Genomic DNA, 71,412 nt, shown 5'->3' with positions numbered 1-71,412 from the left:
CCACCCTCCAGGCCCTCACTCTGGGCCATCCACCTGCTCCTTCAGGACTCTGCCCTGCACCTCTCACCCCAGCTGACGTCATCACCTTCTACTCCTCCCTCCCACAAGCATTGCTTTCAACACACACTCATGCTCCCATTCTTCAAAACATTTATCAATTGTATGAAACTTTCTCTTGACCCTGCTAGTCACCCTTCCTTTTTGTAATTAAAATAATTTTTTTTTTTTTTTTTTTGAGACAGAGTCTTACTATGTCGTCCAGGCTGGAGCACAGCAGTGGCGTGTTCTTGGCTCTCTACACGCTCCGCCTGCCGGGTTCACGCCATTCTCCTGCCTCAGCCTTCTGACTAGGTGGGACTACAGGTGCCCACCACCACACCCAGCTAATTTTTTGTATTTTTAGTAGAGACAGGGTTTAACTGTGTTAGGATGGTTTCGATCTCCTGACCTCATGATCTGCCCGCCTTGGCCTCCCAAAGTGCTGGGATTACAGGCTTGAGTCACTACGTCTGGCCTCTTTTTTTTTGAGACAGATTCTTGCTCTGTCGCCCAGGCTGGAGTGCAGTGGTTCAATCTTGGCTCACCGGAACCTCCACCTCCCAGCTTCAAGCGCTTCTCCTTCCTTAGCCTCCCAAGTAGCTGGGATTACAGGCGCCTGCCACCACACCTGGCTAATTTTTGTATTTTTAGTAGAGATGGAGATTCACCATGTTGGCCAGGCTGGTGTTGAACTCCTGACCTCAAATAATCTGCCAGCCTCGACCTCCCAAAGTGCCGGGATGACAGGCGTGAGCCACCACATCCAACTTTGTTTTTTTTGGAGACAGGGTCTCACTCTGTCATCCAGGCTGGAGTGCAATGGCAAGATCTCAGCTCGCTGCAACCTCCGCCTCCTGGGGTCAGGCGACTCTTCTGTCTCAGCCTCCAGAGTAGCTGGGATTACAGGCAGGCGCCCGTCACCACATCCAGCTAATTCATTTATTTATTTTTATTTTTAAAATTTTTTGAGACGGAGTTTTGCTCTTGTTGCACCACCATGCCCGGCTAATTTTTTGTATTTTTAGTAGAGACAGGGTTTCGCTAAGTTGGCCAGGCTGGTCTTGAACTCCTGACCTCAGGTGATCCACCTGCCTCGGTCTCCCAAAGTGCTGGGATCACAGGAGTGAGCCACTGCGCCCAGCTGCACCCAACTTTGTAAGGAAAAAATTAAGCTGAAAGAGGAGTTGAAAAAATATTAACATATTCTTCACCTAGGTTTTTCCAATTAGCATTTTGCCGTCTATGCTTTCTCTGTGTATGGGGAATGTGTTTAATTTGTTGTTATTGTTGGAGCACCGGAAAGTTTCAGGTATCTACTCTTTCTGCCCTAAATACTGCAATGTGTGTCTCCTACAGAGTTTCTCTCTTACCACACACCATTATCACACACAACAAATTCAGAGCTGCTATAGTATGTAATACAGGCCAGGCATGGTGGCTCACACCTGTAATCCCAGCACTTTAGGAGGCTGAGGCTGGAGGATCACTTGAGCCCAGGAAGTTGAGACTGCGGTGAGCTCCCTGCACTCCATCCTGCATGCCAGAGTGAGACTTTGTCTCAAAACAACAACAACAAAAATGTATTATCTAATATGGTGTCCACTTTCCAATTTCCCCATTTGCCCCCAAAATGTCCTATATAACTGTTTTTTTTTTTTTTTTTAAGTGTAAATTTTTTTTATTTCAGAGATGGGGTCTTGCTTTGTCACCCAAGCTGGAATGCAGTGGTGCAATTGTATCTCACTCACAGCCTCAACATCCTGGGCTCAAGCCATCCTCCTGCCTTGGCCTCCGAGTAGCTGGGACTATACCTGGCTCACAGCTACTTTTTAATCCAGACCCCAAGCAAGGATGAGGCCAGGCACTGGTGATCGTGCTGTTTTACTCTTCCTTCCCATCCCAGTTTGACTTCCAGATCCCTCCCTCCACCCAGACGGCTCTGGTCAAGGTCAGGAGCCACTTGCATTACCAGATATAAAGAATCTTTCTCGCTGGGTGCAGTGGCTGACTCCTGTAATGCCAGCATTTTGGGAGGGCGGATCACCTGAGGTCAGGAGTTAGAGACCAGCCTGGCCAACATGGCGAAACCCCATCTCTATTAAAAATACAGAAATTAACTGGATGTGGTGGGCACCTGTAATCCCAGCTATTCAGGAGGCTGAGGCAGGAGAATCGCTTGAACCCCGGAGGCGGAGGTTGCAGCGGGCTGAGATGGCACCATTACACTCCAGCCTGGCCAACAAGAGCGAAACTCCGTCTCAAATAAAACAAAAAAAAAGGCTCCTCTGTCTTCATTCTCTGTCTTCAGCGGGGACCCGACAAGAGCAGATTCCTCTGAGTTTCCGGGTCACAACACATTCCCATTTCGTCCCCAACCCGGAGACTTGTGGTTTCAAACACCAGTTGTGCACCGATGCCACCAGCATCCAGGGGCGTCCAGCCCTGACCTGTCTCCCCCACTCCAGACTGACATGTTCCACTGCCTTCTCCACACTTCCATGTAGGTGTGCCATGGTTACCTCAATGGATCTGAACAGAAGTCTCCATGTCTTCCCTTCTTCCCCAGCTCAGGAGCAGAACAGCACGACCATCACTGCCATTTATCCTTGATAACAGCCTTTCCTTTTCCCCTCCGGCCCTTCCACCCACGGGTCCGCTTGGACCCACATGTCCCCATCCTCACCTCCATCACTGAAGCCTGGCTCCCCCATTCGGAGTCCAGAAGTATCGAGGGCCCTCCATGCGGCTCTCAGCTCTTGCCCCATCCCCACAGTACACTTTCCACAGTGCTAATCTCTTTAAAACGTAAATTAGACCTGGTCACTCCCTCCCTTAAAACCCTTTAATAGTTGCTCATTGGAGTGAAAAAAAATCTCAGCTCCCTCTGGCTTATAAGGCCCAGGCGGTCCAACCCTGCCGCCATCTCGTCTCCTCCGCCATTCTTGCTGGGAACCCTCCGGGGCCTGCCTTTAGCTGCTTGAATGCAGACATTTTCCTGCCTGGGAGCTTTTCTACTTGCTTTCACCCTGGCCTGCCGTGCTCTTCACCCTGGGATCTCCTGCGGCTGCCTCCCCTCAGCCTTCCTGGCCTCCCAATCTCCCAGCCTTCACTGTCCAGATCCTGCTGCCTGGAGCGGGCTGTCCTCTCTGTCTGGGGTCTGGGGCTCTGACTGCCTCAGCTCAAGGTACATGCACGCCCTTCTCCATTCACTTAGACAAGGGCGGGGGTAAGGGCTCATAATTTGGTCTGGATTCATTCTCATAATATTCATTATTATTATATGCATATTTTCTTCTGATTTTAAAATTAATTAAAACAATTTCCAGGGCCCCTAACAGTGTCATAGGCCTTATGGAGCAGCGGAACCTGCCTGAGGGTAGAGCTGAAGTTCCTGGGAAACCAGATGACCTTACAGCCTCTTCACTGTTCTTTGAGATGAAAGACAAGAAATGCAGATGAGTGGTTTCTGCTACAAATCTCGTCTCTCCAGGCTAAAGTTGCCAAGGAATATGCCATCACTGTAACTGCTAAAAACACAACGTATAATGAAATGCATCTTCTACAAATGAATCTGTGAATACAGAATAGCCCACAGAGGTTGACAATTTGATTCTGTTCTCTGCAAGGTGTTAGAATTTTTTTTTTTTTTTTTTTGAGACGGGGGCTTGCTCTGTCTCCCAAGCTGGAGTCCAGTGGCCGGATCTCAGCTCACTGCAAGCTCCGCCTCCCGGGTTTACGCCATTCCCCTGCCTCAGCCTCCCGAGTAGCTGGGACTACAGGCGCCCGCCACCTCGCCCGGCTAGTTTTTTGTATTTTTTAGTAGAGACGGGGGTTTCACCGTGTTAGCCAGGATGGTCTCGATCTCCTGACCTCGTGATCCGCCCGTCTCGGCCTCCCAAAGTGCTGGGATTACAGGCTTGAGCCACCGCGCCTGGCCCCAAGCACAAAAGCCTACAGTACCTGGTATTCCCAGGCGGTCTCCCATCCAAGTATTAACCAGGCCCGACCCTGCTTAGCTTCCGAGATCAGACGAGATCGGGCGCGTTCAGGGTGGTGTGGCTGTAGACTGTTGTTTCTTGTTTGTTTGTTTTTTCAGACAGAGTCTCACTTTGTCGCCCAGGCTGGAGTACAGTGGGTCGATCTCAGCTCACTGCAACCTCCCAGGTTCAAGCGATTCTCCAGCCTCAGCATCCCGAATAGCTAAGACTATAGGTGCTTACCACCACACCCAGCTAATTTTTGTGTGTATTTTTTTTTGTTTTTGAGAGATGGAGTCTTGCTCTGTCACCCAGGCTGGAGTGCAGTGGTGAGTGATCTTGGTTCACTGCAACCTCCTCCTAGGTTCAAGCAATGTTCCTGCCTCAGCTTCCCAAGTAGCTGGGACTACAGGCATGCACCACCACACCCAGATAATTTTTGTGATTTTGTGTGTGTGTGTGTGTGTGTGTGTGTGTTGGAGTCTCTCTCTGTTGCCCAGGCTGGAGTGCAGTGGCGCGATCTTGGCTCACTGCAAGCTCCGCCTCCCGGGTTCACGCCATTCTCCTGCCTCAGCCTCCAGAGTAGCTGGGACTACAGGTGCCCGCCACCACGCCAGGCTAATTTTTTGTATTTTTAGTAGAGATGGGGTTTCGTCGTGTTAGCCAGGATGGTCTCGATCTCCTGACCTCATGATCTGCCCACCTCAGCCTCCCAAAGTTCTGGGATTACAAGCGTGAGCCACCACACCCGGCCAATTTTTGTAATTTTTTAGTACAGATGGGGTTTCACTGTATGTTGGCCAGGCTGGTCTAGAACTCCTGACCTCAGATGATCTGCCTGCCTCGGCCTCCCAAAGTGCTGGGATTACAGGTGTGAGCCACTGTGCCTGGCCTATACTATTGTTTGTTTTGTTTTGTTTTCGAGAGGGGGTCTTGCTCTGTTGCCAAGCTGGAGTGCAGTGCACAATCTCGGCTCACTGCAACCTTCACCTCCTGGATTTAAGTGATTCTCTTGCCTCACCCTCCTGAGTAGCCGGGATTACAGACGTGTGCCACAACGCCCAGCTAATATTTTGCATTTTTGGTAGAGACGGGGTTTCATCATGTTGGCCAGGATAGTCTCGAACTCTTGACCTCAAGTGATCTACCCACCTCAGCTTTCCAAAGGGCTCGGATTACAGGCGTGAGCCACCATGCCTGGCCCTATTCTATTGTTTATACTCAATTTTCAGTTGAGGAAAACAGCATGAGAGAACTTTAGTAACTTGGCCAAGATGGCAGAGAGAACAAATGGTGACTCCAGGGTTTCAATCCCAGCCCCTGCTCTTAGGGGTTGCTTTGGAGAGATTGGGTTTGAGGTGCCCGGGGCCCTGCTAGGGGAGAGAGATGTCTAGGAGTTATTTAGATAAACTAGTTCAAGGCTCAAGAGAGATCCTTAGCTCATGACATAGATTTGGGAATTATTCTTGTATTGGTAGCACTTAGAGATTCAAAGTGGATCTGCTCATTCACTCTTGCCATCTTGTGGGACCCAGAATTGTTTCCACACGTCAAAATCACCCTGACGCAGCCTCCTCCCCGATAGGCTTGCTCCCCGCTGGCTCTTCTGCCCTGCTCTTTCCCAGGAATGCGTGGCTTAGAAGGAACACTTAGGGAGCCCTTCTTCTCTGCGGGTTCTGAGGTCCATCTCCAGCCCCGCTGCTTCCATCTCCAGCCCCGCTGCTTCCTGCTGCTTCTCTGCGGGTTCTGAGGTCCATCTCCAGCCCTGCTGCTTCCTGCTGGACCGGGCGGCAAAACTTGTCTTTCCTCCCTTTGATGCCTGACACTCTCAGGGACATGGCTTGTGGGTGACATTCTATGCACTTGCCCACCCAGTAAATATTTACTGAGCACCTTCATGTTCCAGACAATCTAGGTGCTGAGGACACAACTGTGAGCAAAGTCGACCAGGTCCCCGGACCCCAGGAGCAAGCCCATAGTCTAGAGGCAGGAGGCAGAAGTGAGCAGGAACAAGGATGCTGCTCAGGAGTCACAAGAAATCCAAGGCAGGCTGGGTGCGGTGGCTCACGCCTGTAATCCCAGCACTTTTGGAGGCTGAGGCGGGTGGATCACCTGAGGTCAGGAGTTCAAGACCCGCCTGATCAACATGATGAAACCCCATCTCTACTAAAAATACAAAAATTAGTCGGGCATGGTGGCAGGTGCCTGTGATCCCGGCTACTTGGGAGACTAAGGCAGGAGAATCTTGAACCTGGGAGGCAGAGGTCTCAGTGAGCCGAGATTGTGCCACTGCATTCCAGCCTGTGCAACAAGAGTGAAACTCTGTCTGAATGAAGGGAGGAGGGAGGAAGGGAGGAAGGGAGGAAGGAAGGAAGGAAGGGAGGAAGGAAGGGAGGAAGGAAGGAGGGAGGAAAGAAGGAAAGAAGAAGGGTGGGAGGGAGGGAAGAGAGAAAAGAAGGAAGGGAGGGAGGAAGGAAGGAAGGAAGGAAAAGAAAGACAGGAGAAAGAAAGAGAAAGACAAAGAAAGAGACAAGGAAGAAAGACAAACGCTGGGACGCGTGGGGCTGAGGGGTCATGGGAGGTCAGGGAAGGACTGTTAGACGGGCAAGGCCTGAGGGTATAGGATTGGCATGTCTAGAAGGCCTGCTTGAAGGTGCCCAGGGGTCGAGGAGAGTAGAGAGGGGCTTAGAAAGGGAGGAGGATCAGAAGGGAGGGGAATGTCCCCCTGGCATACTACAAATGCAAACATTAGCCAGACGTGGTGGCGGGTGCCTGTAATCCCAGCTACTTGGGAGGCTTAGGTAGGAGAATCGCTTGAAGCCGGGAGGAGGAAGTTGCAGTGAACCAAGATTGTCCAGTGATCTCCATCTAAAAAAAAAAAAAAAGTCAAGAGAGCTGGGCGCTGTGGCTCACAGCTCATGACTCACACCTATAATCCCAGCACTTTGGGAGGCCGAGGCGGGGGATCGCTGGAGCCCAGGACTTTGAGACCAGCCTAAGCAACATAGTGAGACCGCAGTCTCTTGTCTCTTCTAAAAGTTTGACAGGCATGGTGGCACACAGCTGTAATTCCAGTTACTTGGGAGGCTCAGGCAGGGAGGATTGCTTGAGCCCAGAAGTTCAAAATTAAAATTGCAGTGACCTATGACTGTGCCACTGAACCTCCAGTCTGGGTAACAGAGCCAGACTCTGTCTCAAGAAAAGAAAAAGAAAAAAAAAAAGAAAAGGCAAGAGCAGATAGCTCTTTGCTAAGGAGAGAAAAAGGAGGAAGAAGGAGCAAGAAAGAGGGAGTAGCAGGACTGGCTGGGTTCTTTGCAAGACCCAATGTAAAATGAAAATGCTGGCCCCCTCGTTAAAAAACAATTATTAGTAATACTGGGCAGGGTGCGGTGACTCACGCCTGTAATCCCAGCACTTTGGGAGGCCAAAGCGGGTGGATCATGAGGTCAGGATTTCGAGACCAGCCTGACCAACATAGTGAAACCCTGTCTCTACTAAAAATACAAAAATTAGCCAGGCATGGTGACGGGTGCCTGTAATCCCAGCTACTTGGGAGGCTGAGGCAGGAGAATCACTTGAACCCAGGAGACAGAGGTTGCAGTGAGCCAAGATTCTGCCACTGCACTCCAGCTTGGTCGACAAAACAAGACTGTCTCAAAACAAAACAAAACAAAACAAATAAAAATACAGAAATTAGCCAGGCGTGGTGGCGGGCACCTATAGTCTCAGCTATTCGGGAGGCTGAGGCAGGAGAATTTCTTGAACCCGGGAGGCAGAGGTTGCAGTGAGCCCAGATCACGCCACTGCACTCCAGTCTGGGTGACAGAGTGATACTCTGTCTCAAAAAAAAAAAAAAAAAAAAGAAAAAAGAAAAGAAACAATTAATTCAGCCTGGGCAACACAGTGAGACTGGAGACTGTCTCAAAAACATACAAACAAACCAGGAAAACAAAAAAACAAAAAACAAGGAACAGAAAGAAGCAAGAAGAAGGAATCTCAGGATCTCAAGGTAGCAATGGCAGAGTATGAAATCAAGGCTCTTCTGTAACTGAATGGGCCACAGCCCGAGAAGCCTCCATGGAACCCCCTTGAAGATGAGGCATTAGAATCCCAGCACCCCCTGGCCAGGTGCGGTGGCTCATGCCTGTAATCCCAGTACTCTGGGAGGCCGAGGCGGGCGGATCACGAGGTCAGGAGATTGAGACCATCCTAGCTAACACGGTGAAACCCCCTTCTCTACTAAAAACACAGAAAATTAGCTGGGCGTGGTAGCTGTAGTCCCAGCTACTCGGGAGGCTGAGGCAGGAGAATGGCGTGAACCTGGGAGGTGGAGCTTGCAGTGAGCTGAGATTGCGCCACTGCACTCCAGCCTGGGCAACAGAGAGAGACTCCGTCTCAAAAAAAAAAAGAATCCCAGCCCCCTACCTTCACCCCAGGAGGAGCTTAGCCTCACAGGCTCACCTGGCCCACAGGGTAAAGATGGGGGATTTCAGTATTCTATTTTGATGAAAATGTTGTGATTTGGACAGTGTTGCAACAGAAACACAAATTATGTAGCCAATTGCATGGACTTTTGATAGTTCTTTTACAATTCTCTTAGCTGTGGGCTTTTCTCCTCCTGGGGAGGTTTGGGGTGAGGGTGCCTTCTTCTCCAGCCCGCAGCAGGGTTCACATCTGAGCAGGTGTAACATTTTCCTGGACTGGCATCATTGGTTGGAGCCAAGAATGTCTAAACCCATATATTATGTCAGATATCATTTATATCAAACTACCTCTCCCTAATCTAAGGCTAATTACCTCACGATTAACACTGGTTGTATGACCTTGGTAAACCCTTTACCCTCCCTGAACTTCGGATTTCCTCATCTGTAAAATGGAGATAATTATACTTATATTCACAGAGGCACTGTGAGGATTAAATCTATGAAAAGCTATTTAAAGAGTCTTAAGGTCCAGACAAAGCCAGCCTGCATTAGTGCAAACCTGCTCAGCACTTGCTTCGTTGGTGCGATAGGGAATCCTGGAATGGGACAGCTTGACAGAAACCTCCCTCAGTGCCGCCCAATCTCTGGACTCGGCTGTATTCTGAACAATCAACTTCTGATCTAAATTCAGTTTCTCAAGTAGCTTCCCTTCCTGGGGAGATCCCTTCAGCTTGTCAGTTACGTTTCAGATCACCGATCAATAATCTTGCTTTAGGGGCATGATCAGTGGGGTGGGGAAAAATAAAGAAAAACATAATAATCTTGCTTTGTAATCCGGACCCTTGTGAGTGGGGCTGACCTCATAGCTTTAGCAGTCCCTCGAGAAGCTGAGAAGAATCCAGACCCTGCACACGAGGGTTGACTGGAAGCAGGTAATCATTCTTACTCATTTCTCAGTACCTAATGCACTTGGGTAGTACTCATTAAAATGTGCTAGGGCCGGGTGTGGTGGCTCAGGCCTGTAATCCAAGCACTTTGGGAGGCCGAGGCAGGAGGATCACTTGAGGCCAGGGGTTCAAGACCAGCATGGCCAGCATGGCCAAACCCTGTCTCTACTAAAAATACAAAAAAATTAGCCAAGTGTGGTAGCGCATGCCTGTAATCCCAGCTACTAGGGAAGCTGAGGCATGAGAATTGCTTGAACCCAGGAGGTTGAGGCTGCAGTAAGCCAAGACTGCACCACTGCACTCCAGCCTGGGTGACAGAGCGAGACTCTGTCCGGAAAAAAAAAAAAAAAAAAAAAAAAGGTGCTTGAGGCAGATACATTCATTACGAGAGTGAGCAACGGTACCAAGCTTGAGATTAGTGAAGCAGTGTTCCCCACACTGGCTGGGTGGAGAATCCACCATGAGCCTCAGGCCTTTGCACTGGCCATTCCTTCCGCAGGGAAGATGCTCCATGAGATGTGACCTTCTCCAGGAGGACTTCCTTGTCCCCACGCCCAGCCTCAGAGTGTGCATTTTCCCTAGCTCGCTGGGTTCTTCCTGGCATATGCCCACGTGTTAGAGGATTTATGGGTTTATTGTTGGAATATCCCCATTCAAATTTGACAGCTCCAGGAAAGTTGTGACTGATGTGTTCACTCCTGTTTCCAGACCTAGTGCTCCGAGCCTTTGGCCCCAAAGGCATCCAACTGGAACTTAAGATATTGTTTTGTTTTCATTGTATTTATCTTTAAAGTACGTTTATTTATTTATTTAATTTATTTATTTATAAATAGAGATGGGCCCTCACTATGTTGCCCAGGCTTGCCTTAAACTCCTCAAAGGGTTTAAACCATCCTGGGTTCAAGCGATCTTCACACCGTGGCCCCCCAAAGTGTTAGGATTACAGGGGTGAGTCACTGTACATGGCCCAAAAATACTTTCAATTCATGGCAACTAATACTTATTTTACCTTTATAGCAGCGATTTTTAAAAAAACTCTTAAAAATAAATTTAAGGCTGGGCGCAGTGGCTCACGCCTGTAATCCCAGCATCTTGGGAGGCTGACGCGGGCAGATCACGAGATCAAGAGACTGAGACCATCCTGGCCAACATGGTGAAACCCCGTCTCTACTAAAAATACAAAAAATTACCCGAGTGTGGTGGTGCACACCTGTAGTCCCAGCTACTCAAAAGGCTGAGGCAGGAGAATCACTTGAACTGGGAGGCGGAGCTTGCAGTGAGCCGAGATTGTGCCACTGCACTCCAGCCTGGGCAACAGAGCGAGACTCCATCTCAAAAAATAATAATTAAAACAGAGTTTTGCTCTGTCACCCAGGCTGGAGTGCAGTGGCGCAATCTTGGCTCACTGCAAACTCCACTTTCCAGGTTCACGCCATTCTCCTGCCTCACCCTCCTGAGTGGCTGGGACTACAGGCGCCCGCCACCACGCCCGGCTAATTTTTTGTATTTTTAGTAGAGACTGGGTTTCACTGTGTTAGCCAGGATGCTGTTGATCTCCTGACCTCGTGATCCGCCCTCCTTGGCCTCCCAAAGTGCTGGGATTACAGGCATGAGCCACTGCGCCCGGCGAATTTTTTGTTTTTTGAGACAGAGTCTCGCTCTTTCGCCCTGGTTGGAGTGCAGTGGTGCAATCTCACTGCAACCTCTGCCTCCCAGGTTCAAGCGATTCTCCTGCCTCAGCCTCCTGAGTAGCTGGGACTACAGGCACCTGCCACAATGTCCAGCGAATTTTTGTGTGTGTATATATATATATATATATATATATATATATATATATATTTTTTTTTTTTTTTTTTAAGTAGAGATGGGGTTTCACCACATTGGCCAGCCTGGTCTTGAACTCCTGGCCTCAGGTGATCCGCCTGCCTTGGCCTCCAAAGTGCTGGGATTACAGGTGTGAGCCACCGCGCCTGGCCAAAAATATACATAATTTAAAAGGATTCAATAATAGTCTACTCGGATATCAATATTTGGGAAGATGAAACAAACCAGCTAAAGTCTAGGAAATCATGCTCTTACAGATGCCTTTTTGGGGATTCTGCCTGCCATTGTGGGAACTGCCTGCCTATACACACACACACACACACACACACACACACACGCTGCAAACCCATTTTACAGAGATATCAAACCTCAGGAGCTTGGTTACAGCTGCCTCCCAGAAGTGCACTAAGGAGCAGAGAGGTGGTCCTTAAAGAGGCTGCAGGAGTGAGGGTGACCACACATCTCCCAGGGTGGGGTCCAGGAGGCACCCTGTGCCCTTTTACTGTTGTTTTTTGTTTAAGCCACCTTGAGCTGTTGATATTTGCAACCTTATATGATTATTTTTTTGAAGTTAAATATAAACTGTGTATCTGGGGTGTCTGTGCAATGGCGGGGGGCAGCGGGCAGGGTAGTAAGAAGCTATTCAGGCATTCAGTCCCCACTTACTGGGCACTGACCACAGGCCAGGGGCTTTGGTAGTCTGCTAAGTGTTTAGAATACAATGGTACCCCAAGAAACTAATAATTTGTTTATTTATGTATTTGAGAGGGAGTCTCACTCTTGTCACCCAGGCTGGAATGCAATGGCTTGATCTCGGCTCACTGTAATCTCCACCTCCAGGGTTGAAGCGATTCTCCTACCTCAGCCTCCCGCGTAGCTGGGATTACAGGTGCACACCACTACGCCCAACTAAGTTTTGTATTTTTAGTAGAGACGGGGTTTCACCATGTTGTCCAGGCTGGTCTTGAACTCCTGACCTCACGTGATCTGCCCACCTTGGCCTCCCAAAGTACTGGCATTACAGGGGTGACCCACTGCGCCTGTCCTTTTTTTTTTTTTTTTCTGAGGCTGAGTTTTGCTCTCGTCACTCAGGCTAGAGTGCAATGGCAGGATCTTAGCTCACTGCAACCTCCGCTTCCTGGGTTCAAGCGATTCTCCTGCCTCAGCTTCCCAAGTAGCTAGGATTACAGGCACTCACCACCACGCCTCGCTACTTTTTGTATTTTTGGTAGAGACTGGTTTCACCATGTTGGCCAGGTTGGTCTCGAACTCTTGACCTCAAGGTATCCACCTGTCTTGGCCTCCAAAGGGATTACAGGCATGAGCCACTACACCCTGCCAGAAACTCGTAATTTAATGAGCTTGATTGAATGTCGCCCTTAAGTCGCCCCCTAAATATCGAGAGGTTTGAGGGGTAATGACAGGCAAGGCTACAGAGGGTGACAGGGGCTTGTCAGTAGCAGGGCACTTCAGGGCCCTCCCCATTCTACTCACCCTGAGGGTTCTCAAGCGTGTGTGCCACTGCTGATAAATGTTTTCTCCCTCCCTCCCTTCTTTACTTTTTTTTTTTTTTCCTTTCCTTCTTCTCTTTCTTTTATTTTTTTTGGAGTCTTGCTCTGTCACCCAGGCTGAAGTGCAGTGGTATGATCTCGGCTCACTGAAACCTAAGTCTCCCGGGTTTACGTGATTCTTCCAGTTCAGCCTCCCAAGTAGCTGGGATTACAGGCACCCACCATGCCTGGCTAATGTTTTTGTATTTTTGTAGAGACAGAGTTTCACCATGCTGGCCAGGCTGGTCTTGAACTCCTGACCTCTGAGGTGATCCGCCCACCTTGGCCTTCCAAAATGCTGGGATTACAGGCGTGGGTCACCACACCCGGCTAATTTTCTTTTTCTTTTTTTCCTTTCCTTCATTCTCTCTCCCTCTCTCCTTCCTTCTTTCCTTTTTATCTCTTTCTCTTTTCTTTTCTTCTTTGGGACAGAATCTTGCTCTGTCGCCCAGCAGTGGTGTGATCACAGCTCACTGCAGCCTTGAATTTCTGGGCTCAAGTGATCCTCTCACCTTAGCTACCTGAGTAGCTAGGACTGCAGGCAGGCACCACCATGTCTGGCTAATGTTTAAATTTCTTGTGTGAACAGGATGCTGCTATGTTGCCCAGGCTGGTCTCGAACTCCTGGACTCAAGCAATCCTCCCATCTTGGCCTCCGAAAGTACTGGGATTACAGGTGTGAGCCATCACACCTGGCTATAACATATTAAATTTTAATGGCAAAATCCAAATTCAGAGAATGGAAGTAGAGAATGAATGAACGAAGGCAATGTGAGGCTCATCTGTGGGTGAAGATGCCAAGCTTGCAGCTTCAGTCAAGGCTACGGTGGCTCAGGGTCCCCGGTGGGGTATTAAATCCGACTGTGGCGATTTGTCCTGAAACTCGGTCATGGAGTATGTTTCACTCCATGACCAGAGCCAATGATCAGAGACAATGTCCAGCCTTGAACCAAGACACTTATTTAAATAAACTGAGGCAGCCATGATACAGCATTTCAGTGTTTTCACCTAGGAAATTCACCATCAGCACTTCTTCTACCTCTTAACCAGGGTTCCCAAATCACAACCTATAGACCAAATTAGGAAGCACACACAAATCTGCAACGCATCAACGCAGCCAGGCTCCAAAAATAGCAGCTGCAGCCACAAAGCAAAGAACGGGCCTTTGTGAACAGACTGAAAGAAACTGCTTGTCCTGAGCCCATCTTTTAAGCCACAGAGAGAACTCCTTACTCCTACTAAAGTATGTCTTTAAGCAAAGATAGGAATCAATTACATCCAAGTAGGATGTCTTAGCACATTAGATTTTCCCTTTCTCACTAAGTTTCCAAGGCCTAATTTTCCAACCAGAGCCCAAGAGAATATGAACTTACATGAAGAGAGGTGGCCGATCCATTGGCCATAGGTTTGACAGCATTAACAGAGGCCAGGCTTTACATGAATCCTGCAAGACCAGGAGACGAATCCCTTTCACAGTGCAAAACCCACTTACAGGGTGATCGCTGCCTTCAGGAACATGGTTTCACTCCAATAGCTCCAGCGCATCTGTCTCAAACTATCTCGGATTTTTCAAACAACATTGAATTTATCATCTCACCCTAATTAACACTACTTAGGAAGGTAAGTCCATTTCAGAAACACTTCTCTGTTAGATTCACATTGAAACCACACCACTTCCTGAGCAGCTTCACACCTGGAGCCACCTTACAGCCCAACATAGCACCTTTCTTTCTTTTTTTTTTTGAGACGGAGTCTTGCTCTGTCACCCAGGCTGGAGTGTCATCTCTGCTCACTGCAACCTTCTCTTCCTGGATTCAAGCGATTCTCCTACCTCAGCATCCTCAGTAGCTGGGATTACAGGCGCCTGCCACCATGCCCGGCTAAATTTTTTGTTTTGTTTTTAGTAGAAGTGGGTTCCGCCATGTTGACCAGGCTGGTCTCAAACTCCTGACTTCAGATGATCCGCCCACTACGGCCTCCCGAAGTGCTGGGATGACAAGCGTGAGTCACCACACCCGGCCCACCATTCTTGCATTAAGCATATTAAGAGATACCATTCAGAGCCAGACTCATAGTTGAGACAGTATTTATTTTTTAAGTGGCACTGATGTCATATACTTTAATCCCTCCCAACACATGTAACTGTCCTCTGCCCATCAGTGATTCTGAGGATGAAACGTTATGCAAAGTCCCTTACAGAGTCAAATTTGGCCTGAGAGATAAAAAGTCGAGCTTAGAAGATAGCAGAGAATAAAAGGGAGCAGGGGCAGGAGAAGGCTCATGTTTTTAATCTAAGCCCAAAGCCCAAACCAGGTGCCAGAAAGATAAAATAAAAACTGTGCCTATAGTTTTGAAATGCTTTAGGGATGCTGAAGGATAGTCTTTAGAGAATCATTTAAATTAATGTATCTATTCTTCATTTCAAAAGATAAATGAAATATCATCCCAGTGATTCATTTTTTTTTCCAGTTTTAAGTAAATACAATAACGGAAAAGATGGGAGCTCCCTTTCTCCCTTCATTCTTTGCTCCCACCTTTGAAAACCCATTAAGTGATAAGCCAGGCGCGGAGGCTCATCCTAGCACTTTGGGAGGCAGAGGTGGGAGGACTGCTTGAGCTCAGGAGTTCAAGACCAGCCTGGGACACATGGTGAACCTGTCTCTACGAAAAATACAAAAATTAGGCTTGGTGGCACATGCCTGTAGTCCCACCTACTTGGGAGGCTGGGGTGGGAGGATCACCTGAGTCTGGGGGGTCGAGGCTGCAGTGAGCGGTGATCATGCCGCTGCACTCCAGCCTGGGTGAGCCTGTCTCAAAAACAACAAATAATCCCACCAGAAACTCAAATACCCATGGGTCCATATTGAGACAAGTAAATCAGATATGAGAAAGCTTTTCTGTACAAAATACCAACCAATCAGTGTAGAAGGAATGGAAGGATCAGAAACCACTACTTGGCAACTATCATAGTTATTCAGTCAAAAAACAGCAATAGATACTGAAACTAGGGGGCAGAAGTTTGATGAGGAACAGTATATTTAGTCTCAAAGTACTTCCCTACACAGTGGCAGAACCGGCAGACACCACAACTAAGTGACATCACCAATAATGGGGAAATTCATAATCATGTGTTGCCTGATACAATCCTATGGGAGGAACACAGCATCACCTCTGAATATTCCTGCCCAAAATGCAGAGCCTGAACCAAATCAGGAAGAAACATCAACAAACCCAATTTGAGTTTACACAATAGCCTCTTACCTTAAAATGCCAAGGTGCAAAAGCAAGCCTGAACTGTAGACTAAAGGAGACTGAGACACAACTACTAAATTCAATAAAATTATTTATTTTTTACAATTTTTTTTTTTTTTTTTTTTTGAGACGGAGTCCGCTGTTGCCCAGGCTGGAGTGCAATGGCGCGATCTCAGCTCACTGCAACCTCTGCCTCCCAGGTTCAAATGATTCTCCGGACGCAGCCTCCCGAATAGCTGGGATTACAGGCACCCATCACCATACCCAGCTAATTTTTGTATTTTTTTTTTTTTTTGAGATGGAGTTTCACTCTTGTTGCCCAGGCTGGAGTGCAATGGCGCCATCTTGGCTCACTGCAACTTCCGCCTCCCAGATTCAAGTGATTCTCCTGCCACAGCCTTCCACATGTAACTATCCTCTGCCCATCAGCGATTCTGAGGATGAAATGTTATGCAAAGTCCCTTACAGAGTCAAATTTGGCCTAGGGGGGTTACAGGCGTGCGCCACCACGCCTGGCTACTTTGTATTTTTAGTAGAGACAGGGTTTCTCCATGTTGGTCAGGCTGGTCTTGAACTCCCGACCTCAGGTGATCCATCTGCCTCGGCCTCTCAAAGTGCTGGGATTACAGGAGTGAGTCACTGTGCCCGGCCTGTATTGTTAGTAGAAATGGGGTTTCACTATGTTGGCCAGGCTGCTCTCGAACTCCTGACCTCAAATGATCCACTCACCTCGGCCTCCCCAAAGTGCCGGGATTACAGGCGTGAGCCACCATGCCAGGCCTATTTTTAACATTTTTTAAAAAGTCAGGGTCTTGGCTGGGCACGGTGGCTCACGCCTGTAATACCAGCACTTTGGGAGGCCGAGGTGGGTGGATCACCTGAGGTCAGGAGTTCGAGATCAGCCTGAACAACATGGAGAAACTCCGTGTCTACTAAAAATACAAAACATTAGCTGGGCATGCTGGTGCATGCCTGTAATTACAGCTACTAGTGAGGCTGAGGCAGGAGAATCGCTTGAACTTGGGAGGCATAAGTTGTGGTGAGCCGAGATCATGCCATTGCACTCTAGCCTAGGCAACAAGAGCAAAACTCCGTGTCAAACAAACAAAAAAAAGAGTCTTGCTACATTACCCAGCCTGGTCTTGAACTCCTGGCCTCAAGTCATCCTCCTGCCTTGGGCTCTCAAAATGCTAGGAATACAGGAGCCACTGTGCCCAGCCAACATAATCGTGTTTTTGTGACAAAGCTATTATTGGGACTACTGGGCAAACATGAATGGTTAGTGGCTAGCAGTAATGTTTCCATGTATTCCTACTTGTGATGGATACATTTGGTAAGTTGGAACATCAGAAAAAAATGGATAATTCTTGCAGTATTCCTATATAAGCTTATTATTCCAAAATTTAGAAAAACATTAACAAGGTGAAAGCTAGGCATCTCTGTTTTTGAGATGCAGTTTCGCTCGTTGCCCAGGCTGGAGTACAATGGCACCATCTCGGCTCACTGTAACTTCTGCCTCCCGGGTTCAAGCAATTCTCCTACCGGAGCCTCCTGAGTAGCTGGGACTACAGGCGCCCACAACCACGCTGGGCTGATTTTTTATTTTTCAGTAGAGATGGGGTTTCACCATGTTGGCCAGGATAGACATTGAACTCCTGACCTCAAGCGATCTGCCCACCTCAGCCTCCCAAAGTGCTGGGATTATAGGCGTGAGCCACCACATCAGGTCGAAAAGTACTTACTTTCTAAAATTAAGAATATATCCTATAACTGCATGGATCAAGAGAGAAATATGTAAAAATAACTGAAAAAATGCAGAACATAAAAAAGGATCTAACAATTAGCTAGGCATGATGGTGCCCACCTGTAGTCCTAGCTACTCAGGAGGCTGAGGTGGAGGGATGGCTTGAGCCAGAAGTTTGAGGTGATAATGAACTATCATTGCACTATTGAACTCCACCCTAGGCAACAGAGTGAGACCCCTGTCTCCTAAAAAAAAAAAAAAAAAGCAAGCATCTAACACTGACAATGATCACATTCAGATGTGGCTAAAATTAAGAAGTTCTCTCAATTCCTTTTGTGTCAAACACTTAAGGGTGCATTAAAAGGACAATTTTGCCAAAAGTGAAAATTCTTTTAATTCTTTTTTTTTTGAGATGGAGTCTTGCTCTGTTGCCCAGGCTGGGGTGCAGTGGCATGGTCTCAGCTCACTGCAACCTCCGCCTCCCGAGTAGCTGGGACTACGGGTGCGTGCCACCATGCCTGGCTAATTTTTTTGTATTTTTAGTAGAGATGGGGTTTCACCATGTTAGTCAGGATGGTCTCGATCTCCTGACCTCGTGATCTGCCTGCCTCGGCCTCCCAAAGTGTTGGGATTACAGGGGTGAGCCACCATGCCCAGCCAAATTCTTTAGACACAGGTTAGAGGGGGAACAGTGCTTAAAATTCCATGGAACTAAGTTTTTTTTACTTTTTTGAGACAGAGTCTTGCTTTGTTGCCCAGGCTGGAGTGCAGTGGCGCAATCTCAGCTCACTGCAACCTCCGCTTCCTGGGTTCACGTGATTCTCCCGCCTTAGCCTCCCGAGTAGCTGGGATTACAGGCACCCACTACCACGCTCAGCTAATTTTTGTATCTTTAGTAGAGACGGGGTTTCACCATGTTGGCTAGGCTGGTGTCAAACTCCTGACCTCAGATGATCCGCCTGCCTCGGCCTCCCAAAGTGCTGAGATTACAGGTGTGAGCCCCTGCGCCTGGCGGAACTAAGATTAAAATGAAGACCACGATCAATTACTTAACAAGACCACCACATTTTGATGCTCTCTATAGGGTCATTTTTTTTGGTCAGGAGAACATCTGATCTGATTCTTCCCAGCTTGCTTCCCCTACAACTTAATGAGCCCTTCACTAACTTCTGTAAGTATTAACTGCAGTTGCCCTAGCCCGGCATTTACACTTTCAAAAGATTTAACGCACTTTGAGTCAAAAAACACTTGTCATATGTAACACTTTTTCACATGGAAATAAATTGGTGTTTTAAGGTTTACAGTTCCTTTGAATAAAATTTCAGTTATTAGTTACAAAATGCTAAGACAGATTGAGATCTCAAAGAAATAACTTGAGAAAATTATGTTTTAAAGGACTTCACAAATATAAAGCATAACTGTTAGAATCCTGATACAAAGTGACTTTTCCTAGGTTTAAGGTTCAAGTCTGAATTCCTGAATTGTCCAACGTCAACAAGACTTCATTTATATTCTTTTTATTTTTATGATTACTTTCAGATACTGGGTCTCACTATTTTGCCCAGGCTGGACTCCTGGGCTAAATGGATCCTCCCCGCCTCAGCCTCCTGAGTGGCTGGGATTACAGACATGCACCACCATGCCTGGTGCTACACGGTTTTTTAAAAAAGCCCGGAAACACAATGAGCTTGCATCGTCTTGGCAGCAGGTGCCTCTCAGCTGGTGCTGGACAGAAGGGGCTTGCAGTATTTGCACTGAATCCAAACCCGGTACATTGTCAGTTGCTTCCCTCGGTTCACCTGCAGTCGGCGGTCCACCAGGTTCTGAACCTTTTCCAGTCCAGCAGTGGTGAAAAGCGTGTCCAGCTCCTCTAGTGTGGAAAAGATGTTTACATATTTTCCCCTCAAGCAAAGGCATTTTTGTCGACTAAGTCCTCATTAATGGGGCTCAGGGAAGCTGCTGTAGTGTTTTTACACGGCCTTTTGGTTATAAATGCAGTGGTGGCTTGGTAACAGCAACTTCATGTTTAGGTGGGGAAGTCACTGCGTATGGATCGCGGTTTTTTCTTTTTTAAAAACCTTCGGTTTATATTTGGCCTTTAGGCTCTATGAACACCTTAAAATTTATGCAAAAGTATATATGTATGTCAAAGCAATTGTTTTAGGAAAGTGGTTTCATCATCTTAACCAAAGGCTCAAAGAAGGTGACCCCAAAAAGGGCCCAGGAACAGAGAATTCATAAGGCCCATGTGATGGATGACGCCTGTGGACAGGCCCAGTCACAGAGAGCAGTTCCTGGCACCCCTAGAACCCAGGGGACACGACTCACCCTGACCCGGGCGCACCAAAGCACAACCCCGTGCAGAGGGTGAAACAGGCTGGACTGGAGATGAGCCTTGCAGAGCGGGCAGGCTTCCCATTTTGGACAGTGGCAGACGGGGAGAGCAGAGCAGGACTGAAGGCATAGACAAGCCAGGGCTGACTGGGGGCCCAAGTGTCTGGCCCAGGGTGGAGGAGGGTGTAGGCAGTGGGGAACTGCAGGAAACGGAATGCCTAAAAGGCAGGAGGGGCCAGATAGTTCTCCTTCTGAACGTGCCTTGAAGACCATCTCATCTGGTACTGGGGACTTTTAGCGTAAAAAGATGAGTGTTTCATACCTTGTGTGAAGAAGTAAACCCTGGTTCCATCACCTCTCACGTAGAAATTTCCAGATAGACACTGACCTGCAGAGTGATGTGTTAAAAATCAGATACACTTTAAAGCACTCCTTTGACTTGCATTGCTAAGGAAATGTTAACTGAGAAGTCAGCTTGTTGGGTGGAGAGCACTCCTACCTCAGTGCTTCGGGAAGGGCAGCCTAACAGGAATAAGCTAACTCCAATGTCAGAAAACATGAGGTTCCTAAGCTCCCCACTCCAAAACTCTAGAATTGTTTGATGAAAACAACTTGTTCACTCCCCCAACCCCATTAAATTAACAGCACAAACTTTTTATTTATTTATTTATTTTTTTTGAGACAGAGTTTTGCTCTTGCCGCCCAGGCTGGGTGCAATGGCGTGACCTCAGCTCACTGCGACCTCTGCCTCCCAGGTTCAAGCTATTCTCCTGCCTCAGTCTCCCAAGTAGCTGGGATTACAGGTGCCCACCACCACACCCGGCTAATTTTTTGTATTTTTAGTAGAGATGGGGTTTCACCATGTTGGTCCGGCTGATGTCAAACTCCGGACCTTCGGTGATCCACCCGCCTTGGCCTCCCAAAGTGCTGGGATTAAAGGCGTGAGCCACCATGCCTGGCCTTTTTTTTTTTTTTTTTTTTTTTAATTAAGCAATATAGCTGAGTTTAGCAAACTTGAGGCAATCATTACCATTTTGGTGGTGACTGTCCTTTGCACGTCTCTTCTCGTGTCTACACAATCTTAAATACAACTCAGATACTGTTTTGATCATGAACGTGCTTTCCCTTCTGCTGCTAACCTCCCTGACCTTACCTCAGTTTACCGGCCTGGCACATACTTCGAGACCTTCCTGAATGCCCAAATCATCACACATGTATATACTTATTTCCCTGCAGATACTGGTATATGGGGATGGAGTTTAAAATACTCCCTTGCACATTGTTCTCCTCTCACTGAATACAGAACAGAAACCCCTCCAGGCTCAGTGGTATGGGGTCCACGTCAGGTGACAAGCACAACATCCCCCTATCCAGAGGCATTCACTTTGTTTACAAAGTTTTGCTCGTGCATGTATTATGTGCTGGTTCTTGACTATATTCAAAAAAACTATTGGATTGAACAATAACTGGGTGCTTAAAAAAAGGCTGTAGGCCAGGCACGGTGGTTCCCGCCTGTAATCCCAGCACTTTGGGAGGCCAAGGTGCGCGGATCACCTAGGTCAGGAGTTCGAGACCAGCCTGACCAACATGGTGAAACCCCCGTCTCTACTAAAAATATAAAAAAATTAGCTGGGCATGGTGGCACATGCCTGTAGTCTTGGCTACTCGGGAGGCTGAGGCAGGAGAATTGCTTGAATCCAAGAGACAGAGGTTGTAGTGAGTTGAGATCGTGCCACTGCACTCCAGCCTGGGAGACAGAGCGAGACTCCGTCTCAAAAAAAAAAAAAAAAAAAAGGCTGTAACACTGGGCGCAGTGGCTCATGCCTGTAATCCCAGCATTTTGGGAGGCCAAGGCAGGTGGATCACCTGAGGTCAGGAGTTCGAACCAGCCTAGCCAACATGGTGAAACCCTGTCTCTACTAAAAATATAAAAAATTAGCCGGGCATGGTGGCATGTGCCTGTGATCCCAGCTACTTGGGAGGCTGAGGCAGAAGAATTGCTTGAACCCAGGAGGCAGAGGTTGCAGTGAGCTGAGATCACGCTATTGCACTCCAGCCTGGGCAACAAGGGTGAAACTCCATCTCAAAAAAAAAAAAAAAAAAGAAAAAAAGGCTGTAACAATTTCTCTTTCTACCAGTAATGAAGGAATGCACCTCCTTCTTATTACTTCTTTGGCCAGTAATAAGTAGTACTAACTTGTTATTTTTATTTCCCTGAAGTGTTGTTTACTGGCCATTTAGATACGTTATTTTGTGAACTGACTAAATACTCCTGGCCTGTTTTTTGGGTGGGTCACTGATCTTTTCCTTATCAGTTTCATGACAGCTCCTTGAAGGCAAAGATATTAAGTCTATATCTATTATATGCACTGAAAATATTCCCTCTTACTCTGTCATTTGCCTTTTACATTTTTAATGGCATCTTTTGTCATGCCACATTTCAAATTATTTATGTTTTTCAAATGTCTTCTTCTTTTTTTTTTTTTTTTTGAGACGGAGTTTCACTCTTGTTGCCCAGGCTGGAGTGCAATGGCACGATCTCGGCTCACTGCAACCTCCGTCTCCTGGGTTTAAGTGATTCTCCTACCTCAGCCTCCCAAGCAGCTGGGATTACAGGCATGCACCACCATGCCCAGCTAATTTTGTATTTTTAGTAGACACAGGGTTTCCCCATGTTGGTCAGGCTGGTCTTGAACTCCTGACCTCAGGCGATCTGCCCGCCTCGGCCTCCCAAAGTGCTGGAATTGCAGGCATGAGCCACCGTGCTCGGCCGTCTTTCAAATGTCTTTCTAATAAAAGCTCTTCTAAAGGTAGCTGTCTTGTTTAAAAAGACCTCAACATCTAGATTATATAAGCCTCTTCAGTTTTCTTAAAAAATATAGTACTCTGTCACATTTTAAATGGCTTTATATATGGAGCTCTAATTCTAGAGTCTCTATTCTGATGGCAGCACCATTTTTTGATTATAGTGGCCAAGTACCTTTGCTTTTTTTTAAAAATTATACTTTAAGTTCTGGGGTACATGTGCAGAATGTGCAGGTTTGTTACATAGGTATACATGTGCCACGGAGGTTTGCTGCACCCATCAACCCGTCATCTACATTAGGTATTTCTGCTAATACTATCCCTCCCTCAGCCCCTCAATCCCCTGACAGGCCCCAGTGTGTGATGCCCCGTGCCCCGTGTCCGTGTGTTCTCTTTGTTCAGCTCCCACTTATGAGTGAGAACATGTGGTGTTTGGCTTTCTGTTCTTGTGTCAGTTTGCTGAGAATGACGATTTCCAGCTTCATCCATGTCCCTGCAAAGGACACGATCTCTAGTGGTTAGGATTCAGCGCTCTCAAAATACCTTTTTTAAACCGAAGCTGAGCCATGTCATAGCGGCCGTAATCTCGCAGAAGCATCATCCCCCCAGGTTTCAGAAGCCTGCTCAGCCTGTTGATAGCCTTCTGCATCCTGTGGAGCAGCAGGGAATGATGGTCAATCAGGTCTCCTTAAAGACAGGGTTCTCTTTCCCTGTAGCATAACCCAAAAAGCCAGTGGACCTCCTCAACTGACACACCAACCCTGAGATCTAAGCTCCTCTACCCTTGCTTCAGTTAGAACTGAAGGACGTTAGCTGCCTGCTCACAGCTGCGGCCTCGAGCCACTGCCTTCAGCCTGAAGAGGCCCGAGGAAAGCCTGCTTCTGCTGTAAGAAAGTTCCCTGTTCCCAGCCAGTTGCAGTGGCTCATGCTTGTAATACCAGCACTTTGGGAGGCTGAGGCAGATGGATCACTTGAGGTCAGGAGTTTGAGAGCAGCCTGGCCAAAATGGTGAAACCCCATCTCTACAAAAATTACAAAAATTAGCCAGGTATGGTGGTGTGTGCCTATAATCCCAAATACTCAGGAGGCTGAGGCAGGAGAATTGCTGGAATCTGGGAGGTAGAGGTTGCAGTGAACCAAGATTGCACCACGGCCCGCTGGTCTGGGCGGCAGAGTAACTGAGACTCAGTCTCCAAAAAACAAACAAAAAAAAGTTCTCTGCTCTCCATCTGGCTCACTTCCCCCGTGGTCCTAGATCGCCATCTTTGCCCTGTGCTCCTGTGGCTGAGCAGAATCCTGAGCATCCAGTGGGTTCTGCTAAGTGACTTAATGGCCTGCACCATTAGACCTGAGCTCTTTCAATGCAGAGGCTGTATCTTTCTGTTTGTTAAATAAAGACTTGTCCTCAAGGACTTACAAGTTACATGGCAATACAATCAGTATGCAAATGAGGAAAGAGACAGAGGGTTTTACACTTAGGTCTGCACTTTCCATATGCAGTGTTCTTTAGAAGTCTTGGTGCAGGTTGAAGCTTTCATAACTTCAGAAGTCTAAATGCTACAAACTTCACCAAAAAAATTTCAAATCTGTTTAAATTTTGCATAATGAACGTTTCCCACTTCAAAAACAACGGCCGAGGCAGGCAGATCACCTGAGGTCAGGAGTTCGAGACCATACTGGCCAACATGGTGAAACCCTGTCTCTACTAAAAATACAAAAAAATTAGCCAGGGATAGTGGCAGGCACCTGTAATCCCAGCTACTTGGGAGGCTGAGGCAGGAGAATCACTTGAACCCGGGAGGCGGGACTGCAGTGAGCCAAGACCACGGCACTGCCCTCCAGCCTGGGCAACAAGAGCGAAACTCCATCTCAGAAAACAAACAAACAAACAAACAAACAGCTGGGGTCCTGCTATGCTATGTTGCCCAGGCTGGACTCTCGGGCTCAAGTGATCCTCCTGCCTGAGTCTCCTAGGTAGCTGGGACTAAAAGTCTGTGCCACGGTGGCTGGCTTGAATTTTAAATTTTAACAGTTTGTTTTAGTCCATGTCAATTTTTAAAAAGTTTGTAGCATTGAAACTTCTGAGGTCATAGGTTTTTTTCGAGACAGGGTCCTACTCTGTCACCCAGGCTGCAGTGCAGTGGTGTGATCATAGCTCACTTCAATGCAGCCTAAAACTCCTGGGCTTAAACCATACTCCTGCCTCAGCCTTCTGAGTAGCTGGGACTACAGATATGCATCTGGCTATTTTTTCTACTTTTTATTTTTTTATTTTTATTTTTATTTTTGTACTTTAGTAGAGACGGGGTTTCACCGTATTGGCCAGGATGGTCTCGATCTCCTGACCTTGTGATCTGCCCGCCTCGGCCTCCCAAAGTGCTGGGATTACAGGCGTGAGCCACTGCACCTGGCCTTTATTTTTATTTTTAGTAGAGATGGGGGTCTTGCTTTGTTGCCCAAGCTGGTCTTGAGCTCCTGGCTTCAAGCATTCCTCCCACCTCAGCCTCCCAAAGTAGTGGGATTATAGGCGTGAACCACTGTGCCTGGTCAACCTCTGCAATTATTAAAGTTTAAAACCATGGTAGGTCTTTTGGGTTATCCTGCATATGCCTTTATTTTGCACTCATCCTCTCAGGTTGGATGACTTCAGTGCCCTTCTAGAGGAAGTGTGGCCTAGAGAAGGTCAACCACTCAAAGCTCCTACCCTGTGCAGCCAGCAAGGGGTCCTTGGACTCTGGGAGATAAATCAGGATCTCAATCACTGGTCCCTACACTCTCTAGTCATGTTATCTGGCTTCCTAACACCAGCTTACCTTGACCTTTAACACTAATTTGCCTAATCATCCTTTGCAGGACTCTGATGCCACAGAATGAGATGTCTGAAGTCTCTAATGTCACGATTTCATGGGTATAGTTTACCCTAACATGTGCCAACCTCCAGCCTGTCCAGACTCACTGCACTCTGGCAGTGACAAGGGCTTCCATGGAATTAGTCAATGGTGTCTGAATCTCTTAGCCACCATCTCTGACTCTGCTTCCCTGAGAAGGTAGTTTTGGTCAGGTGTGGTGGCTCATGCCTGTAATCCCGGCATTTTGGGATGCCGAGGTGGGTGGATCACTTGAGGTCAGGAGTTCAAGACCAGCCAGAAGAACATGGTGAAACCCTGTCTCTACTAAAAATACAAAAAATATTAACCAGGTATGGTGGTGCGTGTCTGTAATCCCAGCTGCTCGGCAGGCTGAGGCAGGAGGATCGCTTGAAGCTGGGAGGCAGAAGTTGCAGTGAGCCGAGATCTCACCACTGCACTCCAGCCTGGGCAACAGAGTGAGACTCCATCTCAGAAAAAACAAAAAGCAAACAAACAACCAAAAAAAAAACAAACAGAAGGTAGTTTCATAGGACCACTGGTTGCCTGATGCATATGAGATTTTAATGGTGTGTTTTAGGATATAGCATTTGACTTTCCTTTAATCTGAATCATTTTATAGAATTCTGTACCACACTTTTCCAAAACATTGTAAGCATCAGAGGACACTTTAGTTAAGCTTCAATATAAATTTTGTATTGCTAATAAGGTTGTTTTATTTAAAGCATTTAAAAGGCCAATAGGCTGGACAAGGTAGCTCATGCCTATAATCCCAGCACTTGGGCCGGGCACGGTGGCTCAAGCCTGTAATCCCAGCACTTTGGGAGGCCGAGACGGGCGGATCACGAGGTCAGGAGATCGAGACCATCCTGGCTAACACGGTGAAACCCCGTCTCTACTAAAAAAATACAAAAATCTAGCCAGGCGCGGTGGCTGGCGCCTGTAGTCCCAGCTACCCGGAGGCTGAGGCAGGAGAATGGCGTAAACCCGGGAGGCGGAGCTTGCAGTGAGCTGAGATCTGGCCACTGTGCTCCAGCCTGGGTGACAGAGCGAGACTCCGTCTCAAAAAAAAAAAAAAAAAAAAAAATCCCAGCACTTGTTGGGAGGCCATGGCAGGCAGATCACGAGGTCAGGAGTTCGAGACCAGCCTGGCCAACATGGTGAAACACCATCTCTACTAAAAAAAAAAAAAAAATACAGAAATTAGCCAGGCATGGTGGTGTATACCTGTAATCCCAGCTACTCGGGAGGCTGAGGCAGGAGAATTGGTTGAACCTGGGAGGTGGAGGTTGCAGTGAGCTGAGATCTCATCACTGCACCCCAGCTGGGGCAACAGAGCAAGATTCCATCTCCAAAAAAAAAAAAAAAAGGCTGGGTGTGGTGACTCACGCCTGTAATACAGCATTTTGAGAGGCGGAGGTGAGCAGATCAGAAGGACAGGAGTTTGAGACCAGCCTGGCCAATATGGTGAAACCCCATCACTACTAAAAATATAAAAATTAGCTGGGCATGGCCGGGCACGGTGGCTCAAGCCTGTAATCCCAGCACTTTGGGAGGCCGAGACGGGCAGATCACGAGGTCAGGAGATCGAGACCATCCTGGCTAACACGGTGAAACCCCGTCTCTACTAAAAAATACAAAAAATTAGCCAGGCGAGGTGATGGGCGCCTGTAGTCCCAGCTACTTGGGAGGCTGAGGCAGGAGAATGGCGTAAACCCGGGAGGCAGAGCTTGCAGTGAGCTGAGATCCGGCCACTGCACTCCAGCCTGGGCAACAGAGCTGGACTCCGTCTCAAAAAAAAAAAAAAAAAAAAAATTAGCTGGGCATGGTCACGGGTGCCTGTAATCCCAGCTACTCAGGAGGTTGAGGCAGGAGAATTGTGTGAACCAGGGAGGCGGAGGTTGCAGTGAGCCTAGATCATGCCATTGCACTCCAGCCTGGGCGACAGGGCGAGACTCCCGTCTCAAAATAAATAAATATAAATAAATAAATAAAAGGCCAATAATGAGACATTATCTAAAAGCTGTGACACCCACAGTTCTAAAACGGCATGTGATGAGATTATCAATAGGAATTTCCCCACATACTCATTAGGGACTGATTTCCCATTCTTTCCCAATGTTGAGCCACAACAAGGAAATGAAGAACCAACTACTGCAGCCAGCAGGCAGAAGTTTCGAGGACAGAGCAGAAGCAGGACATCAAGACAAATTTAGGAAAATGGCTGAGATGCTTGCATCATTACAAATGGTGTGGCTTCTTTGTGTCTATCAGAACATAAACAAAACTCTTTTTACTTCTAGCCCAACTCTAATATCAAGGTCCCTCACCAGGCTGGGCATGGTGGCTCACACCTATAATCCCAGCACTTTGGGAGGCCAAGGTGGGAAGATCACTTGAGCCAGGAATTCAAGACCAGTCTGGGCAACATGGCAAAACCCCACCTCTGCTAAAAACACAAAAATTAGCCAGGACTGGTGGGTAGCACGTGCCTGTGGTCCCACCTACTTGGGAAGCTGAGGAGGGAGGATCATTTAAGTCCAAGAGGTTAAGGCTGCAGTGAGCCATGATTGTACCACTGCACTCCAGCCTGGGCTGACAGAACAAGACCCTATCTTAAAAAAAAGGCCCCTCACCCAAAGCTTTCTTTTTGTGACACTACCGGCCAAGGGACCCAAACTTACTTGTCTGGAACAATCGCTGAAAGAACAAATATGAGAATGATAATATCAAGACTGCCCTTGGGCACTGGGTAACTCTTCTCTTCATCACACAGGTCGTGAACAAAGGCAAAACACCGTGAAGGATCATATTCTGGATTTGTCTGCAGACAGGTGGAAGAGAGAAGTACGTTAGAAAATATTAACATAGCCTAAAGAAAAGATTATCTTGTTTTAAATTTTAAATGTAACTGCTGCTACTTCACAAAGAGGGATATATTTCTTTTTTCTTTTTTTTGAGGCAAAATCTCCCCATATTGCCCAGGCTGGCCTCAAACTCTTGGGTTGACACGATAGAATCTCCTGCCTCACCCTCCCGAGTAGGGGATATATTTCTTTTTTTTTTTTTTGAGACGGAGTCTCGCTCTGTCGCCCAGGCTGGAGTGCAGTGGCCGGATCTCAGCTCACTGCAAGCTCCGCCTCCCAGGTTTACGCCATTCTCCCGCCTCAGCCTCCCGAGTAGCTGGGGCTACAGGTGCCCGCCACCTCGCCCGGCTAGTTTTTTTTTTTTGTATTTTTTAGTAGAGACGGGGTTTCACCGTGTTCACCAGGATGGTCTCGATCTCCTGACCTCGTGATCCGTCCGTCTCAGCCTCCCAAAGTGCTGGGATTACAGGCTTGAGCCACCGCGCCCGGCCAGGGGATATATTTCTAATCATTATATAGATTGGTGAAAAAGTAGTTGTGGTTTTTGCTATTGAAAGTAATGGCAAGGGCGTGGTGGCTCATGCCTGTAATCCCAGCACTTTTGGAGGCCAAGGCGGGAGGATCACCTGAGGTCGGGAGTTCGAGACCAGCCTGACCAACATGGAGAAACTCCATCTCTACTAAAAATACAAAATTAGCCAGGTGTGGTGGCACACGCCTGTAATCCTAGCTACTCAGGAGGCTGAGACAGGAGAATCACTTGAACCCAGGAGACAGAGGTTGCAGTGAGCCGAGATTGCGCCATTGCACTCCAGCCTGGGCAATAAGAGTGAAACTCTGTCTAAAAAAAGAAAAAAAAAAAGAGAAAGTAATGGCAAAAACTGCAATTACTTTTGCATCAACCTAATAGCATGTTATTTCAGGGAGGACTCAGAGGGTAAAGATCAGGAATAACTGAAGGGAGATGGTGAGGAATCTAATGGTTGCTTTTAAAATAGAACGTTCCTAACTCCCCTACTTTTATTCTTTATTCTTGTGTACTTTCTGTACTTCTCATGCATGAAGTCAGATCTGAGAACTGGAAAACGATCATGAAAATGAGTGACCAACAGGGAAAAAAAACATTCATAAGGAGAGAGACAGCACATACTTTAAAAAAGCATGATCTGCTAGGCATGGTGGCTCACGCCTAGAATCCCAGCACCCTGGGAGGCTGAGATGGGAGGATCACTTGAGCCCAGGAGTTTGAGGCCAGCTAGGCAACAGAGTGAGACTTTGTCGCTACAAAAAATAAAAAAAATGCTGGGCGCGGTGGCACATGCCTGTAATCCTAGCACTTTGGGAGGTTGAGGTGGGCGGATTACCTGAGGTCAGGAGTTCAAAATCAGCCTGGCCAACATGGTGAAACCCTGTCTCTACTAAAAATACAAAAAAATTAGCTGGGTGCAGTGGTGCCCACCTGTAATCCAGCTACTCTGGAGGCTGAGGCAGGAGAATCACTTGAACCTGGGAGGCAGAGGTTGCAGTGAGCTGAGATCATGCCACTGCACTCCAGTCTGGGCGACAGAGCTAGACTCCATCTCAAAAAAAAAATTTTAAAAATAAAAAAAATTAGCCAGGTGTGGTGGCGTGTGCCTGCATTCCCAGTTACACGGGAGGTGGGAGAATCACTTGAGCCCAGGAGATCAAGGCCGCAGTGAGCTTGATTGTACCACTGCACTCCAGCCTGAGTGATTGAGACTCTGTCTCAAAACAAAGTACATGATTTAAAATAACTCCCAACTAGAAAATATTACACAAACCATAGAATTCTTCAGGAAAATCTATTTCTGTAGATGTAGAAAATTTAAATGTACTTTGTTAGCAAAAACTGAAGATAGGGTTCAATATTCATTTGGTCTTTAACTTCATGAATAATTCCAAAAACATGGCACTACCAATCCCGAACCTGCCCTAATAGCATTATACATAATTGTAACAGACACTTTTTTTTTTTTTTGAGACAGAGTCTTGTTCTGTTGCCCACGCTGGAGTGGTGCGATCTCGGCTCACTGCAACCTCTGCTTCCTGGGTTCAAGCAATTCTCCTGCCTCAACCTCCCCAGTAGCTGGGATTACAGGTGCACGCCACCACATCCTGCTAGTTTTTGTATTTTTTTTTTTTTTGAGATGGAGTTTCGCTCTTGTCACGCAGGCTGGAGAGCAATGGCATGATCTTGGCTCACTACAACCTTCACCTCCCAGGTTCAAATGATTCTCCTGACTCAGCCTCTTGAGTAGCTGGGATTACAGGCACCTACCACCACGCCTGGCTAATTTTTGTACTTTTAGTAGAGATGGGGTTTCACCATATTGGCCAGGCCGGTCTGGAACTCTTGACCTCAAATGATCTGCCCGCCTTGGCCTCCCACAGTGCTGGGATTACAGGCCTGAACCACTGCGCCCGGCCTAGTTTTTGTGTTTTTAACCTACAGACAGGGTTTCACCATGTTGGCCAGGCTGGTCTTGAACTCCTGACCTCAAGTGATCCACCCACCTCAGCATCCCAAAGTGCTGGGATTAAAGGTGTGAGCCACCACACCTGGCCAATTGTAACAGACACATTTTTTTTTTTTTTTTTGAGATGGAGTCTTGCTCTATTTACCCAGGCTGGAGTGCAGTGACGCCATCTCGGCTCACTGCAACCTCTGCCTCCTGGGTTCAAGCGATTCTTCTGCTTTAGCCTCCCAAGTAGCTGGGACTACAGGTGTGCGCCACCATGCCCAGCTAATTTTTGTATTTTTAGTAGAGACGGGGGTTTCACCATCTTGGTCAGGCTGGCATCGAACTCCTGACCTCGTGATCCGCCGACCTCGGCCTCCCAAAGTGCTGAGATTATAGGCGTGAGCCACCGCGCCCAGCCATAACAGATACATTTTAAGACATCTGCCTTCAATGTCCATCTTCTCCAAATATGTGAGTTTGTTTCTCATTGGCCAAAAGTGATTCAAACAGGGCTGCTGTATTTACCAGTTAGGTTGTGTTAACTAGACTTTCCAGGGACTTCAGAACTGGGACACAGTCATTTTAGTGAGGCACCATGAACCCCTGAAGAGGGTGAACTTGTAAGGGACCGGGAGGAGCAAGCACGTTGGAGCCACGTGCAAAACCAGGAAAAACTGACTAGAGAAAGCTGGTATGCAAAGAGGGAAAAAACAAACGGGCCCTGGGCAATGAGAGGTAAGATACCAGGAACTTGGGGCTGTATTTTGTGCCGTTAGGTTCTATGACATTCCCCTTTATTGCTTTGAGTTTGTCTAGATGTTTCTGTTACTTGTAACTCAAAGAACCCCAATGGAATCATCTATCAGGATCGCCTGAGCCCAAAAGTTCAAGGCTGCAGTGGGCTATGATTGTGTCACTCTACTTCAGCCTGGGCACACAGTGAGACTCTGTCTCAAAAAAAAAAAAAAGGTGAAGTCTGAAGATGTGACTGAATTGCTGCAATCTCACTGCTGCTTCTGTTTTAGCCTTCCTTCCTTCCTTCTTTTCTTTACTTCTTTCCTCCCTTCCTCCTTCCTTCCTTCCTTCCTTCCTTCTTTCCCTCCTTCCCTCCCTTCCTCCCTTCCAGTATCCTTATCTGTAAGGAGTTGCTTCTTATGGGCAAAGAAAGTAGTTTATTGAGATCAAATCTACTCTGGTAAAGATGCTGTGAACATTGTTTTGAAATGGCAAGAAAGGTTTTTTGTTTTGAAATGGCATCAAACTTAGTTGATAAAGCAGCAGCAGGGTTTGAGAGAATGGACTTCAATTTGAAAGCTCTACTATGGGCAAAATCCTATCAGCATCGCATGCTACAGAGAAATCTTTCATGAAAGGAAGAGCCAATTGATATGGTAAACTTCATTGTTACCTTATTTTAAGAAACTGCCAGTCACCCCAGCCCTTAGCAACCACCACCCTGATCAGTCAGCAGCCATCAATATCAAGGCAAGACCCTCCACCAGCAAAGATGACAACTTGCTGAAGGTTTAGATGATTATTAACATGTTTTAGCAATGAACTATTTTCTTTCTCTTTTTTTTGAGATGGAATCTCACTCTGTCACCCAGGCTGGAGTGCAGTGGCATGATCTTGGCTCACTACATTTGCTTCCCCAGTTCAAGTGATTCTCCTGCTTTGGCCTCTTGAGTAGCTGGGACTATAGGTGCCCACCACTATGCCTGGATAATTTCTTGTATTTCTCTTTAGTAGAGATGGGGTTTCACCATGTTGCCTAGGCTAGTCTTGAACACCTAATCTCAAGTGATCCATCCGCCTCAGCCTTCCAAAGTGTTGGGATGACAGACGTTAAGCCATTGTGTCCGACCAATAATGTATTTTTATTTATTTTTTTTTGAGATGGAGTCTCGCTCTGTTGCCTAGCTGCAGTGCAGTGGCGCAATCTTGGCTCACTGCAACCTATGCCTCCTGAGTTCAAGCGATTCTCCTACCTCAGCCTCCTGAGTAGCTGAAATTACAGGTGTGCACCATTTTTTGTATTTTAGCCTGGCTAATTTTTTTGTATTTTTAGTAGAGACGGGGTTTCACCATGTTGGTCAGGCTGGTTTTGAACTCCTGACCTCGTGATCTGCCCACCTTGGCCTCCCAAAATGCTGGGATTACAGGCATGAGTCACCCCACCAGCCTGCAATCATATTTCATTGGTTTATGCAATTGTGTATTACATTTAATAATCACAACACAAGTGTAAGCTATCATTCGAGACCAGCCTGGGCAACGTGGTGAAACTCTTCCTTTCACTTTAACACACAGAGGACACTGTAGAGTATGAAGTGGCCTATTTGCAATATTGTGTCTTAGAGAACAGGGAGACCTGAGGAGAGGGAGAGAAATGGGGGAATGGCCGGTTGGTGGAGCAGTCACAACACATGCATTTGTTAAGTTGACCATCATACACAGATGTGATCTGTGGAACCCCAAACCAAGTACAACAGTAACATCACACGCTATAACATACTCATAGTAAAAGAGTCTGAAATATTCTGAGAATCACCAAAGCATGACACACAGACCCTAAGTGAGCATATGGTGGTGGAGAAATAGCACCGGTAGGCTTGCTTGATGCAGGGTTACAACAAACTTTCAATATATGAATGGATACCACATCTGTACAGTCTGATAAAGTGAACTGCAATAAAACAAGGTATGCTTGTTATCAGTAAATCTTTTACTTTTAGACCATAAGAAAACAGACCATATAATAAGAACACAGCCAGAGACCTTGATTTTTAGGAGAACCTTTTCCCTTTAATCAGTGGAAATTCCCAGTAGGAGCCATTGTACTCACCTGGACCAGTTCTATAGCTGTGGAAGAAAAATCACAGCAGTAAACAAAGAGTCCTGGGTCACTGAAATGGGCAGAAAAGACAGAACAATGAGACTACAAATTGAGCTATGTCTACTCTCATTCTTGTGTAGTAGAGTTAAAATACCAAATAGGAAAAACCATCATTCATTCAAATAAACTGTATCTATTAGTCACAACATATTTCATTTTGGTTAAAATCCTTTTTGAATTATATCCTTTTGGAGGCTGTGTGGACATAGCTAATATGAAGTTTATAAAACAACCAGTGAGTTTCAAATCAATGTCTTCTCTTTTTCCATCTACAGAAATTCTACTTTTCTCTCAAATGAAACCTTGCTTGATAGCACCACAAGAATTCTTTTTTCTCTGCTCTGAGCTACCTTGGCACTTTCTCCACACCAGGAACACATCTGTACCTGTCCGTTGGCCCCCACCACATAGTGGGTGGGTGCTGTGACAGCGGAGATTACACCTCTCGCTTATTAGTTAACCAAACACTACTGAAGGTCCGCTATGTATTGGGTATTATCTTATATGCTGAGGAGATAAAGACAAACAACACAAAATCCCTGTGCTTATTTTTCTTGGTATCCTCACTATCTAGCACAAGTCTCAGCACAAGGTAGCAATACAAAAAATGTAGATTTTAAAACCATCAAAATTGCTTCCATTATGAAGCACATTATATATTTATTCTGAAGACATCAAAATACAAAACAAATTGTAATGCCAGAATTCTTTTTTTTTTGAGACCGAGTCTTGCTCTGTCACCCAGGCTGGAGTGCAGTGGCCGGATCTCAGCTCACTGCAAGCTCCTCCTCCCGGGTTTACGCCATTCTCCTGCCTCAGCCTCCCGAGTAGCTGGGACTACAGGCGCCCGCCACCTCGCCCGGCTAGTTTTTTGTATTTTTAGTAGAGACGGGGTTTCACCGTGTTAGCCAGGATGGTCTCGATCTCCTGACCTTGTGATCCACCCGTCTCAGCCTCCCAAAGTGCTGGGATTACAGGCTTGAGCCACCGCGCCCGAATGCCAGAATTCTTTTTGTCAGGACAGGTCTAAATAAAAATGGGAGAGAAGGAAGGCTGTACGCTTGTGTTTTACAAACAATAGCCCAGAGCTCTTCTGCACTGTTGGGCTCATTCTTTGAGAGACCCTGGGATTTTTGGGAGTATGCAATACCTCCAGCTTCTCAAAGGCATGGGCTCTGCTTGCTGCTGAACTGTTGACCTTTGGAGCAGACAACTTTTGGGAGGTATAATCAGACTAAAAACCTGGGAAGCTGCAGCATTTGCTGTGGTAATCACTAGCTACCTGTGGCTATTTAAATTAAAAATTCAGTTTCTCAGTCCTGTTAGGTACATTTCACACGTGGCTAGTGACTGCCATAAGGGAGAGTGAAGCTGTAGAACATTTCCATCACTGCACAAAGTTCTATTCCACAGCACTGTCCTGTGCTCGAATCAGCCAGGCAGCTGCATCTGCATCTGCATGGGCCACCGTGCCCAGCTAATTTTTTAAGGTCATGGACTAAGTTCTATCAGACTCAGCTTCTGCTTTCTAAAACACTCATTGCAATCTTTACCTCCTGGGTTCAAGTGATCCTCCTACCTCAGTCCCCCAAGTAGCTGGGATTACAGGTGCACACCACCATTCCCAGCCAATTTTTGTATTTTCAGTACAGATGGGGTTTCACCATGTTGGCCAGGCTAGTCTCAAACTCCTGACCTCAGGTGATCCACCTGTCTCGGCCTCCCAAGGTGCTGAAATTACAGGCATGAGCCACCGTGCCTGGCAAGTGTTTTCTTCCTTATGCTTTTCTTTTCCTTCTTTTTCTTTTGACACGAGGTCTCGGTTCTGTCACCTAGGCTGGATGGCAGTGGGGTAATCTCAGCTCACTGCAGCCTCTGCCTCCTGGGTTCAAGTGATTCTCTGGCCTCAGCCTCCCGAGTAGCTGGGACTACAGGTTCCCACCACTATGCCGTTAATTTTTGTATTTTTAGGACAGACGGGGTTTCACCATGTTGGCTAGGTTGGTCTTGAACTCCTGACCTTGGCTTCCTAAAGTGTTCCGGTTACAGGCATGAGCCACCACACCTGGCCTCTTTGTGCTTTTATCTTTTTTTTTTTTTTTTAGATGGAGTTTTGCTTCTGTCGCCCAGGCTGGAGTGCAATGGCGTGGTCTCGGCTCATTGCACCCTCTGCCTCCTGGGTCCAAGCTATTCTCCTGCCTCAGCTTTCTGAGTAGCTGGGATTACAGGTGCCTGCCACCATGCTTGGCTAATTTTTGTATTTTTAGTAAAGACAGGGTTTCTCCATGTTGGCCAGGCTGGGCTCGAACTTCTGACCTCAGGTGATCTGCACACCTTGGCCTCTCAAAGTGCTGGGATTACAAGCGTGAGCCACCACGCCTGGCCTGTGCTGTTCTTTTTCTACAGGTCATATAGTTATCCCTAGGTATCCAGCTCAAGTCTCTTACACAATGGTGTCAGGTGTAGCATTTGCATACAACCCACACACATCCTCCTGCATAGATTAAATCATCTCTAATGCCCAATATAAATGCTATGTAAATAGTGACATACATTTTTTTTTTTTTTTTTTTTTTTGAGATGGAGTCTTGCTCTGTCGCCCAGGCTGGAGTACAGTGGTGCGATCTCGGCTCACTGCAAGCTCCGCTTCCCGGGTTCACGCCATTCTCCTGCTTCAGCCTCCAGAGTAGCTGGGACTACAGGTGCCCACCACCACGCCCAGCTAATTTTTTGTATTTTTAGTAGAGATGGGGTTTCACCATGTTAGCCAGGATGGTCTCGATCTCCTGACCTCGTGATCCACCCGCCTCAGCCTCCCAAAGTGCTGGGATTACAGGCGTGAGCCACTGCGCCCAGCCGTAAATATATTTTTAAAAACTGTTGTATTATTTATTTCTGAGACAGGGTTTTGCTCTGTCACCTGGAGTACAGTGGTGTGATCATGGCTCACTGCAGCCCCAACCAATCCTCTGGCCTCAGTCTCCAAAGTAGCTGAGACTACAGGTGCATGCCAGCATGCTTGGCTAATTTTTAAGTTTTTGTAGAGACAGGGTCTCACTATGTTGCTCAGGCTTGTCTTTAACTTCTGGGCTCAAGTGATACTATCTCCTTGTCCTTCCAAAGTGCTGGAATTATAGGCATGGGCCACTGTGCCCGGCCTGTACTATTTATTTTCAATCCAAGGTTGCTTGAATCCTCGGATGCAGAACAGGTGAATATGAAGGGCTGAGAGTATTACTTTTAAAATCAGAGTCCTTAATTGGGATCAGAGGATAGAACTGTATTTCAAAATAATTGGTTTTCTCTATTTTACTTCATATACTTAAAATTAGCCTAAGATAAATCTATATAGAGATCTGCGCATTTGTAGAGTAGTAGTTGCTTAGGGCTAGAGGCTGGGGGAAATTGGGAAATGGGGAGTGGTTGCTAATGGGTATGGGGCTTCTTTTTGGGGTGATGAAAATGTCCTAAAGCTGACTGCAGCAATGGCTACACAATTCCATGAATTAACTTAAAACCACTGTATTATGGTCGGGTGCGGTGGCTCACGCCTGCAATCCCAGCACTTTGGCAAGCTGAGGTGGGTGGATCACGAGGCCAGGAGTTCGAGACCAGCCTGGCCAACACAGTGAAAACCTGTTTCTACCAAAAATACAAAAAATTAGCTGGGTGTGGTGGCGGGCGCCTGTAATTCCAGCTACTCAGGAGGCTGAGGCAGGGGAACTGCTTGACGATGGGAGGTAGAGGTTTCAGTGAGCCAAGATTGTGCCACTGCACTCCAGCCCGGGCGACAGGGCAAGATGCTGAATCAAAAAAAAAAAAAGAAAAAAAGAAAACCAACCAAACAAAAAAATCACTGTATTACACACTTTGTATCTCCAAAAAGCTGTTATATATAAAAAGAAAACAAATGAAAAATACATTAGCCTGAGAAATGTTCCAAAGACTTTATCAGATACATTAAAAAAATATTAAGAACCCTGGCCTGTGCAACATGGCAAAACCTCGTTTCTACAAAAAAGACAAAAATTAGCAGGGGTGGTGGCACACGCCTGTTGTCTCAGCTACTTGGGAGGCTGAGGTGGGAGGATCAACTGAGTCCTGGAAGGCTGAAGCTACAGTGAGGTGTGATGGCACCACTGCATTCCAGCTTGGGTGACAGACAGCCTGTCTCAAAAAAAAAAAAAAAAAAAAAAAAAAGGCAATAGGGTAACTCAAGAAACATAAAAAGGCTGTAAAGACTGCAGAGTGGGCTGGGCGTGGTGGCTCACACCTGTAATCCCAGCACTTTAGGAGGCTGAGGTGGGTGGATCACCTGAGGTCAGGAGTTCGAGACCAGCCTGGCCAACATAGTGAAAGCTTGTCTCTACTAAAAAAATACAAAAATTAGGCTGGGCATGGTGGCTCATGCCTGTAATCCCAGCACTTTGGGAGGCTGAGGTGGGTGGATCATAAGGTCAGGAGATTGAGACCAGCCTGACCAACATGGTGAAAGCCCGTCTCTACTAAAAATACAAAAAATCAGCCGGGCATGGTGGCGGGCACCTGTAGTCCCAGCTACTCGGGAGGCTGGGGCAGGAGAATGGCGTGAACCTGGAAAGTGGAGCTTGCAGTGAGCCGAGATTGTGCCACTGCACTCTAGCCTGGGAGACAGAGCAAGACGCTATCTCAAAAAAAAAAAAAAAACACCACCACCAACAAAAAACCAAAAATTAGCCGGGTGCGGTGGCTCACACCTGTAATCCCAGCACTTTGGGAGGCTGAGGTCTGTGGATCACCTGAGGTCGGGAGTTTGAGACCAGCCTGACCAACATGCAGAAACCCCGTTTCCACTAAAAATACAAAATTAGCTGGGTGTGGTGGCACATGCCTGTAATCCCAGCTACTCGGGAGACTGAGGCAGGAGAATCGCTTGATCTCACGAGGTGGAGGCTGTAGTGCGCCAAGATTGTGCCACTGCACTCCAGCCTGGGCAACAAGAGCAAAACTCAGTCTTAATCAATAATACAAAAATTAGCTGGGTGTGGTGGTGGGGACCTGTAATCTCAATTACTTGGGAGGCTGAGGCAGGAGAATTGCTTGAACCTGGGAGGCGGAGGTTGCGGTGAGCCGAGATTGAGTTACTGCACTCCAGCCTGGGCAACAGAGTGAGACTCCATCTCAAAAGACTGCAGAGTGATGCAGCTGGACGATATCAACTAGGGAAGTTTTCTAGATGCTTCTGATCTAGAATGTGAGGAAGGAAGGAAATAGTGTAGTAGAAACAAATGACATTTTGGAAAGGTACAGAATCAGGGGAAGACATGCAAGGTGTGACCAGTGCACTGAGGGATAAGAGGACATACTTTATAGTGCACATTCTTGCAGAGGACCTTGAAAACTATGCCCAACAATTTGAAAACCTGATTCACAGGCAGTAGAAAACATGTCAATTCTGAGCCAGTGAATTACATGAACAAGTGGGTTCTAGCAAGATATTGAACACAGCGATCTTATTTAAATGGCATAAAGAAGCTGTGGCAAAGATGCCATCTACATTCAGTTTTACATTCATTGATGATATTGATGATTAACGGCCATAACTTGAAGCTAAGTCAATCTCCCATTTGAGGTGGGTTCCTCAGAGTGTAACTTCAAGAGCAGAACAATCTCTTTTCTTCAGTGTTAGCTACTAGGACTGCCATTTTCTTAGAAATTTCTGAGAGCAAATTGTAGAAATATTTAAATGTATATTGGTAATGAGGCTAATGTTTTACTCAATCCTGTTAATGAATACTATGGGCTAAATTGGTAAAGTATATATTATACGAAACCTTTGAGAAACTGGATTCCAATAATGAATACAGAACTGGAATGTCATTTCCACAAGGGGTTTAAAAACAGTTATGGGGCGTTATGGGGCCAGGAGCCATGGCTCACGCCTGTAATCCCAGCACTTTGGGAGGCAGAGGCGGGTGGATCACTTGAGGTCAGGAGTTCGAGACCATCCTGACCAATATAGTGAAACCCCGTCTCTACTAAAAATACAAAAATTAGCTGGGCATTGTGGCGCATGCCAGTAATTCCAGGTATTTGGGAGGCTGAGGCAGGAGAATCACTTGAACCCAGGAGGCAGAGGTTGCAGTGAGCCAAGATTATGCCACTGCACTCCAGCCTGGGTAACACAGCAAGACTCCGTCTCGAACAAAACAGGTATGATATAATAAATATATCTGGTGTTGGTCTTTGTGGTTCCAGGTACAGAGCTCCAAAAACCTTAAGAATTTCCTCAGCAAGATGGGCATCGTGGCTCACACCTATAATCCCAGCACTTTGGGAGGCTGAGGCAGGTGGATCACCTGAGGTCTGGAGTTCGAGACCAGCCTGGCCAATGTGGTGAAACCCCATCCCTACTAAAAATATAAAAATTAGCTATGCGTGGTGGCATGCACTTGTAATCCCAGCTACTAGGGAGGCTGAGGCAGGAGAATCGCTTGAACCCAGAAGGCCTAGGTTGCAATGAGCCGAGATCGTGCCACTGTACTCCAGCCAGGGTGATGAAGCAAGACTCCATATCTTTTGTTATTCATAATGAACTCCCCCAGGACCACACTGAATTTATGTTAATGAGACGACCTGGGGTGGGGCCAACACCAGGAAGGGCAAACAGACTGGAACTTTCTTTCAGCTTCACCCACCAACATCCTGAATAGAAATGCAGATTATGCTGTATGAAAACTATTATCATCTTCTCCTTTTAAATTAATTTTCCCATGAGTCTGTATCCTAGCTGTATAAAAACTCTTGAGGCTGGGAGTGGTGACTTATGCATGTAATTCCAGTATTTTGGGAGGCTGAGGCAAGAGGATCACTTGAGCCCAGGAGTTTGAGACCAGTCTGGGCAACAAAGTGAGATCCTGTCTCTACAAAAAATAAACAAAAATAAGCTGGGGGCCGGGCGCGGTGGCTCAAGCCTGTAATCCCAGCACTTTGGGAGGCCCAGACGGTCGGATCACAAGGTCAGGAGATGGAGACCATCCTGGCTAACATGGTGAAACCCCGTCTCTACTAAAAAAATACAAAAAACTAGCTGGGCGAGGTGGCGGGCGCCTGTAGTCCCAGCTACTCGGGAGGCTGAGGCAGGAGAATGGCATAAACCCGGGAGGCAGAGCTTGCAGTGAGCTGAGATCCGGCCACTGCACTCCAGCCTGGGTGACAGAGAGAGACTCCGTCTCAAAAAAAAAAAAAAAAAATAAGCTGGGCATGGTGGCATGTGTCTGTAGGCCCAGCTACCTGGGAGGCTGAAGTGAGAGGACCGCTTGAGCCTAGGACTCTCAGCCTGCAGTGTGCTATGGGTGCACCACTGTGCTCTAGTCAGGATGACAGAACAAGAGCTTGTCTCAAAACAAAAAAAACCTCTTGATGAGCTTCCAGGTTGGTGAACACATCCGTGTGCTAGGAGGGCCCTGCACTGAGCTCCTCAGCGACAAAGCTCCTGAGGGTGAGATCCTGTGAACTCCACCCTAATTATTTCTTTAGCTGGCTGTTAATCTGTATCCTTCGTAACAAATACATAAATGTAAGTGAAGTGTTTCCCTGAGTTCTGTGAGTCATTCTAGGCAATTATTGAACTGGAGATAGGGCTCCCCTGATTTACAGCCTGTAGGGCAGAAACATGGAGGGCCAGATTCACAACTGGCATCTGAAGTCAGGGGCAGTCTTCTGGGACCAAATCCTTAACTTGTGCGATCTGATACCAACTCCAAGTAGACAGTGTCAGAATTGAATTGTAGGACACCCAGCTGTTGTTGAATTGGTCAGTGTTGGCAAAAACCCCACACATTTGGTGTCAGAAGTGTTCTGTTTAAGTACACAAAACAGAGTGTTTTCATAAGAACAGGAGACATCTTCATGTATGTTAGCTTTCTCAACTCTACCATGGGGGTGATGACAACTCAGCCGCTGACTGTTCTTCAGAGATCATGAGAATGGAAAAGGTGAACACATTTGTTCCTTAGAAGAAGGCACTACATGTTAACACTATCAAGTTTTAAGTCTAATTTTCCAAATGACAAAGATAATCAAATTTAATCAATCCATAAATGAATAATGTAGAAATCTGAATTTGACATAATCCATATTTTCCAATAACCATTACTGATAGTTTGATGTAGCAAGTTTTGAAAAAAACCTTTACTTTTTTTTCTTGCTACATTGCCCTGGCTGGTCTCACACTCCTGGCCTCAAGCAATGCTGCTTTGGCCTCCCAAAGTGCTGGGATTACTGTTGTGAAGCAATGCACCCAGCCAACCTTCACTTTTATCTTCTTTGCTATCATAAACTTTTACAACATACTTACTTGTTCGTTTGTAAAATTGGAAAGACTGTGTTTCCCACACCACAACCAACCTGCAGACAGAAATGAACTATTAATCACAGAACTTTCCAGAGTTAATTCCCTAAAGCTAGAAAAATAATAATCAACAAGAATCTGGCCTAGCTGTATTAGGGAAGGTGTAGTGACCAGAGCTAAACAGTATCCATGACATTTGTTGATTTCGATCTTGACTTCAGGAACCCTTAAAAAAACAAGAGCATGGGTTTTCTTTAGCAGAAAGGAGCTGGTCTAGAAAAAAGGGCAAGGATTGCTTTTATCTTTTGAGTTCTAGCAAGTGGTCCTGTAGATGAAGTATTTTCTTACTGAGCTTATGTTGTTATTGTGAAAATATTTGTAATCAAGTGTGCTGAAAAATGTATGAAAAGGGGACCTTGGCAACCTTGTCCTAAACACAGTGCTGTGTGGTAATGAAGACAGCAACTATTCACTAAAGGCTTAACTATGTGCCAGATATTGTTCTTAGCCATTTTACATACATTATCTCCATCCTCGTAACTACAAGGTGCAGAGGCAGCAGTTTCACTGCTCAGAGAGGGTAAGGAAATTGTCTAAGATCACACCATAGGATTCAATCCCAAGGTTAACCAGTTCCAGAACCAGCTTCTGGTAACGTGTGCAGTCCCCATTTATGAATTTACATTATACCAATCTAGACATTTTTCCAGGCCTAGACTCTGCAACACTATCCAAAAGCAGAGGAAGAGAATTATCCCAGGCCTAAGACACAGGCACCATCCTAACTACCCTCTTTGTTCCTGTAAACTGTATTAGAAGAGAAGCAACAGTTTGTCTTCTGATCTGGGACTTTTTTCCAGGGTTATAGCAATGACCATGTTGAGCTCTTTCACCTGTATGATGCAGTGGCATGTGACAGGTACAGCATGATGCTATTAATACAATTTTTGGAAGTGACATGCTATTCCCATGTGATCTTTGTCCGTCATGACCACCAGATATCTGGCCTGCACTGAGGGCATTTTATCAGTTCAAAAATGGAGGTGATTCCAGGCTAATATAAGGGTCAAGTCTAGTCAGCATCATCCAATAGAAGTTACTTTTGTTGTCACCCTCTCTATGCTACCTCACGTGCACAGATATAATAGCTTCACATACCTACTACCGAGACAATAAAAGGTTACCTCCAGTATTCGGTAGGTGGCTGAGGATCCAGGAAACTCTTCAGCACAAATTTCCAGGTCACTAATTTTCTGAGTTACATTCTCCTCCACAGGAGGTGTCTCTGTTTTATGTTCAAGGCTCTTCGAAGAACACTTGTGCTGTTCTTCCATTATTAAACTAGGTCCATCCTCATTGTTTCTACATTCAGGTACTTCACTCCTCTTGTTCTCCAAGAACCAATCCTTCAAATGATTTTGATTTTGGCTAGGTGCCAGCTCAGGGAATTCGGTAAAAAGCCAATGTCTATCCTTGAAAAACCCATTTTCATGGATTTTGTAGAAGTTATTCCAGTATTTGTGGGCATTGATCTCATAATCAACTGTAAACATTTAAGAAAGAATTTTAAGAACCAGCTCTCAAATATTTTATTTATATCTAATGTCAATTATCCTGCTTTACCAAATGTCACTTTAATACTAAAAGTATCCTCAGGTAGAGCCACAGTCCCAGAGCTGAAGGCCTTCCTGAGGTCATTTAGTCCTGCCATCTGGCATTATACCTGAATGCCCCTATTCGTCATTATAGGAGAGTCTAAATTCTGTTTGAACAATCAACCAGAGAACTTACTACCTATCAAGTATCCTCCTACACCTTTGGATGACTTTTTTTTTTTTTTTTTTTTCCTGAGACAAGAGTCTCGCTTTGCCGCCCAGGCTGGAGTGCAGTGGTGCGATCTCGGCTCACTGCAAGCTCCACCTCCTGGGTTCACGCCATTCTCCTGCCTCAGCCTCCCGAGCAGCTGGGACTACAGGCGCCCGCCACCATGCCCAGACAATTTTTCTGTATTTTTTAGTAGAGACAGGGTTTCACCATGTTAGCCAGGATGGTCTTGATCTCCTGATCTTGTGATCTGCCTGTCTTGGCCTCCCAAAGTGGTGGGATTACAGGCATGAGCCACTGCGCCCGGCCGGATGACTTTTAACTATTAAAAAATCCTAGAAGTAGCCAGGTGCAGTGGCTCATGCCTGTAATCCCAGCACTTTGGGAGGCTGAGGTGGGCAGATCACAAGGTCAGGAGATTGAGACCATCCTGGCCAGCATGGTGAAACCCCATCTGTACCAAAATACAAAAACTTCGCCAGGCGTGGTGGTGCACGCCTGTAGTCCCAGCTACTAGGGAGGCTGAGGCAGGGGAATCGCCTGAACTGGCGAGGAGGAGATTGCTGTGAGCTGAGATCTTGCCACTGCACTCCAGTCTGGTGACAGAGCGAGACTCCGTCTCAAAAAAAAATAAAAAAAAAAAAAAAGATGTATGGACAGTTTAAATGAAATGAAAGCTGTTTTTAAGGTGACCATGACAATCCCAGATTTCAGTTTACTGCTCTTGCCAATTCAGGGGGCCTTGACTAGTGTAGTAGAAAGAATAAAAACCTAACAAATTGAGCAGGACAGTGACAATGGAAGGTGGAATCCAATAAGGAGTGTGTTAACAACTCACAACTCACCTGCTGAATCAACCAAGACTCCCTAAGAAATAGGATTTTAGTTCCACTGCTGCTACTACTGACTGCTTTTCTCTGGGAAAAGCACTTAATATCCTGTGGTCCAAGTGTCTTTAACTATAAAAAGAGAATATTGAACCACATGATTTTCAAAATCCCTTTCAACTCAACTTGCTTTGATTTAGTTGCTGTCAAACTATGCAGGGTGAATGTTTTGTAACTGGAATCTTCTTGTACAGAATTCTTTCAGAAGGTACTAAATTTGTAGTCCTATCTTCAACTGTCTGGAACAATCAGTCCTAGTTTTAGTATCTAGGGATATTTTGCAGTGAAATCATCCACCTCTCAAGCAGGGGCCTCCTTTTCTTTGGTCAGACTTAATCTCCACTCTGCTGCATTCACCTTTCCTTGACTGAAGCCCTAAATTCTCATAACCATCACACAAGTAATAGACACACAGTCACCAGTCATTAGCCCCCCTCCCAACAATATTTAGAATGTAATCACTTAAATGAAGCTTCAATGGAAACATCTCCTCATGGAAAGTGCAAATCATGTAGAAAGTACAGGCTCTAAGATGATCGCGTGACCACACAGTCGTCATTGGCTAGCCATATCAACGCGGGTCTAGTCAACATAATTAAAGACAAAATTACCCTCCTCCAAAGTAAAACTATATGTAAAAAAAAAACCCTCTACGACTTAACAAGATTTTGTTACAATGCAGCCCTTTTCCCTCCTTGCTCATCCCCTCCCCGTCCCGCTCTACTTCTGAGATCCGCATCAGGCCAGGAATAAAGGACCTAGGCGGCCGCGGTTCTCTGGCCTCTCTGGGAGGGCGCGTTCGGCAGTACGCTGGCTGTTGATATCACTGAGAGCCCATTTAAGCGCACCTTGTTTCTCCTGGCACACCCGCTGGGTACTGTTCTCCTGGACTTTTCTCTCCGCCGCTGCGGCTTGCTCTTCCGACCACTCCACATTGTCCCTGAGAAAATCAAATGGGCAGCTTAGGGGCCTCACGTCCTGGCTGCGGGCAGGGTGAATCTCTGGCCTACGAGTTTCTCTCCCCTTGGAGAGTGCCTCAGGTAGGGCAGCTAGACTCGTGGCCGGCGGTCAGGGGCTTTTCGGAGTGCTTCGAGGCGGCGGGACAGAGGGCGAGCGACAGGCTGGGCGAGGGGCAGGGTGATTACCAGGCATTGTGGTGGAAGACACGCGCCGGATCGCTCAGGAACCGGTTCCCAAATTGCTGCCTCTTATCGGCGAGGACTACAGGCGCACCTTCAGGGTAGGAGCCGGCCATGACACCGGAGCCGGAAACACTTAACTTTCGGTAACGCGAGAACTTCCTACGGGTCACTCCCTCTTCCAGAAGACGCTGAGTCTGGGCGGGAAAAACGGTGGCGGGGCAGGGCGGACCTGGAGTCCGGTCCGGGTGGAGGCTGGGAGCTGTCGCTTGGGGCTGCCCCAGGGTTGGCGAAGGGCTCTCTAGGGAAGGGGACCAGGCAGGGGGAAATTCTCTCCGGAGTCGTTTCTCATTGATGAGGTGCAGATGGACGTGCAGGTTAGGCAGAAAGTGGGAGACATTCCACTTGAGCCCCAGTTCAATGCTGGGATCCTCTAACAGGTTCCCTAGCTTTCCTCAAGTTGTAAAACAGGAAAAATCTAGAATCATTGTAAGAGTTGAGGCTACCTAGTTCCACTATGGAGCCGATGTCCAGAACTGAAGAAGGTAGCAAGCAGTGGGAAGAAACCGGGCAATTTCCAGCTTCTGTGGTCAACTCTTCAGTGTGGGTGTATATGTATACACGGTGTGTATATATATTTTGGTTGGGGTAGGGGAAGATGGAGATATGAAATTAGTTTAGAGAACACAAGGCTTAGCAAATCAAATGGAATATCCAAGGACAAGTTTTTTGTTTTTTTTTTTTAATTATAACCATCTAACCTTTTTGAATCATCCATATTATATTTATTATAATTATCCTTATTAGCACAATTAAGATTGTAATACACACATACATAGTTTGTCATAGTAATACATTTCAGCCTTACATTTCTATTTCTAGATCTAATACAAAATGACTCTCAAAAGAATCTAGAAGAAAGTATGTTAGACATAATGGTATTTGAGAAGACTTCCAAGAGAAGCATGATGAATACCACTTAGAAAAGAAGGAAAGGGCAGAGACCAAACAAGGACCACCCCAATACCTCTTGGACTTTATTTAATGTCATAATGTCAGAATAAAGGGAAAGATGAATTTTTTAAAAAAAGAAGGAAAGGTGCAGTGCTAGACGTAGTACATTGGTAATTAGTACTTTTTGTTTTTTTGAGATGGAGTCTTGCTCTGTTGCCCAGGCTGGAGTGCAGTGGCTGGATCTCAGCTCTCTACAACCTCCATGTCCTGGGCTCAAGTGATTCTCCTGCCTCAGCCTCCTGAGTAGCCGGGATAACAGGTGTGTGCTACCACACGCAGATAATTTTTGTATTTTTAGTAGAGATGGGGTTTCACCCTTTTGCCTGGGCTGGTTCCGAACTCCTGACCTCAAATGGTCTGCCCGCCTTGGTCTCCCAAAGTGTTGGGATTACAGGCGTGAGCCACCGCGCCCAGCCAGTAATTGTTTATTCCATTGTAAATTCTCTCTGTAGGTAAAACTATGGGGAGCAATGAATGATTATATACTTTTTCCTCCAAAGAAATGTGAACAAGCTCTGAGCCCTCTCTAGGAAGAAAAATACGCAAGTTAATAAAAAAGATAGTAAAGAAGTTGTACTTCATTTGAAGACAATATGCTTTTGCCATTCTTGTGGTCTTTGGAAACATTTTGAACGCAAGCTCCATACCCAGAAACAAGTACAAGGAATTTTTATCTTTTCTCAAGGCCGGCTGTTTGCAGATATGGTGGTTGATTTACATTTATTTCTGGCATCTTGTTTTCTCATCTATGGGCTTTTATTCTCCCCTCACTACAAGCTGCTAGTGTTCCCAATCAACAGTCCCACTGCACATTTTCTTGCAGACAGCTCATTGTCTTCACTTGAATTTACTATATTAGTTCCAAAGGAGACATTTTAAATGTCAAACAGCTTTGGCCTTTTTTTCTGTGAAATGTGCTAAAGTATCCTAAACTTAATTTTATTTTTTATTTTTATTTATTTATTTTTTTGAGACAGAGTCTTGCTCTGTGGCCCAGGCTGGAGTGCAATGACGCGATCTCGGCTCACTGCAAGCTCCACTTCCCAGGTTCACGCCATTCTCCTGCCTCAGCCTCCCGAGTAGCTGGGACTACAGGCGCCCACCACCACGCCCGGCTACTTTTTTGTATTTTTAGTAGAGACGGGCTTTCACCATGTTGGTCAGGCTGGTCTCAATCTCCTGACCTCGTGATCCGCCTGCCTCAGCCTCCCAAAGTGCTGGGATTACAGGCGTGAGCCACCACGCCCAGCCTAAACTTAATTTTATACAATTATATTTGATTGACTTGTGCAACCTATTTTTCGAAGCACCTAAAATAATTTTTCGGAAGTTTGACATGGCTGTGAGTTCCCTGATACCAGGCTTTATACTGGATTGTAGCTTCAGAAACACCACGTTTCAGACGAGCTAAGGGACCCTCTGGTGGTGAGTAAGGAGAACTCCTCTAGCTCAGTAGGTGGCATGGGTTAAACGCTTGTAAAGGTTAAAAACTCTCATTCCGGATTCTTGCCTTAGGTTGTCAGCCAAGGACAAGGGTAGTTAATTGTTCTGCTTTTTTTTTTTCTTTGAGACGAAGTCTCCCTCTGTTGCTTGGACTGGAGTGTAGTGGCATGATCTCGGTTCACTGCAAGCTCCACCTCCCTGGCTCAAGCGAGTCTCCTGCTTCAGCCTCCTGAGTAGCTGAGATTATAGGCCACCGCCACTACACCCGGCTAATTTTTGTATTTTAGTAGAGATGGGTTTCACCCTGTTGGCCAGGCTGGTCTTGAACCCCTGACCTCAAATGATCCGCCTGCCTTGGCCTCCCAAAATGCTGGGATTACAGGCACGAGTCACCACACCTGGCTTTTTTTTTTTTTTTTTTTTTTTTTTTTTTTGAGGTGGAGTCTTGCTCTGTCACCCAGACTGGAGTTCAATGGTGCAATCTGGGCTCACTGCAAACTCTGCCTACCTGGTTCAAGTGATTCTTGTGCATCAGCCTCTGGGGTAGTTGGGATTATAGACACCTGCCACCACTCCCGGCTAATTTTTGTATTTTTTTGTATTTTCCGTAGGGATGGGGTTTCACTGCGTTGCTTAGGCTGGTCTGGAACTCCTCACCTCAAGTGATCTGCCTGCCTTGGCCTCCAAAAGTGCTGGAATTACAGGTGTGAGCCACTGGGCCTGGCCAACAACTTTAATTTAAAAACATTATTTATTTATTTATTTATTTATTTATTTATTTATTTATTTATTTATCTTCTTTTCTTCTCCTTTTTTTTCTTTGAGATAGGGCATCGCTCTGTCACACAGGCTGGAGTACAGTGGCACGATCACAGCTCACTGCAACCTCTGCCTCCCAGGCTGAAGTGATTCTCCCACGTCAGCCAATGGAGAAACTGGGACTAGAGGTTTGTGTCCCCATACCCGGATAATTTTTGCATTTTTTGCGGAGACAGTGTTTCGCCATGTTGCCCAGGCTGGCCTTGAACTCCTGGTCTTAAGCAATCCGTCTGCCTCAGCCTCCCCAAGTGCTGGGATTACAGATGTAAGCCACTGCACCTGGCCTATGTTTTCTTATTGCAAAATAAATTTTTTTATTATAGAACATTAGAAGATATTGATAAGAAAAAAGAAAATACTTCTTCCCACCATTAATTTGACTAATTAACACTTTGGCTTATATCATCCCAGTCTTTTATTTCTAATTAATTATACAAGTGACTTTACATTAAAATAGTTTCAGAACAAAATGCTTTGTGCCTTTTTTTTTTTTTTAAACAATTACATTTATCTGGCCAGGCACGGTGGCTCACACTTGTAATCCCAGCACTTTGGGAGACTGAGGCGGGTGGATCACGAGGTCAGGAATTCGAGACCAGCCAGACCAAGATGGTGAAACTCCATCTCTATTAAAAGTACAAAAATTAGGCCAGGTGTGGTGGCTCATCCCTGTAATCCCAGCACTTTCAGAGGCCGAGGTGAGCAGATCACAAGGTCAGGAGATCGAGACCATCCTGGCCAACATGGTGAAACCCCATCTCTACTAAAATACAAAAAATTAGCCGGGCGTGGTGGCATGCACCTGTAGTCCCAGCTACTTGGGAGGCTGAGGCAGAAGAATCGCTTGAACCCTGGAGGTAGAGGTTGTAGTGAGCTGAGATCACACCACTGCACTCCAACCTGGGCAACAGAGTGAGACACTGTCTCAAAAATAAAAAAAGAAAAAGAAAAAAATTAAACATGGTGTACATCTTTGTCATGAAATAATTTTGTATATTCATGATTATTTCTTTATGATTACTTTCTTTCTTTTTCTTTTTGGAAACGGAGTCTTGCTCTGTCGCCCAGGCTGGAGTGCAGTGGCCGGATCTCAGCTCACTGCAAGCTCCGCCTCCTGGGTTTACGCCATTCTCCTGCCTGAGCCTCCCAGTAGCTGGGACTACAGGCGCCCGCCACCTTGCCTGGCTAGTTTTTTTGTATTTTTTAGTAGAGACGGGGTTTCACCGTGTTAGCCAGGATGATCTCGATCTCCTGACCTCATGATCCGCCTGTCTTGGCCTCCCAAAGTGCTGGGATTACAGGCTTGAGCCACCGCGTCCGGCCTATGATTACTTTCTAGAATAGGAATTGCTGAGTCAATGGTTATAATTAGCTCTATCACTAAGCTCTGTGAGGTTAAGTCATTTTACTTGTTTGTTAACTGTTATATGTTCAGGTCCTAGAACTAGGTCTGGCACACAGTATGCAACTCAGTTGATAATTAGTGAATGAATGGATGGATGAGTACCCTCTTGCTATACTATATTTTGGCAGAGAGATGCCAATTTATACTGTCATCGACAGTGTGTGACAATTTAATAGAAATAATGTATTGCTGTACATTTTAGATTTTCCAGGACAGATCCTACTAAAAAATATTCTGTCCTGTTATCTCACTGATGCAAGGAAAGATTCCAGGAACTGTAACATTTTGGCATCCAAATTATATCTCCTAGATTCCCTGTTATACCTACAGCCATATGAAAAGTCTCTTGTCAAGTCATAAATCTTGTTTTTACTTAGAAAATATGGCTACATATCTATAAGGTTAGTTCTTCTCTCCAACATTGTATCTTTATGAATAATAGCAAGTATATTTAGACTCTTTTGACTATTCATGGTAACACTCACAAAATTACCTCAAGGCCATTTCAATAAGCAGTTTTGGGGGCATTGCCTTCATTGCTTTTTTCTGGTATTTTATAATTTTACAGCGGTGCGCGGTGGCTCACACCTGTAATCCAAGCACTTTGGGAGGCTGATGTTGGCAGATCACCTAAGGTTAGGAGTTTGAGACTAGCCTGGGCAACATAGCGAAACCCCATCTCTACTAAAAATAAAAAATTAGCTGAGTGTGGTGGCACGTACCTGTAATCCCAGCTATTTGGGAGGCTAAGGTAGGTGAAACACTTGAACCTGGGGAGGTAGAGATTGCAGTGAGCTGAAATCACGTTGCTGTACTGAGCCTGGGCAACAGAGTAAGACTCTGTCTCAATTTTTTTCTTTTTTAACATTATGAAGCATTGTCCCCATCAATATTGGACATATCTTTTCCTTTTTCTGGGTCAAAATTTTTCTAGAATAGTGATTTAAAAAGGATTTGTTCTATATGTTGAGTGTGATGGACTGGTTTGCACCCACACACCTGCAAACCAGCTTCTTGGACAACATTTACAAATAGTTGATCTCATCCCTTATATATATATTTTTTATCCCTTACATTTTTAGATCAGAATTGGCACAAGAAATAAAACACTTTGCCATCCTGACAGTAGATCAGAAGGTTAATATAGATTTAGTCTTGGTACATCCTGAGTCCAAAAGTGGTCTGTCTCTCTGTGGGCAACCCTTGAGAACCACAGAAAAATACCCCAATGGGACTGGGCACAGTAGCTCATACTTGTAATAATACCACTTTGGGAGGCTGAGGTGGGAGGATCACTTCAGCCCAGGGGTTTGGGACCAGCCTGAGCAACATAGGGAGTCCATGTCTCCACAAAAATAAAAAAATTAGCCAGGCATGGTGGGGCATGCCTGTAGTTTCAACTACGTGAGAAGCTGAGGTGGGAGGATTCCTTGAGCCCAGGAGGTTGAGGCTGCAGCAAGCCATGATTGTATCACTGCACACCAGCCTGGGTGACAGAGTGAGACCCTGTCTCTAAACAAACAAACACACACACCAAAAAAACAAAACAAAACAAAAAACCAGTAATGGATGATACATACTTAAACATGATTGAAAGGGCAAATTTTATGGAATGTATATTTTACCATAATAAAAAATTATAATCCCCAAACTTGTAATATAGTTATATATGTGCTGCTTTATTAAATGCATTAAAGAACAGCAACAATAAATACAATGGATGTGATCAGCTATTCGTTTTTTGTTTGTTTTGTTTTGAGACAGAGTCTTGCTCTGTCACCCAGGCTGCAGTGGAGTGGTATAATCTCAGCTCACTGCAAGCTCCTCCTCCCAGGTTCAAGTGATTCTCCCACTTCAGCCTCCAGAGTAGCTGGGATTATGGGCGTGTGCCACCACGCCCAGCTAATTTTTGTATTTTTGGTAGACAGGGTTTCACCATGTTGGCCAGGCTGGTCTCGAACTCCTGACCTCAGGTGATCCTCCTGCCTCAGCCTCCCGAAGTGTTGGGATTACAGGCATGAGTCATCGCACCTGGCCGTGTTCAGCTATTTGTAAGAGCAATCCAGGTGTGCAGGTTGTAGCTAAGGAGCCTTGGTAATCCCCAAATTTAATCAAGGTTCTTTAGGGCTTGCTGATCTTATTCCCTGAAACTGAAAGGTCATCCTCTTCTGCTGTCTCTAGTGTCTTTCACAAACAATTGAAAACCTAATCCAGTTTACACTCACCATAAACTCAGGTTTACTGCTTGGAGAGCCCTTAGCTCAGGTCAACTTTTCTCCTTCCTGCTGAGGCTTAGGCAGTCTTAAGCCAGGTAGGGGCAGCAGAGCATAGCTTATTGCTAGGGAACGAACAGCCCAGCATCTATTTACTGGTAAAGATTTAGGAAAGGGGGCCGGGTGCGGTGGCTCACACCTGTAATCCCAGCACTTTGGGAGTCTGAGGCGGGCGGATCACGAGGTCAGGAGATCCAGACCATCCTGACCAACATGGTGAAACCCCTTCTCTACTAAAAATACAAAAATTAGCTGGGTGTGGTGGTGGGCGCCTGTAATCCCAGCTACTCGGGAGGCTGATCCAAGAGAATGGCTTGAACCTAGGAGGTGGAGGTTACAGTGAGCCAAGATCATGCCAGTGCACTCCAGCCTGGTGACAGAGGAAGACTCCATCTCAAAACATAAACAAACAAACAAACAAACAAACAAAAAATTTACGAAAGGGAAACCATTTTATGACTTAAACGTTTTTACTGGTCAGAAACCAAAAGATGTCAAAATTTCCAGCTTCTAAGAATGTACTTAGACAAAAGCAAGAAACCATAATTTTGATAACTATGAAAAAGTAGTTTGTGATGAGCTGTTTAGAAAATGTAGAAATTTCATTACGGAAATCCCTTTAAACCTTTCCTTTTTCTTTTTCTTCCTGAGTCTGTGTCACATTCACTGGTATCTGATGAGGAAAAGGATCTGGAGTTATGGGAGGAATTTCTATTCACATAGGCATCATATAACCTTAAGTCCTTAGGAGAAAGTAGTTCTTGGCAAACATTCCAGGACCATGTATAAGTAGAAAAGGTGTCATAAAAGGACTCATTTCTAGAGTCTATCCCAATCAAATCCCCTCGGATCTTCTGCCAGAGGTTTAGCATTTCTTTCCGGTGTTCAAGGGCAATTCCTAAATTATAGGTATCAGTAGCTCTCTTCACCTGTAGTGAGAGACCAGAAGTTTATTGTAGTTACCTTAAAGTAGTTTTGATTTGTGGACCACAATGATAGATACCCCAAGAGTTATGTTCCTAGGCTACTCAAAAGTCACTGAGTCTATACATTGGGTGGTGCCTCGTGAGGAAATGTGAGCTAGGAGTTGATGGACAATCAAAATGTACTGCTTGGGAATAATGAGGTAATAAGAAATTTTATAAGGATATGAAAAATACAGTGGACTAAAATAGGCTGAAGTATGGGATAGAGATAGGCTATGGATATAACAGGAGTGCCAATTCAGTCACTCAGTTCAGCCTAGGATAGGGAGAACTGACTGGGAGATGATGCTGAGCTGAGTAGGTCCTCAAGGATGTGATCAAATTGAGGGAGTGAGTGGTGAGGAGAAGGTGTTCCAGGGAGAGGGGACAGCATAAACAGAGACCCCCAAGGCAGTAAATATCCTGGAGGTGTGGTAGGAGGGTTCAGGCACTTGGTATTGCTGGAGTGTCAAGTTTAAAGTCAGAGGAATAAATAATGACAAAGGACAGGCAGGCCCTTACACTTAATCTTATAAGTCAGTAATCTCTGTGAGGCTAGCAAGACACTGTTCCTCAGTGAAAATCTTGCTGTAGTGAGCCACTGTTTCTAATGAAAGTGAAATAAATCCCTTAAGCAGAAAATAGAGTTGAAATTGCCATCATTGAGAGGGATGTGTTCACTTTTAAGTAGGACAGTGCCATGGTTGGCTCTTCATGTTGGATTATTAGCAGCTGTGTAGAGAATGGTTGGAGGATACCAGGTTGGCGACTGCCTCATCTAAGGCAGTGATAATGGGGATGGAGTGAAGGGGACAGATTTGAAAAAAAAATTTTTTTTTTTGAGATGGAGTCTTCCCCTGTCGCCTAAGCTGGAGTGCAGTAGTGTGATCTTGGCTCATCACAACCTCTGCCTCCCGGGTTCAAGGTATTCTCCTGCCTCAGCCTCCGGAGTAGCTGGGATTACAGGCACCCCACCGCCACAGCTGGTTAATTTTTGTATTTTTAGTAGAAACGGGATTTCACCATGTTGGCCTGACCTCAGGTGATTTGCCTCTCTTGGCCTCCCAAAGTGCTGGGATTACAGGTGTGAGCCACCATGCCTGGCCCTGAAAAATCTTTAAGAGAATGACAATAGGCCAGACTTGGGGATTAGCAGATGTGAAGAATGAGGAAAAAACCCAAGTTAAGGATAGCACCTGGCCTTCTAGCTTCAGTGACTGAGTAGTTGCTATCAACTGAGACATATGCAATATACTCTTGCAACAAACCTGCACATGTACCCCGTGGATCTAAAATAAAAGTTGACCTTATTTGAAAACACACACACACACACACACACACACACACACACACACACACACCACCTGAGATACAGAATTCCCAGGGGAGAGCCAGTTGGATGCAGAAGATGATGAGTTTTGTTTTGGACATGTTGAGTTTGTTATGTTATGAGACCCTGGGTAGAGGTAGAAATAGTCATCAAGTGGTCAGTGAGATAAGACAGAAATAGAGGAACGAAGTTAGGTTAGTGACAACTTTAATAGCAATCAGTACATAGGTGGCAGCTGAACCAAGGAGGATAGATTGAGATAGCCCAAGGAATACTTGCCCTAGCTGTTCTTTACCTAATGCCAAGATTTCCAGTGTATTAATACGAAACTATTGATCTTCTCAAGCTTCTTAGCCCTAGTGCAGCTGGTGCCCCAGGGCTAGAGGCCTCAGGATGTAAGATTCTTTCACCATGAATCTCTGAGTACACTACTCACTGTGACTGTTGGTCAACTACCTTAATTAGTTGGATATTTCTGGAATAACATAAATGAATGTCCCAGAAATAATAGTGAGTATAGCTGCATAGGTGAATAGCAGGATGAATAATAACACTTAACATTTGAATCCATTTGATTATAGACAAAGAAATGGTGTTATCACAATGGGTAAACATAAGAAACAATCTTGTCTCATTTTAAAGACATAGAGCAGATAAAAATTATTTTGGTTTTATGGTGTAGTATTGAAGTGAACAATATTTTTGTCAGTGATTTCTGGGAAGGCACTCCACGAGGAATACTCACGTGTTGTTTAATAGCAGTTTCATCAGCCACTGTACAAGTCTGCTTTTTCTTGAGTATTTGATCAATGGTGATGTTATTTGAATAACCTGAGGCAGGGTCCATAGACTTTATATTTGCTGCCTTTATGCATATTTAAACAAGAAGGTTAATAATACATTTTAGTTTGAATTATACAACAAAAAGACATAATAAATAAGTATATTTTATTATGGAAGGATATGTATATAATTTATAAGATTATTGCCAAACCATTTGTTTGTTTGTTTAGACTTTTTCTGGGTCCCTCAGGAGTGGCATTTGCCATATGTGCAAAAACATCTGTATATCCTAGATGGTGCCCTAGGACTGGAAATGTTAGGTCAAAAGGTGTGAGGTCTGTCCTTTTGGTAATTATTACCAAATTTCCTCTGTAGAGGGTGAACCAGTTTACAAACCTACCTGTAACTTATGAGTATACCATGTTTTTTCATCTTGGTCAATCTAATATGAAAAGATAAACCTGAGGAGAATTTTAACTTGGATTTTTTTTTTTTTTTTTTTTTTGAGATGGAATGTTGCTCTGTGACCCAGGCTGGAGTGCAGTGGCACGATCTTGGCTCACGGCAAGCTCCGCCTCCAGGGTTCACGCCATTCTCCTGCCTCAGCCTCCCAAGTAGCTGAGACTACAGGCGCCCGCCGCCACGCCTGGCTAATTTTTTGCATTTTTAGCAGAGACGGGGTTTCACCGTGTTAGCCAGGATGGTCTCGATCTCCTGACCTCATGATCCACCTGCCTTGGCCTCCCAAAGTCCTGGGATTACAGGCATGAGCCACCGTGCCTGCCCTAACTTGGATCTTTTATGAGGAATGAAGTTGAATATTTTTTCATGTTTCTGAGAACTGTCTGTTCATACCCTTTACCCATTTTTATATAGGTTAGTTTTTTTTTCTAATGAATTTGAAGTTCTTTGAAGTTAGCTTTTTGTGTTATGAGTGGCAACTGCGATTTTTTTTGGCCATATGGAGATTTTTGATCTTGAAGCAGTGGAATTAATAATATCTTTTTATTAAAAAATGCATTTGGCTTTTGTATCACAGTTAGGGATGCTTTCCCAGAGTTTATTTCAGTATGTTTAAGGTTTCTTTTCTTTTTCTTTCTCTCTGACCTTCCATTTATTTCTTCTACATTTCGTCCATTTGCAATTTGTACATAAAGTGTAAATCTCATTTTTTTCCTCAGATGCCTACTCAGTGTACTATTTGTTGAATAATCTATCATTTTCCTGTTGTGTTGAAATGTCATGTTTTCCTTAAGTTAAAATTCTCCACATAGCTCTATTTATTTTTGGACTTTCTATTTTCTTCCTTGGGTCTGTCTGTTAATTTCTTAATATCACACTTTTTTTTTTTTTTTTTTTTTTTTTTTTTTGGAGACGGAGTCTCACTCTGTTGCCAGGCTAGAGTGCAGTGGCGCAATCTCAGCTCACTGCAACCTCCGCCTCCCGGGTTCAAGTGATTCTCCTGCCTCAGCCTCCCGAGTAGCTGGGACTACAGGTGCCCACCACCACACCTGGCTAATTTTTTGTATTTTTAGTAGAGATGGGGTTCCATCATGTTGGTCAGGATGGTCTCGATCTCTTGACCTCATGAGCCACCTGCCATGCCCTCCCAAAGTGCTGGGATTACAGGTATGAGCCACTGGGCCCTGCCCATCAATATCACACTGTTTTAATGATTGAGACTTTTTTTTTTTTTTTTTTTGAGACAGAGTCATGAAAGTGGCTCATGCCTGTGATTCCAGCACTTTGGGAGGCCGAGGTGGGTGGATTGCTTGAGCCCAGGAGTTCAAGACCAGCCAACATGGCAAAACCCCATCTCTACTAAAAATACAAAAACTAGATGGGCGTGGTGGCATGTGTCTGTAGTCCCAGCTACTAGAGAGGCTGAAGTGGGAGGATTGCTTAAGCCTGGGAGACAGAGGCTGCAGTGAGCTGAGATCACATCACTGCACTCCAGCCTGGGTGACAAAGTTGAGACCCTGTCTCAACAACAACAACAACAACAACAAAAACCCTTGGGGAAAATTTGAAAAACCACATTAAAGTTATAGACAAGCAAGAAAGAACACCACCCTTATAATGTCAAACTTTTTTTTTTTTTTTTGAGACAGAGTTTTGCTGGAGTGCAGTGGTGGGATCTCAGCTCACTGCAACCTTAGCCTCCCGGGTTCAAGCAATTCTCCTGCCTCAGCCTCCCTAGTAGCTGGGATTACAGACTCGCGCCACCATGGCTGGCTACATTTTGTATTTTTAGTAGAGACAGGGTTTCACCATGTTGGCCAGGCTGGTCTTAAACTCCTGAACTCAGGTGATCCGCCTGCCTTGGCCTCCCAAAGTGCTGGGATTAAAGGTGTGAGCCACCATGCCTGGCCTTGAAAGTATTTTTATTTACTCTCTCTCTTGAATGATAGTTTAGCTGGAAATAATTTGCTGTCCTCAATCTATGGATATTATTTGATTGTCTTCTGGCCTGTATTTTTGCATGCATGAAGTCTCCTGTTAGCCTACTTTTTGTTCCTTTGTAAGTTATTTCTTTTTTCTCTCTGGTTCCCTCTCCTCCCCTCCCCTTCCCTCCTTTCTCTCTCTCTCTTTTTCTTTCTTTCTTTCTTTCGAGACAGAATCTTGCTTGGTGGCCCAGGCTGGAGTGCAGTGGTGCAATCTCAGCTCACTGCAACCTCTGCCTTCTGGGTTCAAGAGATTCTCTTGCCTCAGCCTCCCAAGTAACTGGGATTATAGGCATGTGCCATCACGCCCAACTAATTTTTGTATTTAGTACAGACAGGGGTTTCATCATGTTGGCCAGGCTGGTCTTGAACTTCTGACCTCAAGCGATCCACTTGCCTTGGCCTCCCAAAGTGATGGGATTATAGCCGTGAGCCACTGTGCCTGGCCTCTGGTTGCTTTTGAAGTGTTTTCTTTGTCTTCATTTTCAACTGCAATGTTTCAAGTTGGATTTTCTTTTATATATGTTGCTCCAGGATGTTTTCTTCAATTTAAGAATTCATATCTTTTATCAATTTAGAAAAATTCTCAGTCATTACTAAACATTTCTCTTTAATAGTTTAAAACATTTTTTACAGTCTTTTAAAGATCAATCTGCTATATCAAATTATTATGATACTCCTCGTTTACCTACTGACTTTTTTTGAGAGTAGATTATTTCCTTGTATGGCTTGTAATTTTTGTGAACCTCTTTAAAACGGATTTGAAAAGATTTTTTATATAAGCTGTGCAAACCTAGGATATGGATGTGTTTATGTTTGTGTCTGGCAGACCTCCCAAGGTAATACCAATCTAAAACCAGTTTTAAGGGTAATTTTACTGTTTGGCGATTTCATCTAATGTGGAAACTATAAATTCAGATTCTGAATCCATGCATGCTACAATCTTGAGTTTTAAATTCTTCACAGAATACTTTGTTCTCTATTCAGAGCTTTGAGCAGGCCAAGCTTCACTATGGACTGAGTTTCTTACCCCTCCTTTTACTGAGAGGGCAATCCTTCCAGATTCTGGTTTCAATTCCAGTTGCTTACTTCCAGGGATCCACATCTCCTGACCCTGAATGGGCATTGAAACCCCAATCCCAACTCATCAGGGCCTAGATGTATAGGATCTACCTACCACCCCTCCGCCATGTTCATTTTATGAACTTGTTATTCTGGCTTTAGGCACTCTCTCTCTCTTGCTTTCTGAAACATGGGTTTTCCTTTCTTTTGAATACATTTTTCAATGTTTGTCATTTTATTTCATCCAGTATTCATATTTATATATATTTATATTTTGTAGAAACAGAATTTACTATGTTGCTCAGGCTGGTCTCGAACTCCTCGGCTCAAGCAATCCACCTTCCTTGGCCTCCTAAAGTGTTGGGATTACAAGCATGAGCTACCATACCCAGCCCTATCCAATATTTTAATGTGGTCATAGGGAGTCTGTGTGCGGGGTCAGGTAGTGTTCATGTAACTTAGTTACTTTCGGAAACTTGAAAGTACCATTTCTTTCTTTCTTTTCTTTTTTGTAGACACGGGGTTTCACCATGCTGCTCAGGTTGGTCTCAAACTCCTGAGCTCAAGTGATCCAGCCGCCTCAGCCTCCCAAAGTGCTGGGATTACAGGCATGAGGAACCTGTGCCTAGACTATTTCTTGGTTCTAATGAACATTCATTTTATTTTATTTTATTTTGAGATGGAGTTTTGCTCTTTTTGCCCAGGCTGGAGTGCAATGGTGCGATCTTGGCTCACCACAAGCTCCGCCTCCCGGGTTCAAGTGATTCTCCTGCTTCAGCCTCCTGAGTAGCTGGGATTACAGGCATGTGCCACCACACCTGGCTAATTTTGTATTTTTAGTAGAGATGGAGTTTCTCCATGTTGGTCAGGCTGGTCTCGAACTCTCGACCTCAGGTGATCCACCCGCTTCGGCCTCCCAAAGTGCTGGGATTACAGGCGTGAGCCACCGCGCCCAGCCTCTAATGAACATTTATAAATACATAATTATATTAGATTAGATGTAATATACTACATAGTATATTAGATATACTATATATGTATATAATTATAAACATATAGTTTAATAGAAATAGCATTAAATGTAATATAATAGTTGTAAATGTAGTACATATACAGTAGATATAGATGTAAATATACATATGTATGCATGTAGTATAATGAATATAAATATGTAGTGTATTAGATGTAATATACTAGTAAATATGTAATATATTAGATGGTAACAAGTGTTATGAAAAAATTCAGGAAAGGGGATAAGGTATTGGGGGTTGTGATTTTATTTGAATACATATATATTTATTTGTTCAAACATTTTTATTTTAAATTTATTTTTAATTAAAAACATTTATTTTTAGAGATGGAGCCTCACTATGTTGCCCAGGCTAGAGTGGAGTGCATTCACAGGCATGATCATCGCACATTAGTCTTGAACTCCTGGGCTCAAGTGATCCTCCTGCCTCAGTCTTCTGATCAGCTGGGATTAGAGGTATGTATCATTGCACCCAGCTATTTAAATACTTATTTAAAAAATACTTTATTGGTCAGGCATGGTGGCTGATGCCTGTAATCCCAGCACTTTGGGAGGTTGATCACCTAAGATCAGGAGTTTGAGACCAGCCTGACCAACATGGTGATACCCTGTCTCTACTAAGAATACAAAAATTAGCCGGATGTGGTGGCGCATGCCTGTGGTCCCAGCTATTCTGGAGGCTGAGGCAGAAGAATTGCTTGAACCTGGGAGGCAGAGGTTGTAGTGAGCCAAGATCACGCCACTGTACTCCAGCCTGGGCAACAGAGCAAGACTTTGACTCAAAAAAAAAATTTTTTAAGTGAAAATTCATGTAACATAAAATGAACCAAGTGAAGTGAACAATTCAGTGGCATTTAGTACAATGACAATGTGGGGATTGTGATTTTAACGGGGTTGTTAGGCCTCCTGAAGTGATATTTGAGACAATACCTGAAAGAGGTGATGGGAGAGCTATGATGCAGCTCTCTGAGGAACAACATTAGAGCAGAAGAAATAGCAAAGCCATAGACCATGAGGTGAGAGCATGTCTGGTCTGCAAGAGGAAGAGTAAAGAGGCCTTAAGGATGGAGTGGAATGCACTGGACGGTGAGCAGTGGAAGATGAGATTGTTGGATAGGCAATGAGAGCCTAGATCAGTGATGGTCAATAACATTTTCCTCAATAATGGAAATTTTCTGTATTTCTGTGTTGTCCAGTATAGTAGCCATTAGCCACATATGGCTATTGAGCATTTGCAAGTGAGGACCTGAATGTGTAATTTTATTTAATTTTAATTAATTGAAATTTAAACAGTTACTAGTGCTACAATTATTGGAAGGCTCAGGTTTTGATTGTGTGGGACATTGTAAGTTATAAAAAGTTTGGTTTTCATTCTGTGTGATATGAAAAGCCATTGGAGGGTTTCTTTTTTTTTTTTTTTTTTTTTGTTTGGGTGACAGAGTCACACTCTGTCACCCAGGCTGGAGTGCAGTGGCTGGATCTCGGCTCACTGCAAGCTCCGCCTCCTGGGTTTACGCCATTCTCCTGCCTCAGCCTCCCAAGTAGCTGGGACTACAGGCGCCCGCCACCTCGCCCGGCTAGTTTTTTGTAGTTTTTAGTAGAGAGGGGGTTTCACCATGTTAGCCAGGATGGTCTTGATCTCCTGACCTCGTGATCCGCCCGTCTCGGCCTCCCAAATTGGAGGGTTTCAATCTGATTTTAACAGAACCACTTTGGCTGCTGGGTTGACAGTTGATTGAAGGGGACAACAGTAGAAGCAACGGGACCATTTAGGAAGCTATTGACATTATTTCTGCTGAGATTATTAGAGACAATCTAGCATATAGTATGCTCTCAGGAAATAAAGTATTTGTATTACAGTATTCTTTCCTCTAAAAAATATTGAGTTACCTATGGGCCAAATTCTATTTTAGATGATAGGGATACCTCAGTGAAAGAAATACAACCCTTGTGTACATGAATGTTATATTCTACTTGGAGAGATTGACAATAAACAGACAAGCACCTGGGGTGGAGGAGTAGTTGAATGTTGGGACATAAGTTTAAAGGAGGATAAATGTCCTCTTATTTCCATCTTCTCAGTGATATTTTCCTGTGGGTGTTACTTCATTTGGAGAAAGACAAAGTCTGAACTTGAGGTCATTTGTGACAGTGATACTCCACTGGGCCTCTTAAACTCTATGTGTGGAGGGGCCTTCTAGGAATTGTATAGTGATGTGAACAACATATGGGCCTCTGGAACCCAGAGCTCCACAGGGTAGGCTGGCCTCCAGTTAAATTTCCATTCTGTTTCTCAGGCCTAGAGGCCTTATCTGGGGTAAGGCCAGAGTCTCCTGAGAGATTATCCAGAAACTTGGGCATAGTTGCTAGAGACCTTAAAACTCTAGCAAAAGTATATCTTGGGAGGGGGTGCAAAAAGACTAGAGTCAACAGAACTTGAAGCAAGGCCAGAAGGTGCAGCTGGGACCATAAATGGGGATCTAGTTGAGGGCAGGATGGCCCCTCCATCACAGCACTGCTCTTTTGGGTTGTGGGCCTGGTCTTCTCATCTCATGTTGTTTGCCCAACCACAATCTAGAGTGGATGGAGGGTGTCCAGAGTGCAGCTGCTGGTCCCTGAGTGGTTGGGGGAGCATTCAGAGATAGGATTGGAGAAACTTTTATTGTTGTTATTCCTATATTCCCCATCCCCAACCACAAACCTGTATTTTTTAGTAAGTTTATTTGTTGAAATTAAATGAAATGTTAACACCTGGGCTTAAATTTGGACACATGGCTATGGCATCTGGTTTGAAAATAATGACTAAAACTATTTGTTGTAAAAGCATGTTATTAGTTCTTTTAAGTTAGTGCTTAAAAATCCAAGTATTTAACTAATGTGACATAATCTAAATCTCACCTGTGTTTTCCAGTCTCTTTTATGGAAAAAATAATCCTCAAAGAAATTCAAAGGCTCCTTTCTTCTTAGCATCTCTAATTTCTGCATGTCTTTGAATGGCTTTCCCATCACCACCCCATCCACATTAGGGAACAATGGAAAGATGGGTATTTTTGAATATGGGCTATCTGAATGGGAATTGCATCCTAAAAAGATAAAAACAAAAATGGTATCACAAACAATGTAAGAAATTCACATAAAAGACCAGCATGTGGTGCCTGTTTTGCTTTGTCTATTCTTCTCAGTGGCCATGGCCCTCATTCTTCACTCTCCTGCTTCCACTCCCAACCCATTCACAGACTCTAGGCTTCATCAGGCATCTGAGGATTCAGGTTACATCTACATTTGCTTTCAAATGACATCTATGTGACACAGAGTGGTCACTCAGAATAGGCTGTGGTTCTGTTCTTAAGGCATTTGGGCTCTAGTACTTCTTTCTGACCAGTCATATAAAAATACATCCTTTACAACAGTAGAGAGAGAACAAATGGCTCTTACTCTTGAGCTCTTCAAGAAATTTAAATAAATCCTTTTCTTTCATTATTGCAATCCGGGCAGCATTAGCAAAGGCAGCCATGCTTGAGCTTGGAGGTGTGCATATGTCTGGCTTAAGTGTCCTTTTTCCATAGCCCATAGTGTAGGGACTCCACAACATTCCTGGGCCAGTATGCTGGAATTTTCTTTGGAAATAGCTTTAAAAAAAAAGTAATTTAGAAATGGATACAAAGAGATATAGGACAAAAATTTTAAAAAGTCAAGTTGCTAGTTACATATGCTGAAGAAACTTATTTTAAATCTAATTTGCATATTTATTCAATAATATTTGAATGTCTATTTCTGTGATATTTATAGAATATCTACTGATACCTTCCACAGGCCATTTGACTATTTATATCTGTATTCCTTGGTTTTTGGTCTCCTTTTTTTCCCCAAGCCTTCCCAGAGTTTTTGTTTTTGTTTTTTTTAGAGAGAGATGAGGTCTTGTTATGTTGCCAGGCTGGACCGGAACTCCTGGGCTCAAATTCTCCTCTCTCCTAAGCCTCCTGAGTAGCTGGACTATAGGTGCCTGCTATCATGTCCAGCTCTGACCTCCCTGTTTTGTTTAGAAAAATACTTATGAATTATGATCCTTGACAAACCCTTAAGTGGTACCAGCTTGAATACAAACATTAATGATTATTACTTTGTGTTAGGTTTAAAAATGCAAATTTTGTTTTAAGTTAAAAGAAATTCTCATTGCAGAGAATTTGGAAAACATAGAAAAGTATAAAAAAGAAAAGAAAATACTACCAGTAAGCTTATGATCTGGAGTAAATCACTATTGATTGCTTTTCTTTCTTATCTTTTTTTTTTTGGAGTGTATGTGTAAGAAGACACTTAGATGTGTTACTGGGCATTTTAGGTTACACATTCTTTGAGAATTAGTACAGCTGGCAGGCTGTATATGATAAAGGACTCTGATCCATAGTATAAACATCTGACTTACAAACATGCATACCTCAAATATTAGTGACTGTGGTGGTAAGTGATCAGCTTCCTCCTTGCTGCCAGAACAGTGAACTTCTCTCTGCAGCTATGGTAGGGATCTGCTTACTGCTGCTGAGGTGGAAGGACTTGCTTCTCACTGCTTTGATAGTGGAACCTCTCACATCTCAGTGTTCTGAGTAGAAGAGCATCACTTTATGCTGTCTCAGAGGAAAAGGTGTAGGACCTTGCTTCTCATTAATACATAGGTAGATTTCTTCCTGTTACAGCAACGGGAGGCTTCACTACTCTCTGGGATGGTGACAGGCAGCCTTTCTTTTCCTCTCAGGAAGAGGGAAAGGACTCATTCTAAATGTTGGGGCTGAAGCAGTGGTTGGTAGGAAATGTGCCTATGGTGTTCTGATTAGAGTCTGACTTATGATCAGATACTTTCTTCCCTAGCCTTGAACTCAACCATCCACAATGTCATCACTTGCCTCTGAAAATAGCATAAGGCTAGTTTCTCTTAATGTAACTTAATTCCTACCCGGTCCTTCAAGGCTCAGTTTTTCTTTCCCTCAGAGTATTCTCTATATACTCTATGGCTCTGAGTGTTGTCTTCAGCACCATTGGGAAAATACAAATTGTGGGAAATACAAATTCTTGGCCCTGACTACACACCTATTAACTTAGAAATCCCGTAGCCTAGCAATGTGTTTTAACAATCACTCCAGCTGATTCTGACACAGTGCAAGTTTGAGAACTTCTGCTCTAGTCTATGGTTTCCTTTCTTCCTTGAAATTCTAATCTTTGCTTAACAATTTATGTCACATTATATTTTATAAGTAATTGTTTCATATATATTACATACCAAAACTAGTGGCTTGTGTTTGTATTTGCTGTTTTTATTATTATTATTCTTATTATTTGAGACAGAGTTTTGCCCTTGTTGCCTACGCTAGAGTGCAATGGCGCGATCTTGGCTCACTGCAACCTCCACCTCCTGGGTTCAAGCGATTCTCCTGCCTCAGCTTCCCGAATAGCTGGGATTAAAGGCAGGCACCACCATGCCTGGCTAATTTTGTATTTCTAGTAGAGACGGGGTTTCTCCATGTTGGTCAGGCTGGTCTTGAACTCCCAACCTCAGGTGATCCATCTGCCTTGGCCTCCCAAAGTGCTGAGATTACAGGCGTGAGCCACCGTGCCCAGCCTGCTATTATTATTATTATTATTATTATTATTATTATTATTATTATTATCATTTTAGAGACAGGGTCTCATGGTGTCCCAGGCTGGAGTACAGGGGTGCAAGGCTCACTACAGCCTTGAACTTCTGGCCTCAAGCAGTCCTTCTGCCTCCGCCTCCTGAGTAGCTGGGACCACAGGTGCAAGCCACCCTGCCTGGCTAATCTTTACATTTTTTGTAGAGAGTTTCCCTACATTGCCCAGGCTGGTTTTGAACTTCTGGGCTCAAGTGATCCTCCTGCTGTGGGCTCCCAAAGCTTTGGGATTACAATAGTGAGCCACCATGCCTAGCCTGTATTTGCTTTTAATAATGATATAATTTTGCTAGATTTGCATATCTCTGTTTCACAGAATTCCTGGGCATATCTAAAAATACAGGAAAGATACTCTTTGCCACACAATATTACGAAGTACAATAGAAGAAAATAGGGCCAGGTGTGGTGGCTCATGCTTGTAATCCCAGCACTTTGGGAGGCCAAGGTGGGAGGATCACCTGAGGTCAGGAATTCAAGACCAGCCTGGCCAATATGGCGAAACCCTGTCTTTACTAAAAATACAAACATTAGCCAGGCATGGTAGTGTTGGTGCGTGCCCGTAATCCCAGGTATTTGGGAGGCTGGGGCCAGAGAATCGCTTGAATACTGGAGGCAGAGGTTGCAGTGAGCTGAGATCATGCCATTGCACTCTAGCCTGGGTGATGAGAGCAAAACTCTGTCTCAAAAAACAAACAAACAAAAAAAAAACAAAACAAAAAAAAGAAAGAAGTATAATAAAAGAAAATATATATTCTATAAACTTATATTCACAATAAAAGATCAGTCTGTATAGGGGCCCAGATGTCCTGGGCAAGCCCAGTCTTTACTCATTTCCCTCACCCACCTCCAGTGATGTTCTGGCTTGTAGTAGGCTTTTCCTCTGCTGAGGTTTCACACCTTCCTGACAGTCCAGTGAATTCACTGACACCATTCTAACTGTGTAATCCTGGGCATATTATTCAATTATTAAGGTGCCTCAATTCCCTTATCTGGGAATGGGGGTAATGATAGTATCCACTTCATAGTGTTAAATGAAATAATACACATAAAGACTTTAGGGTGGTATCAGGAGCATAGTAACAACTCAACATATGTAAGGTGTTGTTATTTCTCTAGTTCCTTGCAAGATCCATGATCAAACACACAGGACTTTTATATATTTCACTTTTTGTTTTCTTGAAGAGATCTATCCACCTGGAATGGTTTCAGTGTATAGTTATTGACCCAGAGTTATTCTTCACCACCATCCTAGGGAGGAAGTCCCTTTGTCTGTCTCCTTTTTGGATATTCTGTTTCCTGGATCCTATGTTTTCCTTCTTCTTTTTTTTTTTTTTTTTTGAGACAAGGTCTTGCTCTGTCACCCAGGCTGGAGTGTAGCGACCTGGGCTCAAGCGATCCTCCTGCTTCAGCCTCCTGAGTAGCTGGGACTACAGGCACATGCCACATCTGACTAATTAAAAAAAAATTTTTTTTTGTAGAGATAGGATCTCCCTATGTTGCCCAGGCTGATCTTGAATTCCTGGGCTCAAGTGATCCTTCTGCCTTGGTCTCCCAAAGTCCTGGGATTATAGGTGTGAGCTGGCTGTTTTCCTACTTATTATGTATACTCCCTCATCTTGGTGGGGTGTATCCTTCAATAGCTTCCTAATGAAGAATGCATAAGTACATTTTTTGAGGCTTGGTAACTGGAAAGTGTCTTTTCTTTTATACTTTGCAGTTTGGCTGGGTAGGTTGGAAATCATTTTTTCTGAGGCAGTGTTACATTATTTTCTGGCTTTCAGTGCTGTACTTGAGAAGTCTTATGTTTCCTTTTCACATGCAGAAAAGTAAATTTTTTTACTTATTGGAAACTTTTAGCATCTTATCCCTGATGTTCTGAAATGTTATAGTAATGTGCCATGTGTGGGTATGGGTCTTTTATCATTCATTGTGCTGGACATTCAATGGATACTTTAAACCTACAAACTCATGTATGTGAGTTCTGGGAAATCTTCTAGGACTATTTCTTTGATAATTTCCTGCCTTCATTTGGTTTTCTCATTCACCTTTTAGAATGCTTACTATTTGGAATGTTGGACTGATTTTCTCATCTTTTCTAATGCTGTTTTCTCTTTTTCCAAAATTCTGAGAGATTTTCTTAATTGAAATTTTCACTTCTGCTATTCTATTTTTAATTTGCAAGAACTTCAACCTTTTTCTTTCTTTTGAATGTTTCTTTTATATAGTTTCCTATTCAAATTTCATGAATGCAAATTAACCCTCATATCTTGGAGGATATTACAATAATTCTTCTGTATCATGTATCATGCATTATCTCTACTTCTTTAGTTTGTTCTTTCTTTTTTTTGTTCTTTCTTTCCTTCTTGTTTTAATATTGCTTTACTATTAATCTAAGATTAATAATCTAATAATAATCTTCCTTAAATATCTTTTTTTAAAAAGAGATGGGGGTGTCATTATGTTGCCCAGGCTGGACTTGAACTCCAGGGTTCAAGCGGTCCTTCTGCCTCATACTTTCGAGTAGCTAGGACTACAGGCATGTGCTACTAGGTCCATCTCTTAAATGTCCCTTGATTTCTTGGATGTCTATTCATATTTTAGAATGAGAGTAAGCACTCGTTAAATCCAATTGGAAGCTTTTTGGTGTGTTAAATCTTATTGGTGGGAGCTCTACTGTCAGATAATTGGTTGGAGCCTTGTTTCATCAAGGGACTTTTTAACTGTGAGTGTGGGTTTTTTCTCTTGGGCTAGTCAATTTCCCTGAAGACTAATCTTCTACAATTTTACTTGGGTGGTATAAGTCTAGCTTCCAACACATTGGGAACATGGAAGGAGAAGGGGGCTAGTGGGAGGTCTTGCCATTCAGCAAGTACATTTTCTTCTCTTTCTTTTTTGAGACAGAGTCTTGCTCTGTCCCCCAGGCTGGAGTACAGTGGCCTGATCTTGGCTCATTGCAACCTCCGCCTCCTGAGTTCAAGCAATTCTTGTGCCTCAGCCTCCCAAGTAGCTGGGATTACAGGTGCGTGCCACCATGCCTGGCTAATTTTTGTATTTTTAGTAGAGATGGGGTTTCACCATGTTGGTTAGGCTGGTCTCAGAGCAATCTGCCTGCCTCAGCCTCCCACAGTGTTAGGATTACAGGTGTGAGCCACTGTGCCCAGCTCCCTTTGCTTCCTCTACTTTCCAGAGCTATTTTTCTTACCTCTTCATTTGTCTCTTGACCATCAGTCTGTCTTTCTACCAGACTTTTCTATATACCATTTCCAGGTCAAACTCCACCACTCCTCTATCAAAATCCTTCTTCCTCACTGCTCCCCTCTCCCAGCACTTGTAGTGGCTCTCCAGTGCTTGGAGGAAACCTTAGAAGAGATTTTCTATAATGTGGATCCAGTACCTATTTTCCACCTTATCTCTTCCTGTTTCCCTACACAAATATCATGCTCTAGCCAAACAAATGTAGACTGTTTTCTAAGTCTTTTTCTCACAACATTCTCTTATTGAACTGCTAAATCAGATATTTAATAGCTGTATAATCTTGGGAAAGTCAATTAAATTCAACAAGTATTAAGTGCCTAGTTTGTTCTGTGCTGTGTGTTAGGTGTGGGAAAAAATGAATAAGCCTGACATGGTCCCTGCCCTTCCAGAGCTCACAATCTAATGGACAAAGCTGCCTGTTAAACCTGTAACTTCAACAGTGCAATGTGCTGTATGATAGGGAGAGAAGAGCATGTAGGAGCAAGCCTGACCCAGAATTGGGGGGTCAGAGAAGGCATTTCAGAGGGAGTGACTACTCACAGGGACAGAAAGGATAAGCAGGAGTCAGCTAAGCATAGATAGGTAGAGTGGGTTGAATTGTATTTCCCAAAAAGATGTCCAAGGCCTAAGCCCTGTACCTGCTATGGGACCTTCTTTGGAAAGTATCTTTGCAGATGTAATTAAATTAAAGATCTTGAGATGAGATAATCCTGGATTTAGGGTGGGTCCTAAATCTAATGACTGGTGACCTTATAAGAGAAAGGAGAGGGAGATTTGAGACACAAATAGAGGAAGGCATTGTGAAAATGAAGGCACAGATAGGAATTATGCTGCCACAGGCCAAGGAATGCCAGGAATCACTAGAGGCTGGAATTTCCAGGGAAGGATTCTCGCCTGGAGAAGGAATGGGTGTGGTCTTACTGACACCGTCTGGCCTCCAGAACTGGGACAGAATAATTTTTATTGTTTTAAGCCACAGAGTTTGTGGCAATTTTATTAATTAATTTGTTTTAGAGATGGCAGTCTTGCTATGTTGCCCAGGCTGGAGTGCAGTGGCTATCCACAGGCATAGTTCTGCTGCTGAACAGCACAGGAGTTTTAACCTGCTCTGTTTCTGACCTAGGCTGGTTCACCACTTCTGGTGGTCCCCTGCTCCCTGGAGGTCACCGTATTGATGCTGAACTTAGTGTAGAAACCTGATTGGCATAGTGCACTACTGCCCAGAGCCCTTGGGGCTGAAGGGATCCTCCTGCCTCAGCCTCCTAAGTAGCTAGAACTACAGGCCTGCACCACCATTCCTGGCTATGGTAATTTTTTATGACAGCCCTAGGAAACTGACTCACAAAGGGGAAAACTATTTTAGGCAAATACCAGGAGGTGAGAGAGCATGGAGTATTTTAGGACCCGAGTTAAATGTAATCTAGGGTGTGAGAGGGGAAGTTACAAGAGATGAGGGCTGGGCACAGCTGCTCTTGCCTATAATCCCAGCACTCTGGGAGGCTGATGGGGGTGGATAACTTGAGGTCAGGAGTTCAAGACCAGCTTGAGCAACATGGTGAAACCCTGTCTTTACAAAAAAATATAAAGATTAGCCAGGCATGGTAGTGCACGCTTGTAGTCCCAGCTACTTGGGGAAGCTGAAGTGAGAGGATTGCTTGAGTCTGGGAGGTAGAGGCTACAATGAGCCTTGATCGCACTGCTGCACTCCAGCACTCCT

General features: G+C 44.9%; 2 protein-coding genes and 1 non-coding gene across 3 annotated transcripts in view; all 3 read right to left on the bottom strand.

The window, feature by feature from the left end:
• Window positions 1-3,987: 3,987 nt before the first annotated feature.
• On the bottom strand, window positions 3,988-4,106 carry LOC111526579. Its single transcript, XR_002726425.1, has one exon. It is a non-coding gene; the product is annotated as a 5S ribosomal RNA (ribosomal RNA).
• Window positions 4,107-18,855: 14,749 nt separating this feature from the next.
• METTL2A (methyltransferase like 2A) lies at window positions 18,856-46,338 on the bottom strand. The gene is made up of 9 exons (XM_023192330.1): window positions 46,198-46,338; window positions 45,901-45,992; window positions 43,526-43,884; window positions 42,348-42,397; window positions 33,959-34,019; window positions 28,448-28,587; window positions 23,440-23,546; window positions 20,414-20,479; window positions 18,856-19,627 (listed from the first exon to the last, which is right to left on the bottom strand). Exons 1-9 carry the CDS (start codon window positions 46,305-46,307, stop codon window positions 19,473-19,475), a joined length of 1,140 nt encoding a protein of 379 aa, XP_023048098.1. The 5' UTR covers window positions 46,308-46,338; the 3' UTR covers window positions 18,856-19,472.
• Window positions 46,339-53,718: 7,380 nt separating this feature from the next.
• The window catches only part of EFCAB3 (EF-hand calcium binding domain 3), a 152,902-nt gene continuing 135,208 nt past the window's right edge, over window positions 53,719-71,412 (bottom strand). Inside the window, exons 44-47 of the mRNA XM_023192335.1 lie at window positions 64,195-64,388; window positions 63,658-63,842; window positions 56,186-56,305; window positions 53,719-54,074 (exon numbers count right to left, since the gene is read on the bottom strand). Of these exons, the coding sequence (XP_023048103.1) occupies window positions 53,751-54,074; window positions 56,186-56,305; window positions 63,658-63,842; window positions 64,195-64,388 (823 nt within the window). The 3' untranslated portion in view covers window positions 53,719-53,750. The remainder of the gene's footprint in view (window positions 54,075-56,185; window positions 56,306-63,657; window positions 63,843-64,194; window positions 64,389-71,412) is intronic.

The sequence above is a fragment of the Piliocolobus tephrosceles genome, chromosome 16 (genome assembly GCF_002776525.5).
Source record: "Piliocolobus tephrosceles isolate RC106 chromosome 16, ASM277652v3, whole genome shotgun sequence".
In the NCBI taxonomy this organism is placed as follows: Eukaryota; Metazoa; Chordata; class Mammalia; order Primates; family Cercopithecidae; genus Piliocolobus; species Piliocolobus tephrosceles.
The sequence above is the reverse complement of the archived record's forward strand: the minus strand, read 5'-3'. Positions and strand labels throughout refer to the sequence as shown.

Bases quoted from the DNA above. Each gene is read 5' to 3' on its own strand.
- METTL2A (XM_023192330.1), bottom strand. From the start codon at position 46,307: ATGGCCGGCTCCTACCCTGAAGGTGCGCCTGTAGTCCTCGCCGATAAG. The intron at 34,020-42,347 runs GTAAGTATGTTG...TGCCCATTTCAG, and splicing joins CCAATTTTACAAACGAACAA to TGACCCAGGACTCTTTGTTT. The intron at 23,547-28,447 runs GTAAGTTTGGGT...GCTGCTCCACAG, and splicing joins TCAGCGATTGTTCCAGACAA to GATGCAGAAGGCTATCAACA.